This window comes from Pinus tabuliformis, chromosome 3_2 (genome assembly GCF_031772625.1).
Source record: "Pinus tabuliformis cultivar Carrire ecotype Pingquan chromosome 3_2, CPIR1, whole genome shotgun sequence".
NCBI lineage: Eukaryota > Viridiplantae > Streptophyta > Pinopsida > Pinales > Pinaceae > Pinus > Pinus tabuliformis.
Genome location: NC_142302.1, coordinates 959250182 through 959322270, shown reverse-complemented (window position 1 = coordinate 959322270; position 72089 = coordinate 959250182). Strand labels below are relative to the sequence as shown.

General features: G+C 35.5%; 2 pseudogenes; both read left to right on the top strand.

Moving 5' to 3' along the window:
• The first annotated feature begins 27970 nt into the window (after positions 1 to 27970).
• LOC149183827 (U-box domain-containing protein 12 pseudogene) lies at positions 27971 to 29579 on the top strand (annotated as a pseudogene).
• A 742-nt stretch (positions 29580 to 30321) lies between these two features.
• LOC149183826 (damage-control phosphatase At2g17340-like) lies at positions 30322 to 36008 on the top strand (annotated as a pseudogene).
• Positions 36009 to 72089: the final 36081 nt, after the last annotated feature.

Below are 72089 nucleotides of genomic sequence, written 5' to 3'. Positions count from 1 at the left end.
AATGATTCATTATGGTACGAAGATCGCTTATACCTCTGTAAGAATTCCCAGCTAAAACAAAAGATTCTTATGTAATTGCATATTTCTCCCTTAGGAGGGCACTCAGGATTTTTAAAAACTTTCCACAGGGTTAAGAAGGAATTTTTTTGGGATGGCCTTAAATCAGATATTCAAAAGTTTGTGGCGGAATGTTTGGTTTGCCAACAAAATAAAGTTGAAGCAATTAAGACACCAGGTCTATTACATCCTTTATCCATTCCAAGCCAACGTTGGGAGGAGGTTTCAATGGATTTTATCACAGGTTTACCCAAGTTTGAGGGAAAGAGTGTCATCATGGTGGTAGTTGATAGACTTACCAAGTATGAACACTTTTGTGCATTATCACATCCATTTGAAGCCAATACAGTTTCTACTGCATTTATGTAAACAATTCAAAAGCTACATGGAAAGCCAAAGTTTATTGTAAGTGACAGAGATCCCATTTTCACTGGAAATTTTTTGACAGAATTATTTTCATGTCTTGGTACTCAGTTAGCTCATAACTCATCTTATCATCCTCAATCTGATGGGCAAACTGATATAGTAAACAAATGTTTGGAAGGATATCTTCATTGCTTTGTCTCTGATAAACAGACACAATGGGTCAAATGGTTGCCTCTGGCTGAATGGTGGTATAACACTTCCTTCCATACAACAACAAAAATGACCCCATTTATGGCACTTTATGGGTATCAACCACCATCCATCACATCATGTTTAAGAGAAAATTATAAGGTTCAGGAAGTGGAACATCACATTGAACATTAACAACAAGTCCTCCAACTCTTAAAGGATAACCTCGTGTTGGCACAGAATAGAATGAAACAATAGGCAAATCAACATCATAGTGAAAGAAGTTTTGATGTAGGTGATTGGGTATTCCTACGACTACAACTATATAAGAAAATTTCCCTCAAGCAAGCCAAGAAGGCGCTGGAAATAATACTGAGAGGGGGGGGGTGAATCAGTATTATCAGATCAATCAAACTTTTCAATTTCATACTCAGAAACATATACGCTACTTCAATTAAGTGAACCCGCGTGTACACGCTACTGTGTCTAATGAAACTCGCGTATATCCAGAGATCTTATAATTCAGTTAGCTTAATCTTCAGTAAATGCATCAGATCATTATTAAGCATATTAATAGTAAACAGGTGCAGAATAATAGAACAGAACACCACACAAGAGCCACACACATGAACACAAAGATATAAGGTGGAAACCCAACGTGGGTGAAAACCACCTGCTGCAAGTCATCTCAATCTTCTTCTTAATAAGAAAATCCTTTTACAATATTTGTACTGGTGCAGTCTTATACCAGTACGGGAGCTACAACCCCCTTCGCTCTTGTACTAGCCGATCCATTTACTAGTACGCAGGCTGCTACCTGCTACAATGCTCCAAAGATCTCCTTTAGCTTTTGTACTACCTTAGATACTAGTACGTAGGTGCTTGCCTACAATCTTCTCACCTCCAGGTACCACGTTTCATCAATTTTCAGACTGGATACACTGAAGCACAACACATAATCTGTAAGGCCACTTTTCATCCAATTTTCATACGGGACCCATAACTATCATTGAAGCTCAAAACAATCATCAAACCCTGAATCACTGAAACCCTGTTAACAACAGTCACCAGAACACAGAGTAGACACAGAACTCTGTAATAACCATAAGATCCATCTGCAACTTCAAATATCAAGCTTTACAATGTATACGCTACTTAGATGAATCAAACCCGCGTGTATACGTGCTTTTGCCAAAGACAACCCGCGTACAGATCTAAAAATAATTTCTCATAACTTGCAGCTGTACCAGACATCAGTCATACTCATAACACTTATAGAACAATACATGCGTCAGTATGTAGATCTAGAATAAGCATCATAAAGATAGTTCATTTCAAACCATTTGATCCCGATCTCTCCTTAGATCTTGTTCTCCATCAACCGGTGAGATCTCTCCTTAGCTCAGATCAAGCAATGCATCATCAACCCATAACCCTGCATACTGGATCTAATGCTTCATCAGATATTCAAGACATTTCAGATACTCTTGCCTAATGATTTCCTTCTCCTTATATAGCCTTAGGCCTTGTTCAATACCAAGGGCCAAAACCATAGAGATCCAATACCATCAACTTCAAAACTAGGGATCAACACGTCCGTCGAGACACCAAGGTCCAAAACCATAGGCACAACTTCCAAGGAATAACCGCCGTGGACCAAAGATAAGATTTCCACATACACTCTCTTTTGATGAAGCCAACCTGCTTGTATACGCGACTTGGTATATATTGAACCTGCGTATATGCGACTTGGTATATAGTGAACCTGCTTGTATACGCTACTTGGGATATAGTGAACTAGCGTGTATATAGTAGACTGATCATCAATTCCTTGCTGTTGACCTTCTGCACTATGATTTGTCATCAGTGTGGTTTGCTATCAAGGACAACACTTGTCTCATAATGCCAACAATCTCCCCCTTTGGACTTGATGGCAAAGCTAACTTGTCACACTTAGAACTATCATCTGATTCCTTTGAGCCATCCTCCATCAGTCACATCTGATATCTCTTCTGAAGATTCATCCAGTTATACATAAGTGAGATATTCTTCTATGAGAGGGTTGCCATCAAGTACAACACATGCATCATAATGCCAACAATCTCCCCCTTTGGACTTGATGGCAACAACACCAAATCACTCTCCCCCTTTGACATCAATGGCAAAGGGTGGACCAAGATATTCTCTTCCTTTGCTGAATCATTCCACTGTCCATACTCCCCCTGATTACCTGCTGAAATCTCTGAATAATCTCCCCCTTTGTATATGCCAAGGTGTACCAATCTGTCCATGCTCCCTCTGAGTACATGCTGAATCTCTGTACCGTTGAAGTGTGCTGTTCATGCTCTTCCTGACTGTGGGCAAGATCTGCAAAAGATGTTCTTTAAGAAGAACATGACTCTATACATCATAAAAGACCTTCCTATCACCAAAGACTCATACATACATCCATCTCTCAACTAAGTGAGGATATACAAAAATTGACTCATCCACCCAACCGAGTGGGGATACATCAAAAGTTTACATATGACAACCAATCATATTGCATCAATCATCCCAGGCATAGTGGGGAAACCAAAATAGGCCGTTACATGACCTTGACACCATGAAAGAGATACCACAAAAGAGATATATGACATAGAAACGAAAGAACTAGACCAAGACTTATGAAAGTCACCAATAATCGCCAGCATCTTGTCAATCACCATTCAGATCAGCAACCAAGAGATCCTTTTGTTCTCCCTATGATTTTGACTTTGTTTCACCTGAAATCAAAAACAACTTGTGAACTAGAACCAAAGGCTTCTAAGATAATGCCAACAATGCATCATTGGAATATTATCTGCTCCCCCTGAACCTGTGCCAGATGGTCTCTGTTAGACCCATATCAGAATCTTCTCATCCTGAGTTTGACCCACTGATTTCCTTCAAATTATCATATACGCGACTGTATCTTCATAAACAAGCATATATACGCAGATAGGCCTTATGAAACTCGCGTACAACCATTTTCACATCAACAACCTGTAAATGTCCTGTAGCAAGGTATGTCTGAACATAGATGTCAACTTCTCCTTTTAAACATCATCATGAAATCATTCACATTACATGTGAAACTACCATAGCCATTACATCAACGTCAAGATCTTCATGATCCAAGTATCATTACTTGGGAAGATCTGCATCAATCAACATATGTAAGTATCAACCTATCATCATATGAACTCATCACCATGTCTCCAACAAAGCAACTTGAGTAGTCATCCATGTATCAGCACTATGTATCTTGAGCTCAAGCTCATTTGACAAAACTTCTTGATATCATCAACAGCAACAATCCTTATTCACAAGAGTGCCTGCATCATAACTGTATGATCTTTATGCATATGACAACAGCAGTATATAAGTGACTCATCATCAAATGAGGAAGATGTGTATTCAAGCTTTGTACTTCTCCTTGTCCTTATGAAGATCACCATGTAAGCACCATATATGCATCATCAAAGAATCAACCATAAATCTGATCTGAACATCTTCTATGTAACTTCAAGAATCATATGAGAGTTTATCATAGACAACTCACAACCACATCATAGCAAGATATATCATTTAGCCATATAAGAATCATCACCAAGGATTATTAACCATGATGCCAACAATGAATTACTAAAGGCATATGCTCCCCCTCAACCAGTGCCATCTGTTAGATCTGATCATGCATATATCAGCAATAAGCATCAAAACATCATCATCCTCAAGTTAGGATCAAAAACACTTCTAGACATCATACAAGTAACAAAACATTTCCACACATCCTCAGCAGACTGTGACCAATAGAGCAAATAATAGACTGAATCATATCAGATCCTTTTTCTGATCCTGTCCCCACTGCTTTTCCTCAGACTGACATATACGCGACTTTGCAGTGTCTAACTCGCGTATATACGCGACTTCCCTTTAAGGAACTTGCGTATGAGATTCAGGACACTGAAGGTTTACACTTTCAGCTCCCCCTGAGTCTGATATGTCTGTGCTGTGCTGTGTCTCAGTACATTGTGCTGACTGTACTTCCTTCTTCCTCCATATCTTCAAGTGTGATGTGGTTTTCTCCTTTTGGTGTGATGTCCATCCTTTGTTCCTGCATTCCTTTGCTATATGTCCAAGCTTGTTACATGCATAACATCTAACATGTTTCATGTTCCTCCTGTAGCAATCAGCAGCTTTGTGACCAAACATATTGCAAGAGAAACAATATCCATTAAAGTACCTTGAATGTGATGATCTTTTAACATGATGGTCTTGAACCCTTCTTCTTCTACATCTAGCTGCAACATGTCCAAGATTATGACATACATAACATTCAACATTATTCATAGGAGGAGTAAAAGATTTTCTTTGAGGAGTCTTTTTCCTTGAATGTTGATGGGGTTGACCTTTCATCTCCTTGTTGATCATTTTAGATTTCTCTTTAGAGTTCCTTGCCTCACCTTGTGAGCTAGATTCACCTTTAACAGATTCATGAAAACCAAGACCAGTCTTGATAGCAGGAGACCTTTGACTACTAAGAATATCATCCAAGACTTTAGAACTATCTTGAAATCGTAAAAGCTTATCCTTTTCTTCTATTTTACCTTTCAAGATATTTACCTCAACTTGAAGTTGTTCCTCCTTTTCAAGAGATTTCTTTTTCAAAACTTCTTCAGCTTTCCTTCCTTCTTCCATTTGTTCCCTTAGTTTGAGAATTTCTTTTTCTTGTTCTTCATACAGATCCTGCTGCATTTGACGAACTCGGAAGGCACATTCCAGTTGAGATTTTAAGCTGGTGACTTCGTTTTCTTGTTTTGCAACAGCTTGGAGTAGATCTGTATTCTGCTTCTTTGATTCTTCAAGATCTCCTTTTAGTGAGAGGATTGTAGCTTCAAGATTTTCATAGTAGCTGGATCTATCTTTGAGTTTCTTGATGGTTGTGCTTCTTTCGTTGACTTCTTTCCTTAATGATGTCACTTCATGCTGCAATTTTTGACATTGGTCTTCCTTGTCCTTGAGTAGCTTTCTTACCTTGTTTCCTTCTTCTAGTTGGGCCTTTAGTTTGGTAACTTCTTCTTTGAAAGCACATTCCCTTTTGTTCAATAGATCTTGTTGATCTTTAATTTTGTCTGCAAGCCTTCTAAATACTGCCTCTATTTGACACTTTTCTTACTCACCCATACAAGCATGTTCAGTAGTTTCACTATCACTTCCATCTCTTTCACAAAGAAATATAGCTGGAACATCAGGGGATAACACATTCATACCTGATAATGATTCTGAATCTGATTCTGAATCTGAAGAGCTTCTTATACCTAATCCCCAATCGACTCTCCCACTGTCATAGTCCTTCTGAGATGTCTTCTTCTTCTTATGAGCTTTCTTCTTAAGCTTCTTTCCCATTGTTCCACGGATCTCCTTCAAGCGATCAAGCTTCTATCAAAGGACCTGCTCCAATAGCAATTGTTGGAAATAATACTGAGAGGGGGGGGGGGGGTGAATCAGTATTATCAGATCAATCAAACTTTTCAATTTCATACTCAGAAACATATACGCTACTTCAATTAAGTGAACCCGCGTGTACACGCTACTGTGTCTAATGAAACTCGCGTATATCCAGAGATCTTATAATTCAGTTAGCTTAATCTTCAGTAAATGCATCAGATCATTATTAAGCATATTAACAGTAAACAGGTGCAGAATAACAGAACAGAACACCACACAAGAGCCACACACATGAACACAAAGATATAAGGTGGAAACCCAATGTGGGTGAAAACCACCTGCTGCAAGTCATCTCAATCTTCTTCTTAATAAGAAAATCCTTTTACAATATTTGTACTGGTGCAGTCTTATACCAGTACGGGAGCTACAACCCCCTTTGCTCTTGTACTAGCCGATCCATTTACTAGTACGCAGGCTGCTACCTGCTACAATGCTCCAAACATCTCCTTTAGCTTTTGTACTACCTTAGATACTAGTACGTAGGTGCTTGCCTACAATCTTCTCACCTCCAGGTACCACGTTTCATCAATTTTCAGACTGGATACACTGAAGCACAACACATAATCTGTAAGGCCACTTTTCATCCAATTTTCATACTGGACCCATAACTATCATTGAAGCTCAAAACAATCATCAAACCCTGAATCACTGAAACCCTGTTAACAACAGTCACCAGAACACAAAGTAGACACAGAACTCTGTAATAACCATCAGATCCATCTGCAACTTCAAATATCAAGCTTTACAATGTATACGCTACTTAGATGAATCAAACCCGCGTGTATACGCGCTTTTGCCAAAGACAACCCGCGTACAGATCTAAAAATAATTTCTCATAACTTGCAGCTGTACCAGACATCAGTCATACTCATAACACTTATAGAACAATACATGCGTCAGTATGTAGATCTAGAATAAGCATCATAAAGATAGTTCATTTCAAACCATTTGATCCCGATCTCTCCTTAGATCTTGTTCTCCATCAACCGGTGAGATCTCTCCCTAGCTCAGATCAAGCAATGCATCATCAACCCATAACCCTGCATACTGGATCTAATGCTTCATCAGATATTCAAGACATTTCAGATACTCTTGCCTAATGATTTCCTTCTCCTTATATAGCCTTAGGCCTTGTTCAATACCAAGGGCCAAAACCATAGAGATCCAATACCATCAACTTCAAAACTAGGGATCAACACGTCCGTCGAGACACCAAGGTCCAAAACCATAGGCACAACTTCCAAGGAATAACCACCGTGGACCAAAGATAAGATTTCCACATACACGCTCTTTTGATGAAGCCAACCTGATTGTATACGCGACTTGGTATATATTGAACCTGCGTATACGCGACTTGGTATATAGTGAACCTGCTTGTATACGCTACTTGGGATATAGTGAACTAGCGTGTATATAGTAGACTGATCATCAATTCCTTGCTGCTGACCTTCTGCATTATGATTTGTCATCAGTGTGGTTTGCCATCAAGGACAACACTTGTCTCATAATGCCAACAGAAGGATAATAAATTATCACCAAAGCATTATGGTCCGTACAAGGTGTTGCAAAAGATTGGTACTATGGCATACAAATTGGAGCTTCCTGCAGCTTCTCAATTGCACCTAGTTTTCCATGTTTCATGTTTAAAGAAGGTTATAGGTGACAAGCTCCCAGTTCAAACAATATTTCCGAACATGACGAGGAAGGAAAAATTATATTAGAACTGGAAGCAGTCACAGAAACAAGAACTCGATAGCTACGAAATCGATCAATTTCGGAGTATCTTGTCAAGTGGAAGAACTTATCCACTGAAGATTCCACATGGGAGGATGAGAATTTTATGCAGAAGTATCCAGAACTACTCAAGCGTTGAGGACAACACTTTTTTGAAGGAGAGGGGCATGTTGGGTCCCTATAATACTAGTGATTACCCCATTACTATTGTAGTTTACCCTTATTAATATTGTTGCGCCCCTATTGCCCCCATATTGTTATTATTGTGCCCCATAGAATCCCTCTATTGTTATTTTTCTGGCTTTATTTTATTATTGTTAGGTCGGCTGGGTTATATTATGACTCCTTAGACTCCTATATATAGAAAGGAGGTTTTGTCATTTGAATCATCCAAGAATTGTTCATTTATGTAATGTAAAGGAGGTTGCCCCCTCGAAGAGGCTGAATTCTAAGGCGTTGATCTCTCTTTTCTATATTTTTGTGAGTTGGTTTCATAACAGTGTGCTTGGAAAAACACCACATTGTGTGCTTGGATTAGTATTGCATGGTTGGAAAAATAGCACATTCTGTGCTTGGCTGAGAATTTATGTCTTCGACAATGAGTTTCAATGCATGGACAATCCTGGTTGGAAGCAGAACTATAGAACAACCTAATAAAAAAGAGCATCCATGTTAAAATTTTGAAAATTAATCAACCCCATCATTATCCTAGCAGACCATAGACCATATGTGACTAGGAACATCAACACGCATATATGTACGAGAACACATGATCAAAATAAACACTTTCACCGAACACACAACTAAAAGATAACAACTGACGTTGCTTTGGGCAATAGGACAATTAGCACTTTATCATAATCATAAAAGGACAAAAGATCGTTCAGTGAACATAAACAAATCATAAAGAGGGCATGTTCAAAATAACATAACAATCTACTATGCTATCGTATACTATTCAATGAAGGCAAAATCAGCTTGATGAAGTCATGAAAATCCAACAAGATCTCTAACTAGAGGCAAGGAATCAAAAATCCAACAACAAAAAATGAAATGATAAGGTTCAAACCTCATTGGCCTTTGAACATCTAACCATAACTTTATAAAGATGTAGAATATAAAGATCTATAAATCTAATAAACATCGAACCATGAACATAGGTATGAAAACATAGTAACTACATGTTTAAGTATAAAAATAAAACATGTTGCATGAACATAAATAAGTAAAGAGATTCTATTTGACAACTAGCATGATGGATAGGCAAAAAATAATAGCATGAGCAATGAACCCATATGATGGTCCTTCTCCTCAACCATGAACAAACATAAAAAGGCATGTAAAGCCCATGACTTTGGCATAGGAAATAAAATTAAAACCTTAGTGGGGGAAAGGTGTTGAAGACTAAACTTTGTTTCAGTGAGAAATGCATGGGAAAAAACATAAGCATTGACAATGATCACATTTGGAATTCCTAATTTTTCAGTGACCATGAATAGATTATGAAAAAGGTATTTTCATAACAACATAACAATAGGAAAACATAAATATACTTATCATATGAAAAATGGCCACCTGACGACGCCATGAAAACCTAGCTTATCTATTCTTTGTGCATACCTCATTGATTCCCACTAGAGTTGAAGTCCTTCCATAGATGATCAATGATGGTAGAATATGATGCTTCTCCACTTATTCTATAGTTACCTAGAAATGTGTCAAACATTATCATAAAGAAATTTTCTAGAGAATCAAGGTATATGTGCACACACAACAAAAGAGTGTGAAATGTACCTGGCATGGTAGGTAAGGTTGGATGGTCTTGCATCTCTCTTTGGTCTTGGGTTATCGCCATGGTTGGGGATTGTTTCATTGCTATAAAAAATAAAAATACCACATGTTAAAGAATGGTGATGATTAAATACTTAAATCTAAAACCATAACTCTATTCAACACATGAAACTAACCTATAACCATAGACATGGCATTATTTCATCGATGACATCCTCGCCTATTGAGGTATTGAAACTCAAATGGTTCATATTTTGTTGGATCAACATTTAAATCAATTTCCAAGTCTTTGTTTTCTCTGCTACTTCTTCTTTTTTTGTGGGGCTAAGGGAACTCTTCTTCCTCTTCAAAGATGGATCAAGAGAACATAATTTAGTTTTGAAGTCAAAATCAATAACGTGCAAATTATTGGCTTCATCCAAAAAATATTTAAGCATACCAGTCAACTGGATTGTCTTCGCCAAAGTAGTAGGAGGGTTATCTAAAATGAGATGTGTATAGATAAACAACTCCTCCCTTGCCAAATGAAGTGCCTCGACATCTGCGTCAACAACATTTGTGGCCATAAGAGTAGCATCGACATCTACATCATGGTTATAAGTCTCTATATTGATCTCAGGTGGGTCATTGCATATGTTATCCTCTGCATGTTGATAAAGCATTGGATTTGAATTATACGAGTGGAAATACAACCAATTAACCTTTATGGCATGCTTGCAAATGTTTCCATGGATAGACCATGGACATTGACACCTTATAAAATCCTTACGATACCAGGTGACAAGGTATTTTTTACCTCGATCTGTCTGACTTGTCACCTAATAAGCATGGGTTATGCTCTCATGAGGACAAAAATCAGTATCCATAATTTTTATTGGTCATTCCGCTGATGATTCTAGCTGCTTTTCTCTCTTTTAGTTATTTAGAAATCCTTCTTCTTTTAAGATTTCCTTGAACCGATAATAAGGTTCAATTGTTGTTAGTAGCATATGCAATAACCAATCCATCCTTCGGGCACATTTTTTCCTTCTATCATATAGAAATGTTGTTTTTAGGTAATAATGGTATGACTTAACAACATTATTGGTCTCCTGATTTGCATAAGGAAACTCCCGGCAACCTTTCGCCCACATACCTAATTTTGAATAGAACAATGTTAGTCTCACTATATCACCTTTATAAAAGAAAAAAATGCATATAATATGAATTTTTTTTTTTACTTATGAATCTTATCTCCAGTGACTCAATTTTTGTTGAAATAGTCTAAGAACTTCTCTTCATCTGCAAACTTGATAAAAAAATGATTGATTGCATCTTCCAATTCATAATTGAGAATGTGTTTCATGGTGAAACCTAACTCACTGAACATCTCCTTGGCTTTTATGGAACTAGTGACCAACCCATTGACATTTTTTAACCATGTCCTCCGTACATGCCAAATGCATAAGATCACATCAGAACCTGTGATCCTCCTGCCATATCCAATTCATTTTAGTGTGGTATTTCTAGAAAAATGGAAGTTTATTTATATCATGACAATGTTAAAGTTACCTCAAGGCACTAATTTGAGCCAGTGCATCATCAACCATGAAAGCATTGAATTTCCAATTACGACGGGCTTGGAAACACTTGCAGATGAGCTGCTCCAGCCATATTGCAATATCATCAGATGTGTTTCGAAATGCCACGACCCATACAACAGGCACCCCGCTTTGTTTTTCATCAAATGCCATGAGTGTATACAATCGTTACTGTCATTTTCAACTTTACATAAATTTGAACACAAGTTATTAATAATTCTGAATGTACACAACTTAAATAAATATATTCATTAAATCATTGGCGTCTGACTTACCCCATATTTATTTGTATTAAATGTTGAATCCATGGCTATTAAGGTATTGTGTGATAGCTTTACCATTTTCTCCAACATCCACTTTGTTTGAATCCATATTATATAAGGGACCTCCACACCATTGGGCTTTTGGTAAAAGAAAAAATCTTCCCGATGCTTTTGATACTAAAGGTTTACACTAATTTCATCCTTTTTGTGAAGTTGATAATTTCCCTTTGCCAACCTATTATAGATATTTACGATATCTTTCTTGCATAAGAAGAAATCTCTATCTCTAGCTGCCACATCAATGTCAACATGTCTCTTAATGTGGTTCTATACACTACATCAACAAGCACTCCCAAAAAGAAACAACTCTCTACATATGCAACAATGTCCCTTGAAAGCTTTGACCCATGCAAGGTCTTGGTCTCACCTGAAGTGTCACATTGACCATGACAAGCCCAACGTGCCCCATCTTCATGTTCATACATATTGTATGTTAATATTGCTCTATCTGGAATTGCATGCATAATTTTCACAACAAAGTGGCATTGGCAACCCCTCTTTTGCACAAATGAGGTCCTTCGTTTAGCTGGAATATTTCCTCCTTTGTCCTCTGGGCCAAATGAACAATGATAACTACACCAAAAATTTAAATTGTTAGTACATGCAAAGAAAGATAATCATGGTTTCAAAATATCTAAACAATACATATTTTAAATACTCACATCTCATATTGCAATGTAGCGGTAGCTCTTTCTTTTGGTCTTTTTTTTGTTTTTCATATGAATTTACATGGAGCAATAGGATTTTCTTCCTCTCATTTGATAAAGTCTGCAACTCGTCGTAATGGGATTATAGCAACTCGATCAATACTATTGTTTTTTCTATTTATTTCCGTCCAAACCAAGTCTTTACTAAAGAACATCATTTTGCCTTTGAGGTCTTGCACCTCAAGTTCCATGATATATTGCCATTTGCTTCACTTTACCATTTTGAACTAATCCGGTCAAACAATATGCAAGGACATCAAAACCTAACTTTCAATCTTAGTAAGTTATCCAACATATATATAAATATAAAACCTCTTTTATGATTTTTTTGAGGATTAAAATATTAATCACTCAATAATGACAAAAATAAATAGCACAAAAGGATGCAAGCATTTCCCTTAAGCTGTTTCTTCTTGCCTCATTCACTTTGAACATGGCATTCCTAAAAGGAAAGATTCCTTTGACAACATGAACAGATGCAATCCAATGAATGTTGGCCATGTTTTTTTAGTGTGACCATTTCCTAAGCAAGACTAGACTTGAATGAAAGGGCTTTATACAATGTATGTTTACATCACAACACTACTAGTAGTCTATCCTCAAAGATTCATGATGCTGCAATAATATATGTGAAATTTATAGCAAGGAATCATTATGCTCACATTCCACTACCCGTGGAAAAAGAGATGTGTTAGAGCAAAGAAAAGGAAATGAAATATTCAATACCAACACAAACACCAAGAGCACTAGTGAAAGTGATCTGGTCTAGCCTCATCCCTGCCCTCAACATTTAGACAAAATAACCAAGTCCCTTCTCCCCATCCCCAGTGTTTGCATATCCTGCAATGATTGAATTCCAAGAAACCAAGTCTGAGCTTAATGGGGTTTAGTCAAAGTTATTATGAACAACCTCCTTAACTGATCTCTATTTGAAACAAAGAAAAACTATGTATGTCTCTTTCCCTGCCATTTGGACTTCCTTATTCATATGGTTGAGTCCATGAAATTAACCTGAATTATTCAACCTAAATTATTCAAGAACTCCAGTGGTTGCTGGGAGCTTTACATTACACATATTTGTGTTCATTTTGCATTGTCTGTTGTAATATGTCAATGGTAGAATCTTACACATTCTTTCTTCATTTATGTTGAAATTCTTACATTACAAGCTTCCAAAAGATTGTTCTTTTTTGTTATGATTCAACATGTTTCTCACAAAATCTAAATCACTTGTCGCCTAAATTGGTGTAAAGGCATTTGTTTACTATCAACATTACCCAAAATACTCAATGCTAACAAGAACGGGTCTGGTGTGAAGCTCGAGTGGCTAGTAGCTAACTATTATTGGTGTGTCCTGAAATTTTGATATAGAACAACTTGTTGGTAACTCTGACCTATTTCTCATATACACAAATTCCATTGCATGGTAGGGTGCAAAATTAAGTTCTGCTATGATTCCTGACTCTTAATAACTCAGACGTCTTTCTCATATACCCAGATGTCATTACATGGTGGTATAAAAGTATGTTCTGATGTGAGTATATAATTAAAATTAGATACACATTCAACAGTGTTTTTGTCTCCGTTTTTAGTATGTAGAGATTTGTAACTGTATTGAATATAACAACTATGATTAGTATAAATTTATACTGATTCATTATCATCCCTTCACATGGATATACAAATGCAACAACAACATTAGATTTTTATTTTTTTACAAATTATCTTCTCTTCACATGATATGCCAAATTCCAATACAATAGCAATGCTAGATATATAGCCATTGCAATAATAGTGTTGTAAAAGCAAAAGCTCGGGATAGACTAGTACTACACTAAAAGAGATACATAGCCAATACAACAATAATTTTGTAAAAGAAGAAGCAAGGACAATGTGGTTTTCACACTTCCCTAACCCATTTTGAAATTCCAAGTGTCAAATTTGATGGTTCTATGTATGAAAAGGCAAGGGCAGAGGTGGTTCTATGTATGAAAAGCTAAAACCAACTGCTTTTCCTTGCCTTGCCTTGTTGGTGGCTTAAATGGAAGTCTTATTTGTTCAATGGTTTATTGTTCAATCAAGCCTATGGTTTACTATTCTTTGTTCCTTTAGCTTATCAATGTACAAATATCTCCACCAAATTCTTGTCAGGGTTCACCTTCACTAGTTTGAGACATCATATAGGTGTAGAAAAGTTACCATTTAGTGGGGTTGTGCTATAATGGCATGGGTTGTTGTGCTATAATGCCATTTCTTTGTGACCACAATTCAGCATAAACAGAGGTGTTGGAATTACTAGCATGATCTATACATATGCACACAACTTATGTATCATTATTATTTGTAAAGATGGTTAAGATCATGTTATTTATTCTTTTTTTTGTATTACTTGGTATGATTAAACTTGACCTAGTCAAATTTGATATTTAGACTTAATAATCCTCTTGAGGTGTGTGCCCCTGTTTTGTGAACCCATAAACTGCTCATGAAGGGACACCACACTTGACTTGTGTATAAATGTACAACTCAAGTTTTCATTTGTATTGTCTAATCTCGTGATCTTCTTGATTTAAAATACTAAGTGTTATGAGCCTAAGGACAGTTAATTTTGGCATTCTCTCTTGTGACTGCCATCTTTCTCTTAGGAAGACTAGTGTATTTCTATTTTTCAACACTTGTTCTTGGGTTTTGCACTTTCTCTCTAGAAAACTAGCCCCATCTCTCCATAGGGAATATGTGAGGATGATATTTCAGAATTTAGGTGAGATTGGGATTCATTGTTTAATCTGTTAGACCCTTACAAATCTCAACATGATATGCATCATTGCTTTGATATTTAAATTTTAGACATAAGTTTAACCAATCAACTTGACAGATAGCCATGTCTTTAATGATCATGATTTTAACAATTAATAAATGTAACAAAAACATGACATCCATTCACATCAAAAGAATGTAATGCAGTTTGCTATAAATATATTAAGTTCCTCATAGGTAACATAAGTTCCAGCTTATATTTCTTCAATTTCTCAAATAGATCATATCATGTCTGGCTAGAAGAGAGGCCTTTAAGTAGCATTGTAAGCACCAAGCTATCATTTTTTTAAACCTACTGCAGAGAGAAAAACTTACCTTGTAAAATATTCCAGGGTCAAATCGAACACAACGTTGTAAATATTCCACTGCCTATTCTTAGAAATGTAAAAGACTAAAATAGCAGGCACAATCAGTCTAACAAGCAGCATCTCTTGGATTTGAGCTATCATATATTGGATTCAATGAAAAGATTACTACTTAAGGATATGGGGCATGTGTGTATTAAAATAATTGTGAACACAACTAATTGACCAATTAATCAGGGATCCATTAATGTCCAGCCTATGATGACACTAACACAAAGACAACCAACAACAACAATATAGTGCACAAACTAGACATAACAAACAATACGGTAGAATTAAATAGATATATTAACAAAATCTTGGATTATATGGCAACCATTTCAAATCCATATAAGCTAGTTTGATAGGGAAATATTTCAAAGTTTATATAAATAAATTTAACAAACTTGAATGCAAAGCCAAGATGAAGTGTTGGTTGGCATATGGTGTTTGCCAGCAATTAATGATGGAGTCAAATCATGAGAACAATGTGTTTGCCAACAATTTGTCATTTGTTCATTTCATGAGAAATCACACAACAAATACAAATCCCAACATGTTCATTGGTTGCAACCAACAAGAAAGAAACACTGGACTCTATTCCAATTGAGGGCTTGCACTCCAGTATGTATCTGGTCATCATCGTTTCTGTCTTCAGACATCTGGCCATTTCATAAATTCCCCTGAATCAGAGGGGTTTTCATTGCATTTCATTTCATTTTCTACTGTCTTGGTAACATTGAGGAATGGCTAGACCATTGATGTTGAACTACTCAATTGGGAAACCTATACCTGGTGATGTTCAAAATTGGTACAATCGGTCTGTGCAGAGAAGAAATAAAAGGTAAAAGGAAATCAAATTATTAAGCATAAGTGGTCTGATCAGATCCTATCTTACTTCTATAATTTCTGTTGGACATAAATTGCAATGTGGAAATGATAAGAAAACACCGACCGTGGTTCTGAAAGTTGTTAATAGAAGGCGAAGGAGATAAATAGATCATTATAACTTGGTGGGATAGATAAATAGAGAATTATAAATTGGATGAATGAACTTGCTTGTCTGTCACCTCGGTGGTGAGCTGCAAAGCTCGGGAGTTAGTTTATCGGTGAGATGGGGGGTTGTAGGTGTCGATTCGAGCCCGGGAGTGAGTTTTCTGTTGTTCTGGTGAGCTGCAAGTGCCGAGTCGATCCCAGGGGTGAATTTTCTGGTGAGCTGCGGGGGAGTGCCGAGTCGAATTGGTTAGGGAGCAGCCCGCGGTTTGCAGAAAATTCGAATTGAAACTTGCATTAACTCTCCGTGGCAAGAATGCGATGGAAATCGGGCAATTTTGTTAGACCACGAATTTAATGTGGAAAGGTGGCAGATGGTGGTGGAGCTCGCGGAGGGTTGTGGAGGGCGGAGGAATTGCCAATGGCCCAAGCTAGACATTTTTCTAAGTGGCTACAGAAACCAGGCAATTCCTCCGCCTTGTTAGACTATACCTCTAAAAAATGCATTCCTTCCCCCAAAATATAATAACTCTAAAATTAATTCGAGTAATATAGAAATGAAAATAAATATAAAATAAAAATAAAATTATTATAATATATTTATTAAGTAATATAATTTTAAATATTTTAAAAAATTAAAATTAAAATTTTATATATCCAAATCTTATTACATTATAAGTTTAAATGAAAATAAAATTACAATCAATTTAGCTTTACATCAAATGATTTAAAATTTATATTTTAAAATATTTGGTTTTTAAAAAATTCCTAAGTTAACATCAATTTTAATCCATTCAACATAAGAATGATATCATCATTTTAATAATAATTAAATTAAACAATATAATTAAATTTATTGGTTAGTTTTTAAAAATACCAAGAAAAATCATACACATAAATAATATATAACATTTAAACGATTAAATAATTTAATTAGTATTTATAAATTATATCTTTATTTTTTTTTCCAGTAAAAAAAGTTGTAATTTCCATTAAATTTTGAAAATTACATTTTGTAGATGCCGAAGCATATGCATATGTGAGGCAATGTAGCCTGACAAAAAGTTGGTAAGCAAAAAGCAACAAAACCAAAAAATCAAGAAAATGTGTTCCACGCCAGGAGCACTGAGATGACAATATGGGGGGAATCATGTTTTCCTCCCCTTTTTCTTCTCGACCTTGTGCCACTCTCCTTGGGACGGTATCGTGGGAACAAGTTGAAGTGGATTTTCATCACCAAGTCGGGGGTTTTCCTTATCAGAGTCAGAGGTGTCTGATGTATGCTGCCTTTTGGTTCCACTGATTTCCATTGTATCTGAAGTCTTTTCTGGTTGCGGTTCCATAGGCCCGTGTGGAGATTGCTTCTAAGTTTCTACTTGGTTGTTCTCATTTGGGATGGGTTCTTCCTCCTCATAATCTCCTTCCTCTTCTAGGTCTGGTGGGGGGAAATTCCAGCCCTTTTGTTGTTTGCTCATTTTATTCCTTCTTCAACTATATTTTTTTTTATTCTGGGCAAGCATTTTGAAGGTGTCCATTTTGCTGACATATTCTGCACCTGAATGCTGTATTTTCATAGTCTATTGTCTACAACCAATTGCAATCTTTGTGCTTCAACTGTATCCAGTTTGGTAATCCTTTACGAAGGTCAACTTCCACACAGATGCATGCAAAAGTAAAAATTCTTTCGTCCACTCATTGTTTATCCATTTAAATATATATGCCAATGGTATTGCCTATGCATGCAAGAAACCTTTTGTCCCAGAAATGTATAGGGAGATTATGTAGACGTACCCATACTAGCATCTTCGAAACAATGAAGGTGTTGGCATCAACATTCGGGAACCATGGAGTGATAAAGAGGCCTGAGGATCCCCAGAACCATGGTCCCTCCTGAATCACGAGATATCTAACCTCTGTTGATTGAAATTTGACTATAAAATACCCTTAGGAGCAGAGATGAATCTCACAATTTAGAGACCTATTTGTGAGTATCCAATGGAATATTTCAAAGGGTTTTGGCCAAAATCTATTGAAGCAACAAATGATGGCTTTCTTTTCATAACTATTACATACCTATCTATTGTTAATTCTGGTGTATAGTGTAGTTGCTCCACTATATATGGACAGGGTTCCATTCCGGCCTGCTTTGGAGCTGTTCTAGGTGATTTTCCCCTTGTAATATATGCTTGAAAGATATTACTTCACTTCTGTGCTGCTGATGTGAATCTAGATTGTGTTTTGTTTTGGATCCACTACCTCCCTCTATTTGTTTAGTTGAGTTGTTGGTTGTTGCACCTCCTCGTAGTCTCATATTGAGTATTATAGTAGATCTTGGCTTGATGTTGTAATCCTTAATAGATATGTACTCCTGTAGCATTCTGCCCCAGATATCAGATGTTTTTGTCCATTTGGGTAGCCAGTATGATTGGAAATTTTTTTCTTCAGATTTATAACACTGTCTGTAGCATGAACACAGATCAAGGTTGTTTTTCCCAAGGGGGTTTTAAAAAAAATTTGGAAATGATTAGGTTTTATCCCCTCGGAATTGGTACTGGCATGCAGGGGCTAGGAACCAGTTCGAGAGTCTTTACCCATCGCAAATGTGTCTTCGATTGCATCTACTCCAGTGGCCACTACGAAGGCAGTGGGATCTATACGCTCCAGATCATGGTACTCTTCTTATAGCTGTAGTGGTGAAACCACATTGTTCGTGTTCCTTATCCCCTTCTTGACAGTAGCCACATGTATAATGCTTTGCATAGATCCAGATTAAACATTCAGGTTGCCCCCGTGCCTTACGGCCCTCTCAGAGATCCGTGGACTCAGATTGGTATTGTATGCCTAGGCGTGCTTCTTTGCGGCTATCGTCTGATGCTTGATGATGTATACATGGTAGGCCAGGATGTTATGTCAGAAAAACCCTAGCTCATCCCTGTTCCGACTGCGTTTCTCAGTCCAAGATTTCAGAGCTGTGTGATCTTGGCGTATCTGTCTATTGTGAGCCGGATCAGTTAGATCAATGGCAGATCTGGGGTATTTGTGCCTTTTCGTAGTGGGAGTGAACAACCCAGCTCCTTGCAGCAGCCTTTTGGGGGCTGCAGTAGCAGATCTAGTGAATAGACCTGCAGATCCAACACTGACAGCGTCAAAAACCCCATTTCTTTTCTCCCATCTTTTATTGCTCATAGAAAATGACTTTTTGGCGCGTCGCTGGAGGTGGCTTGCTCCGACCCCTTCTGCAATGGGCATGGACGTTGTGATGTCTTTGGTTATTTCACGTTTCAAACCCTCCCATCCTCCATAGCCGAGATTCTTTGTAGATGTGGGCACGTGAGGGTTCATGGCGCAGGCCTGAGCACCATGCTCTGATTCCTCCCGGCTAGGGTTTCCTTTCCCTGCATCTTTCGAGTTGAGGCATTGGGTTGCAGAGTCAGCCATGGGTGTAGCGTGCAGAAGTTTTGTCCTCTCCGTGTCAAGTGAATTCAATTTTTCTTATAAATTATATCATCAATATTATAAAATATATTTTTAAGTTTAAAGTATAATTTAAAATTGATTTTTGCTTATTTAAGAACTCGTCTTTATTCAACGTAAGGAAACAGATTAAATATACCGTAATTAAAAGTTCAACATATATGACTTCTTCATAACGTTTTATATATAAACTCATTACTTCATTCTTTTTCATCAAGTTTATGTCACGGCGTTATGTTATATAATATCTATATATATAATTTCAATTTAATAATAAATCATATCTAAATTTAATAAAATAGAAATAATAAAACACTCTCTATATTGATTTAAATTTATTATTTATAATAAATATAAAAAAATAGTAGAGAGCGATGAGTTAAAGACTCATCAAAACACATAGTGAAGAAGATAAAGCTAAGCCTTATAATGAATAATTGATAATAAATTAGTATTATTAAAAATTGAATTTCTTATTGATACTAAATATCAAAAAATAGTAGAGACTGATATGAGTTAAAGACTCATCAATATATATAGTGAACAAGATAAAGCTAAACCTTAAAATGAATAATGGATAATAAATGAATATTATTAAAAGGGGTCTACTCGTCAACTTAAAATTATGAAGGGGAAAACTTTTTCATAAGAAAATTATTGCACAAAAAAATATATAAATATATAAATTGAAAATAATAATAAATATGTAGGTTTATTTATATGAATTTAAATTATTGTATATAAGTATGTAAAATTTTCAATAATGACTTATCGAAGGAAAATAGCATTAGTGGAATTTATTTTTGAAATAAAAATACAACGTTAAAGAGGTTTTTTATTGTCTTTATAGTATGAAAAAAAAATGTCTTACAACTGATACTTACACATCATCAAAATAACTATTTATATTGACTCTTTGCATTAAAATCACTTTTCATTAAATAAAATAAGATAGAAAAAATTTAAGATGTCAAATGAAGTTTTTTTTAGCGATGACTATTTTTTCACTGGTGCCATTGGGAGGAGTTCAATGATCAACACCACCAATATTGCAGTACGTAAAGGACTTTGTATTCCTAATTAAATAATTATTCCATACCTGGAACATCATAGTCTACTGGATTTTGAGTGTAATTACAAAATTACATTTATTTTAAGAATTTAATATTATCATTAATTACATAACATCAATCGGTTATTAATTTTGAGAATTAAGCTTTTCAAGTCATAAATGATTACTTTTAGACAAAACTCGAGGTCATAAACATGCCCCACTAGAGTGAAAACCCCCAATATTTTTTTAGGGGATGCCCAAAAGCACCCGATTTGGGAAAATATGATGCCCACATTTGATCTAGGAAGATATTAATTGCCACCCAATAATTCACCTCGCTCACAACATAGTTTCCTATTTTAGCAATTTTATATCTTTGGGAATTTTTAGGTCTTAAACTTTGAGAGTCATTTTGAGGCCCTAAATGATGTTTTTCTGGGTTAAAAGACCTGCAACTATTATATTTTCGGTCAATAGTTAGAAATTATACTCCCCGGATTTTCCTTTCCAATGGGCTATCATGCACACCAAATGACGATTATATGCCATATTTATGACCTCGTGAAGTTGATTCTACAAATTTCCCCATTAGGGCCCATAAGCCTTTGGCATTCATCTCCTAGGGTTAGCATTTTGTACTTTTATGGTTTTTTTACTACTTCTCTATGATAAGAAGGCCTTGAAACCTCATTGTAATATAGTTTAGCACGGCACATAGCTGTCACATTTCTTCTCAAAGATAAGTGACCACCATTCGAGCTAGTTTTCTTTCATTTTGCTTGTATATAGTTTTCAACAATTTCCATTATTTAAAGGAAGTCAAGTTTCATTATATCTCTATGTTTTTTGTTATTAAGATATATTTCATTTTGTTCCCTTCAAAAACATAGATCAGTGATATCACATTGGTCTTCGCTTTCTCTATTTTTCTATGCATGTTCCTGATGAGGTGAGGATATAAGTAGTTGGGACTCAAACTGCTTGAGCCCTTATACAACCATCCTCTCTGACCTTGAAAACCTCAAATGATAGAAGAAAAGAGATAATAGGGAGTAGGATGTCCTATTAAATCGTTCTTTGAAGAAGCCCTTGAGTGACAATGAAACGTGATGATGGATAATTTTTCCTAAATCCTTCAACAAATTCCAATAGGAATCACATCTTCATGAACTATTGACTTTAAAGGCATTGCCCCCTCTAAGATACAAGTTAATTTTGGTATTCTGATATTTTATGTTCAAATAGATGAAGATGCTCTCGACAAATGAATTTTTGTGTCCACAATATTTTCGACAAAGAAAATATTACCTTTGCACTCCTTAACACCACCCCTAATGCCAAGAATTGGTGGCAAACTTACTATGATAAAAGGGGTAGGAAATAATCCCCACTATTTGTAATCATACCCATTTGGGACCCTTTTAGAGATGTTGTTAAGGAACAATAATACCCTATTGGTAACTATGAAAATCAATAAATGAGATGGATAACACTAGAATAGGAAAGGGTCAAAGTAGAGCCAAAGTTGATATATTTTGCACCAAGCTAGGTATCAAAGACTCTAAGAAACATCTGGTGCTCAATTACTATGGTTTCCTTCATAGGTACGTCAGACAGAAATGGAGTTCCTAGCAGTCTCCATGCTGGGTGCAACATACATATATGCTATCAAATTTTAGCATAAATTCAAATGGAAGAAGCAAAACTTCAAATATGAAAACCCTTCATAGCAGAAATAGGGAAAGGGCATCAGAAAACCATAGAGAAAAGAACAAAGAAAGGAAGTACCAACACAATACAACCCATTGATGTCGCAAATGAAGAATGGTACTACGAAGAGGAAAAAAATCACATGAAAATGGTGTAAGTTCCATAAGAGCCCCACTCATAACACTAATGAATTACACACAATGCAATCATTGGTGGGCGAGCTAAAAGCTTCATAATTAGGCACAAGTTTTAACTCTAAAATAGAGCTAGATAAGATAAAATAGGTAAATGATATAGAAACCAATGCCAAAGTCTCCACCACCAAGGTCTAGCAATGTGAGTCTTAAGATCCAGAGGAAGATGAATGCCCCTTCCACTCACAAATGTGGGTGTAGGATCCCCCACTACATTTTATTGTTAGTAGCAGGAGTTCAAAGAACCTCATCTAAATAAATGCCATTAAGTGGTTTTTCCTATCGACAATGCCATACCTGCAGCCATACACCATTGGGTGCCTCAACCAAGGGTGAGATCTCAATGCCAACCAATAATTCCATCCATCCTATATTATTAATCCTTTCACAAATGAGGTGTCATGTGATGTTTCTCCCCTTGAGTTTTGTGATGTTCTATTAGGCCAACAATGTTTCTGGAAACAACATATTATGTATGACCATAGACATTGTAGTGTTATTATTACCTTGGGTAGACAAATATACAAAATACTAGAGATATCCCTACATACATCCATTACTTTCATTGCTACAAGGTAATGAAATAAGATCATCACCTAAACTAGGAAATTTGTCTTCCTCTTGATTCGATCTCAAAGCAGTGGGAATATTATGTCCACAACCATGGCCTCCACATAGGGCTCTTTCAAGCAGGAGTTGTAAGTGAATAATATCATGAAAGAGTATAGAGACATATTCTCCTCACCCACGCAAGTATCGATACACTATTAATTCATGTATTCAATCGAGCTAACCCCTGATGCACCACTACCCAATGGGCCAATCTATCATCACTCTCTCCAGGAAAATAAGGAAATGAAGCAACATAATTAGGAGCTACTCCAAAGAGTTCACATCCAACTAACTTCATCACCTTGTGGAATCCTAATTTTACTTGTGTAAAATAGATTTGGGAGATCATCACTTTGTATTAATTATCGATCCCTGACCAAAATCAAATTTGGGAATCAATACCAAATTCCTTGGATTGACAAGATCAAGCGTGTCACGTATTTTAATAAGATTTATTTTAAGTCTACCATCAAGTCCCAAAAAAACCAATTGGTGTGTGGAAGACTTATTTCAAGTCTAAGGAGGGTGCTTTTGAATGGTTGTTCATGCCTTTTGTTTGGTAATTTCCCTAGCAACTTTCATGAAGATGATGGATGATACCTTGTGGTGTTTCAAAAACTTGTTCATGGTGGTATATTTATATGATAACCTCATCTTTAACAAGATTTGGGAAGAAATCCTACAACATATTTAGCAAGTCCTCAACATATTGTGACAAAACAAAATATTTGGTAACTTGGAAAATTTATTTTCCAACATGGACAAGGTCCAATACCTAGGCTACATTAGTGATGAGCAAGGAGTTCATTTGGATCCAACAAACATCCATGTGATTCAATATTTTCTGACCGTGGTCACCATAATAGATCTTCGCAACTTCTTGGGCCTTGCTAAATTCTACCGAAGATTCATGATAAGGTTCTCTTATATTGCTTAGCACTCAATTCAAGTAACCAGTGGTAGAGAAGAAGAAAATACTTTTTTGGATTCAATAAGAATATATAACATTTGATGAGATGGAATACAACCTTTGGTTCACACCATTCCTCACCGTATCATACCTCTAGTAACCATTTGAGAACTACATATATTCCTCTAAATATGTTATTGGTGCAATACTCATTCAACAAGGACACTCGATGGCTTATCATAGTGAAACACTCTCTCATATTATTCATAGATATCCCACCTATGATAAGGAGATGTATTCTATCGCGCAGGACTACTGATAATGGAAACATTATATTCTAGGGAAGTATATGATCATCCACACCAATCAAAACCTCTTCAATTTATTTAGACACAAGGGAAGTTACAAAATGATCACCATATCAAAATGGTCCTCATAGCTACAACATTTCATTTTTGCACCAAATACGAGAAAGGTAGAAAATTCATGTGCGGAAGATACTTTTGTATGGCTACAACTATACAATAGTGACTCATAATCCACTACCACATACCATATGTTAATGGCAGGAAAGCAAGTTCCACACTTCAACCTCAAGGATGTAGTGTTATACCAACTGCGATGCCTTTATGTTCCTTTAAGCAAGCTTGCCATGATGATCTATGAGTAACATTATAGTTTAGTATCAGGGAACTTTGGTGTGTAGGAAAGAGTGCTAACACTACAAAAGTATTTCTATTGGTCAAAACATTGAGAGGATGTTGGCAAGAATATCAGGTCCTACACTTCTTATGCCATTACCTAACAAACCATTAAGAAACAAGGCTTGTATGCCCCTCTGCCTAATTCACTGGGCCTTAAGAATTCAACTTGATGGATTATATGTATGGAATTCCTTTTTTAAAGTATAGTATTGACTATGTGTTTGTGACCTTTGATATATTTTTGAAGATGCCCATTTTGACTACCTAGAAGAAGAGTATAACAATAGAGTCACCGCCAATATTTCCTTCAAAAGGGTATGGATACATTTGCAGACCCCATAGACCATGATATTAAATAAGGATAGAAGGTTCCTAACCACATTATAGGTGATCCTTCACTCATTTTCGGATTTACAACTCACCAAACCAACTACCTTCCAAGCCCAGACTAATGGCCAGACAGAGGTCATCAAGAACATTATCATGCATATTTTGTGCATGTACAACTCAAATATTCCATGCATATGGGATTAGAGTCTCCCCTATGCTTAGCACAAATATAACAGAGCTCTCAATAGCTCAATTGGCCACAACCACATTTTGTTAGGCATCAAATTTCAACCATCCAGTCCCATCAATGTTGTACTTCCCTTTACAACTACCCAAGCCAAATATGGACATGTTTAATATTAAGCCTACAAAGATACGATGTTTATTGAATGGATTTAGCACAACCAAAACTAGGTTCATAATATCTTGGAAAGAGACAATTCTAAGTACAAACAATTCCATGACCAACACCAGGTGCCACACAAGTTTCAGGTGGGAGACAAGATTAGGTTAAATTCATAGAAGGAACACATTATAGGGTCCCATCAAAAGAAGTGGATTCATTAATATAGACCTTACACCATCTCCAATGGTGTGGGGGACAACAATTTTGAACTAACTATACCCCATTCCTTGGCCTACATCGAAACTTTAGTGTTGATCGCCCTCAACTATACTATCCACCATTATTGGACACATCAGAAATTGCAAATCAACTGACACTGATAGAGCTCAACCCACATTGCATTGAACATGCCATGGTTGATCAAGTCCTGGACACAAAACTTAAGAGCACTCATCAACAAACTACCAAAATTTATTATGTTGCCAAAATAGGCTAGCTTATGCACCAAGGCAAGTGGCTCATGAGGGACCAAATTCAGCACAAGTTTAACCATCTACTGGAGGCACTCAATGTAATGGAGACACTCAACACAATGAGGACCATTGATTCCTAAGGGGGGAGGACTGATCTAAGTGTATATCGATGTCCAACCTCTTATTCCACCTAACTCATAGAATAATTTATTATTTTGAAGTAGAGTTTCCTACTTTGGTAGTTTTTTATTTTTGGGAGTTTCCAAGTCCCAAATTTGCATAGTCTTTTTGAGGTCCTATATGGTGTATTTTTGTGAAAATAGATCAAGATTGGACATATTCATTATTGACATGCACAAATTCTATTCCTTGGATAGAAATTTAAAGACATGATATCATTTGCGCCAAACAGAAATCATATGCCAAAGTTATGACCCTTGGAAGTTGACATTCCAACTTACCCCATCAGGTTTAATAAACCTTTGACGCTTCAACTCCTAGTGTAAGGTTTTTGGATGTATATGGTATTCCTATTGCTTATTCATGATAAAAATGCATATGATTCTCACTATAATAAATTTCAGGAAGGCACGTAGTAGTCACATCTCCTCTCAGAGATATGCTTCCAACATTTAAGCTAGTTTTTTTCATTCTACTTGTATACAATTTTGAACATTTCCCATTATTTAGTTGAAGTTAACTTTAATTGTATCTCTATGGCTTGGTTTAGTAATCTGTCTTTCATTTCATTGCCTCCATAAACTTGAATCAACATTAGGGTAACATTTCCCTCCATTTCCATGGAAAGTTTTCTCAAGCCTCTCAACATCCTGAGAGCATTGAAAAAGTGAGTATCAGCCTTCAAAAGTGGGAAACTCACCTTGCAAAACACACATTTTATGTATATATCATTTAGTTAACTTTCTATATGACTATTATTATCTTATATAATACATTAAATTATTGTGTTCAGTAATACATCAAAATATACTCATTTTAACTCCTGACCTTCCAAGTCATTAAAGGGGTTGAATCTCTAAAGATGGAGACTTGTTTTTGAATGCAAAACTAAAAATTTACAACTTAAAATATTTTATTCCTCGTAAATTAGAACTTAAAACTTAAGGTAATTCTATTTTATCTTTAATAATATTATTTACATTTATATAAATTTCTTATTTTGACATTTTTTCTTTCACATGTTTTAGTATATTTTTAACTTAATTGTTTAATGTGATATACATAGCTTATATATATATATATATATATATATATATATATATATATATATATATATATATATATATATATATATATAATTAAAAAAAACTTATTAATTAAATTTAATAAGTTTTTATATACTTATTAATTATATGTTATGAAATACTATGCTTATGAATAATTATTATTTTAATTTATTTTAATATCACATATATTTTTATAAAATATATTTATCTTTATTTTTATTAATAAAGAGTTACAAAATAAAATAAAATTCAATTCAATTTATTCATTTATTATTATTATTTTTTGTATATTTTTAGTTAGCTTATGTTTCATTATTATTTGTCTAATACTTCAAATTTTGAATATACCACATTTTCCATATTGAACCAAAAATTTAAATATTTATGCTCATTTATCAACACTACACTATGCTAAAACACCATTCTTTGATATAAAACTAAAATAATAATAATATATTTATGGACACTGCACTATAGTAAGACATGTCCTTAAGGTAAAAATAAAATGATAATAATTACACTCAAGGTGTTTTCATTGTGGGGTTTGGTTGGGCAAACACTATTCATTCCCATCAATCCCAATAATCTATTGTTCTTGTTCTATCTAGTGAAAATATAACACATGTACATATTTTTCAAATATTTTTATGTGCGGGGTGGAGAAGAAATAGGCTTTGTTGTCTTCCATGTTCAGGGGGGTGTTGTACTCTCCACTTTAGATAAAGGACAACATGCATGGTGGGCATATACAGATACACACTTGGCAGATGCAAGCAGGCTAACTAGGGTTTGAATCACTCAATAGTGACAACAGACCCCAGTGACATTAGAGCCCACAAAACCTCATACTAATCATAGGTTAAGGTCCAACAAAAGCTGAAGAAGTCATAGGTCAAGGAAATCGGGCCGCTTGAAGAAGGATCAAGGAGACAAAAGAAGAAACTATTTCTTGTGGTGGTCTCTAGCTCTCCTATTATTCTTGATGAATTTTGTTGTCTGAATTCCCTCGAGCTAATGAAAGATCTTGTTATTGTGCCTACAAAAGAGACATATGAATGGGCTTGCATACATAAACGGATAGATTCCAGACATAGAAATTGTCCTAAAACATAACATATTTTTCCACATGTAGTTTTGACACCTAAGTATGTATTGCAAAGTGTGATTGTACAATGGTGTGAAACTAATGGTGTTGAACTACTAAAGAGATTGTTGTCTAGAAAAAATGGAAAGGCATGTGGATCTATGGTTGATAACTTTGGTGACCGAGAGACTATGGATGTTCTTCTGCAAAAGTTGTTGAGTGGGACTCCTGAAGACGAAAGAGTAGCAACATCTTCTAGCCAAAAAAATGGATATAACAAGATTTTTATTGCAGAGGTTTGAGCCATTCCTTTGTTAGTTAATATGTTGTCCAAACCGTATCCTAGAACACAAGAGAATGTTTTGACAATTCTTCTTAACTTGTACATTTATTAAAACAACAAGGGTGCAATAGTTATCGCTCGGGAAATTCCTCCTATTGTTGAGGTTCTCAACGTTGGTAGCATTGAAGCAAGAGAAAATGTTGTAACTTTGTTTAGTTTGTTAGTTGTTGATGAGAACAAGATAACCATTGGTTCATATGGTGGACTTTGGTTGGCTTGATTTGTGAGGGGATCTAGAGAGGCCAGAAAGATGTTGCCACATCACTCTTTAATTTATCAATCTCTGAAGGTAACAAGGAAAGGGTTGTGAGAGCTAGTGTTCTGTCCCCATTGATGCATTTTCTAGTAAATCCTAGTGCAAGGATGGTTGATCAAGAGCCTGCTATACTAGCAATTCTTGCAAGTCATTAAGAGGGTAAAATAACTATCTGCAATGTTTATGCAATCCAAATATTGGTATAATTAATTAGAGATGGCTCACCTCGAAACCGAGAAAATGTAGCTGCTATTTTTCTTGCACTATGTACAAGTCATCCATGACATCTTATTGCAGCCTGATAACTTTGAGCTTATGAACCATTGTTAGATTCACAGAAAGGGCTAAGTGCAAGGCTGATTCATTATTATAGCACATCAATGGATCAGAGCAATCTCCAAGTAGTTGATTACAATATTTGGAGTAGACAAGCAATCAAGCATTGGTTAGCTCATTTGTGAATTCCTTTTTGGTATGGTGGTCAAAGATCCTCTCCTTGTGGTTTTATTGTATATTTATTAGAAAATTCAAACTTGTGTCATATCCATAAGGTGAAATACTCCAATTTCTTTTGAAATGAGGATGTAGCGATGTGTGGAGAGTCATATTCTTTTGTTATATGTGAAGCCTATGTGGTGTGGTTAAAATTGTTAAAACACGACATACTTTTGGAAAATCAGGATTTTTCTTAGTTAAAAAGATAGATTATTTCTCTCTTTTGTTTACAATCCTTTATCAGTACTGGGTTTGATTGATCATTCATTGAAGATGCGATTTGGAATGCCGACATTTCCTTTACTTGCAACACCCATTCAATTGACATACAAACCCAACATAGTTCCTTTGATGGTTCAAATGTGCTTTATTATCCCCTCCCTATTCAATCCATCATTCACTCTCATTCTTCCTTCGCCATTAGGAAATTATGACTGGAAGTTCATAAAATTTCGTTGCATCATAGTTTGCTACTAACCAGATGAAGTAAATTGCAATAGAGTTGCAGTGCCTCAGGCCGCGAAAGGTGGAAAATTGAAATTCCAGGGAAGTGAAAGAGGTTCAAACCCATATTGTAGTGAAGTTGGATTTTCATTCAAAGTTGGCTCTATAAAATTTCTTTGTTCCTAATGTCTTGTAACATTATGCAGATCATCATGAGAGGCAATCGAGGTGTCTTTATTCGGACTAAAATAAGCGCCATTGAAGCTTGTATGAGTGATGGTGGAAAAACAAATACGTGTTGTGGTCATTGAATGGACTATTCTGGTAGTATTGTAGATAACCCATATGTTCTGAAGAGCCATTCAATGGTCTGGCTGTCAGACTTATGGGGAATTTTTTTAGTTAGTTAGACAATTTGTAATATACATTTTGTGGGTATTCAAACTCTTCTATCACATTCATCCTTTTCTCACTTATGCTTACATTTTGTGGTTGGTGACAGGCCTATATTCATCATCGTGTGATTTGGGTCAACAATGAGAACCTCATCGGGCAAGGAAAACTTATGAGGATCTCCATCCATCTCTAACTATTGGATCAACCATTCCATGGTTCTTTCCATCATGTTTGAATCCATGCTTGTGGTGAGCTCAAATAACCACTCTAGTTGAGCTCACTTTGATTGACATCTTCACGAAGTCCATCGCCTTCTTTAGGAAACATGTATAGCTAGATGACTCTGTTTCAAATACCCAGGCTATAGCAGCTAAGTTTTCAAAGAGGAATGGAAAAATATTGGATGAATTACAGGAAGCTCCCAAAATCCACGGAAGGCCACTTCATTGTGTATTTTTGTGCAGACCACTTGGTTGTAACCCTTTTTGATAGCACTGAAGATGGCGGGAAGTGTTTAGAAAAATTGATAAGGGGAATATTTGCATGCAATATTTTTTATTCGGGTCCTACAAATCTTGTTGAAGTGCTCAAAAGGGATGGCATGTCCTTTTTGGCTAGATGTGCAAACTTACTACCTTGACCACTGGTCATTAATGACTTGGAAACATTCAAGCCACGTTTGATGAGGAAGTCTTAGAAAAAGGTTGTCATGTTTGTGGATAATGAAGATCTTGTAGTAGGGATATTACTTTCCGCAAAAGAGTTGCTTTGACGAGGTACACTGTTGGTTTTAGCTGCTAATGATTTACCATCCATTATCGATGTTACTTAGTCTAAATGGGTGAAAATTGTCTCAAAAGTCAAAGAGATGAAAAATGGGAGGGAATATATTATTGGGGTAGATGCAAAGAACCATTTTATTGTAAATTCTCGCACTGATTTATGTATTTCTTCAGCTTGCATATTGATCAAAGCATGCTAATCGGGTTGTTTTGGAGGGTAGTCTTTCAACCACTTATAGCGAGGTGCGGCACCACCAAACACTTTATTTTGACCAATATTTATGTTCATGGACTATGCCTTAACATTCAATACTTAGTTTATTTTACTTTATCAAGTATTAAGATTAGCCTTTATACTAATGAACACCCATACACATTCATTATCGACACAAATTAATAGACATACACAATTGCAACAATATAAGGGGAGGGGGAACTCCTTGATATGAGTCTGCTCGATTCAATATATTTTCACTTTTATAAAAATACAAGTATTACCTTGGAAACCCCAAGTTTCATACTTAGAAAAATTTCCAACCTTTTATCCTTGCCACTGAGTTCCCACCTCGTGCACACCTTGCACAGTGGTCACCTTCACAATTCACACTTGGTCGTTTTTCCAACTTGTCAAATCATGTGCACGGGCACCTTCACTGGGTACCACCTCGTGCACAACTTGGTTGGGCAAACATGCCTTCGTGCAGCCCTCCACCCAGCTTGTCTTCACCTAAGTCACCAACTCATTGGGCGGGTTCACCTTCGTCCGGCCCTCCACTAAAACTCATTCAACACGAGCGGGCACGCCTTCGTGCGGCCCTCCACCTTAACTCGTTCAACATGGGCGGGTGTACCTTCGTGCGGCCCTCCACTCGAACTTGTTCAACATGGGCGGGCACACCTTCGTGCGATCCTCCACTCGAACTCATTCGACCCATTCACCGAACTCATTCCACTCGTTCACCAAAATCATGCAAGCTTTTGTGTCTGTCTGCATGAATTCCCTACGGTTTTGTGCCTACTACTCCTGCTCCTCACACTTCACCTACGAACTTGTTTGACGAGCGAATTTTCGATTTTTTCCGTCCTCCCAACTCACACTATGAATATATATGGTGGGTGGGCGAGTTATGCCACCCAGCTGACTCATTTCACTCACCCGAACGACATGCCCATGCATTGTAAACTTGTCCAGGATGTGGGTCGGCTCACCTAGCTCATGGGACCGCCCCTTCCTTTGCTCGTTTGTTTACAACTTTAACATGATCGACCCGTGGGTAGCTCGCCTAGCTTGCCACACCATATAAACACACAACCAACTCTCCTCCATGTGTATTTTACACATCGCATTCCTGTCATTTGGCCGTAGGTCATTTGCCTTTGCACGAAGAAGTTCGTCCTGATGTCGCATGGACCGCAGGTCCTTACATCCTCCTCCACCTGAAGTCATTGTCGTCCTCAACAATATACCATCCTGGCAACCACCTGCCACCAAGATAATCATATCCGAACAATCTTATCCATGATATCACCTAGTCCATATAATGCAAACATCCCTGCAACATATGTAAAATGACTAACTCCACCATGTGTCGTCCCATCCTGTAATCTGTCGTCAAGATACTCCAACACAATGCCAACACACCTCTACACACCGATACCCCTCATGACATGAACTATTTGGGTAGATAATCCAACCATCACGTCCAACCCATAAGAATGCACATCCTTATGTCATCATCAGTCTTTCTCTAACTTCTGCTACATCTCGGACTCATCAAGAATATTCTCTAATTCCCATGGTCAGGTCCATGGAATCTCCATCCCATCCACAACATTTGCATATAGCCCATGGTCTTGTTATATAAGAGTGTACAACCTCTCCATCGGCTCATCCACATATCTCCATGTCACAATAGCATTTGCACAACATCCTAGCCTCAGTATTCCCCATAGGATGCCCATGAGTGACACCTCTACACATGCCCTTGCATATTGTCCGTGCATAAACCGCCATACTCCCTGTCTCCAACCGGATTTCCACGACTCTAGTTGCCCATGATATCCACTCGAAGTAGACTTCATCTCATCATCTGGTCATCTTCATCCAAGTTTGCAATCTGTCATAAAGAAGCCTTTCCCCAAGGCCCCTTACTAAGTTGGTGCAGCCCCCTCCAATCAAGGTCCCTGCACCAACCTATTTCCAAGGTTGTCTACCAACAAAGGAGGGCTAGGAAGTTTCCTCCCTGACTCTCATCCACCCATGTATCAGATTGGTGCTGTGTTCTCAAGTATCTGTGCACAACCTCAATCTCTTCACATGTACACCCAAGCTCTCCAAGCTTACCCTTTGTCAACTGAAAGTCATATATGCCCATAGCATACCTGCAAAACTCCATTATTCCAGCTCGATATCCACCTGCATAATCTTCTCCAACCACTGCTTCTGAAGTAGTACTCGGACTCCCTTCATTTACAACTCCATCGTGAAGATTTTTAGTAGAAGATGTCTCTGCCAAGTGCTTTAAGATTCATGAGATTGACCTCTCACTTGCTTCCTTCTTCCTCGCTCTTGCAACGAAGTCAATCAACTTCCCTTCCTTCATTGTTTGAGTCATACTCCCAAGTCCTCTTTGCTCCACATCCTCATGCTTCACATTCGGATCATTGGGATACAAAGTCATAAAATTCATCCTTGGTCTATACCCCAAGCAACTCCTTCTATTCATCAGAACGAACATAGTCCTTCCTTCAGTTGTGATCAAGAGAATGTCCCTGTCCACCATTGGTATGGCTTGTGCAAACTTCATGAAATCTTGCCCCAACACCATAGAATGATTATCCATGTCCACAATCCTCAATTCCAACTTCCCAAACCATGAGCCCACTATCACCTGAGTGTTCTCCATCATACGAGTAACAGCCTTCATGGTAGAGTTGACTTCTTTGAAAGCACTCCACTCTTTCTCCATCTCAGCATTCATCCCAAAAGACTTTGTTGCCTTCTTGCTTAAGGAGCTATGAGTAGCCCTCGTATCCACCAAAGCTACAAATCTCTTGCCTTTCATGGTCACCTGCACAAAACTTAGCTTCAAGGAATCACCTCCTTCTGTCGGCTTTATCTTGTGTCTTACATCAGCAACCTTCTTCAAGAATTCAGCCTCAAAAGTGTCCATTGGCTTGTGCTCCAATTTGAAATTCCTGCTAAGGTACTTCACTTCCTTGCTTGGTTCTTCTAAGCAATTTGATCCTGGCTCAGCTTGATTTCCTTCAAGCTTGTCCTCCATCGCGTCCTGCTCAAGTGAACCAACCAAGTTCCCATTGGCTACTTCCATAGATCTAAGCTTCCGAACATCTTTTGGATTGTCACCATAGTTAGTCCCCAGCCTATCAATGTAGTTGAGCTCATCCTGCTCAATTACAACAACCTTCTTACCAAGAAGCTTCTTCTTTATCTCCTCCTCAACCTACTTGATTTTGGTCTCCACCATCGCACTCTTCTTCCTTAGTCGAGCTCTTTCATCCAAGAGCCCTTGAAGACCAAGACCATTATGTCGGATCTCCTAATCAAGTTTCCTAAGTTCACCATCCACCGTACTTCCGCATTGGTCCTTGAGTTCTTCAAGTTCTTTCCTTAGTTCCGAATAGCTTTCTTGAATCTTCATATTCTCGACCTTCATCGAAACCCAGTCAGAACCTCATCTACTCACTTTCTCCAACACTTTGTATCAGAAGACTTCACTTGCATTATGGTTAGATTCACCTACCATAGGTTCTTCTACCATTCTTGCCATTCAGCCTTCTTCACCATTCACCAGGTACATGCACAATTGAACCAGCCCTTGATTCCACTTGTCAGTGAGATCAACTTCCTTCACTTGTACTTCACCTGTCACCACTGTCACTTCACCAAGTTTTCTGCAAACTTGTCCCAGCTTCTGCAGAACTTGAACTCCCTTCCAAGTCTCTAGCCTTGCTCTGATACCAACTGTCATGCCCCTACACTAGCGGTAGTCTTTCAACCACTTATAGCGAGGTGCAACACCACTAAACACTTTTTTTTCACCAATACTTATGTTCATGGACTATGCCATAACATTCAATACTTAGTTTATTTTTCTTTACCAAGTATTAAGATTAGTCTTTATACTAATGAACACCCATACACAATCATTATCCATAGCAATTAACACACATACACAATTGCAACAGTATAACAGGAGGGGTAACTCCCTGATATGAGTCTGCCCAATTCAATATATTGTCACTTTTATAAAAATACAAGTATTACCTTGGAAACCCCAAGCTTCATACTTGGACAAATTTCCAACCTTGTGTCCTTGCCACAGAGTTCCCACCTCGTGCACACCTTGCACGGTGGTGATCTTCACAATCCACAGTTAGTCATTTTTCCAACTTGCCAACTCATGTGCGCAGGCGCTCTCACCGGGTACCCACCTCGTACACGACCTGGTTGGGCGGGCGCGTCTTCGTGCAGCCCTCCACCCAACTTGTCTTTATCCGAGTCACCAACTAGTCGGGCGGGCATGCCTTCGTGTGACCCTCCACCCGAACTCGTTCAACATGGGCGAGCAGGCCTTCGTGTGGCCCTCCACCCGAACTCGTTCAACACGGGCGGGAGCACCTTTGTGCGGCCCTCCACCCAAACACGTTCAACAAGGGCGGGCGCACCTTCGTGTAGTCCTCCACCCGAACTCGTTTGAGCCATTCACCAAACTTGTTCAACTCGTTCACCGAACTAGTGCAAGCTTCCATGTCTATCTGCCTGGCGGGCGGGCACATGAACGCCCTCTGGTTCTGCGCCTACTATGCCTGCTCCTCGCACTTCACCTCCAAACTCGTTTGATGATCGAATGTTTGATTATGTCCATCCTCCCAACTCGTACCACGAATATATATGGTGGGTGGGCGAGTCGTGCCACCCAGCCGACTCGTTTTACTCGCTCGACCGACATGCCCATGCATTGTAAACTCGTTCAGGATGTGGGTCGACCCACCCAGCTCATGGGACCGCCCCTTGCTTTGCTCGCCCGTTTACAACTTTAACACAGTCGGCCCACGGGTAGCTCGCCTAGCTTGCCCCGCCATATAAACACACAACCAACTCTACTCCACGTGTATTTTACACATCGCATTCCTGTCATTTGGCCGCAGCTCGTTTGTCTTTGCACGAAGAAGTTCATCCTGCCTATCACATGGACCGTAGGTCCTTACAGTATGGGTTGTGAGATTGATACCAATCTCTAACCGTAGTTCAAATCATAGTTACCAAATTTGAATTCAGATTCGAATTCGATTGATATGATAAAATATTTTTAATTCAAAAAAAATTTAGTAATATATATAATTATTTTTTGAAATATATATTTCTCTTCATATAAATGTGATACCTTCGATTCATTTTCCTCGTCATTTTAATATTTAAATAATCTTATAATTATAAATAATATAAAAATGGTTAAACGCAATTAAAATATAATAATTATATATAATATAAAATTTCTAAAACAAAATTGAAAAAAAATAGCACTACCTTCCTACCTTCAAAATTTCTCTTGATTTCAAAACATAAATATATTCCTAATCAAATACACACACTTGTAGTGTTCAAATTCTTTCATTCACTATTGTTGGGAATTTCGAGGCATTCAAAACAAAAACAAAATAGAAATTATAAAAACGAAAATTTTAAATTAATAATATAGCCTTCCAACTTATTTCCTTCTATTTGCATGCATGAATATGCAAGCACCCTTATCTATTGTGTTCAGACAAGCTTTCTAAATCGATTAGAATACTAACTGCTGTCAAATGGATCGAATTTCCTTCTACTATTCGGTTTTTTCGCCTCGATCCAGGTGAATTTGGTAACTATGGTCCAAATTTGAGTTATAGTGCAGCCAAAGACCTAGAGACCACGCTTTATGGCTACCATTTCATGGGAAGGTCCAATGTGTATTCATAAGAAGGTCGTGCCCCTTCTAGTGCGTTCAGGTTTTCGCGTTTGAGAAGGCCCGTGTAGCTTTAATTCTAAATCTGTTGCACTTTCCATTCCAACTTTTGATGGAGCACAGTCATGTTGTCAGCTAGAAGGACTCTCCCAAATGGAACTTCATCCCTCATCCTCACTCTGCTCACTAGTACCGTTGTTTCATTTCCTTATAAAATGATCCACTTAATGCTAAATTTGTTAATAGTAAGCAACCACCCGCTCATTCGCTCCACAATAAATAGGAAACCATTCTATCTGTGCAAAATATTTAGCAGAAACAACTTTTGGAAAATTTCTCTTCTTCTTTATTTTATGCTCCCAAATAGTTGTATGCATGTCCATGGTCTCTTTTGTAATTGCATCCATCAGGTGCGCCGACATTTGTAGAATGTATAAGAATAAACGACAAATGGATTAGCCTTCATCATGATGCCCCACAAATCTCCCATCAGCGCTGTGGCAGAATATTATCTAGGCTTTCTTGCCCTCACTAGCAATGGGCAGTCATACATTCACTTATTCCCAGTGGAGTTTGATATGATCAAGACACTCGAGTTCTATGACCCCGACAACAACCCCTCATCTCAGTGGAGACCAAGCGTGGAGACTATTGTAATGGGGAGGACCGTGTGGTATTAAAAGACAACTAGTTGGCCGTGATACATCTGGGCAAGTTCCGTCACTATTTTGTGTAACAGTGAGCACAGTGTGCTCACCTTGTGGTGCTTATATTGGATAGTTTCACAGATCTTATGTGCATGTATTTAATATTGGGTTTTGTTCGTTTCAAATGATATTTCTACTTTACATTTAACAATAAGTTGTTTTCAAGCCGATATGATCTTCCTAAACTTTTGATTCTTTGGTGTATCTTTACACCTTTAAGAACAATTTGTAATATATATTAATATTGTTCTTATTTTATTTTATACAACACATAAAATTGGCTGGTTTACATCCATTCAAGGTACAGTCAAAGTAATATCGTACATAGTGTGTCTTTCATTCATCAAACCTAATTGTGATGGGCAGTCAATGAAACTACATATGCCACTGTAGCCCCTCTGCATTGATCGCTATCAGTTCTCTTGTCCAACAACTAATCGCTTAATGTACAAAAGACTCTTTGAGAATATTTGAAGTCCCTTCCTTTCTTGTAGCAACATCATATTTAGTTGAATTATGACCTACTTATCAAATCGATATGGTGTACTGAATACGGGACACATTCACATTATCCTCAAGCAATATCAAATCATTCTGCTACATTTTATATCAAATCCATGCTCTCAAACAAACCTTCTACAGCTGGAGTCTTATTATTGCAGTCCAGTGATTTATCACGGCGCGCTCCTGGTGGCATGGGAGGTTTTGACCATGCAAACCATTCGAGCGTTTTTGGTGTCAACTATTCTGGTTAATAGAAAATTTATCTAGGAAAGCTTATTATTGAAATGAAAACAGCGGCAAAAAACAAAACAAAAAAGGCTGTTAAATCGGTAATGGGGGTAAGAGTTATAAGTTAAGACACTAATCTTTTTAATTCGGCCAAGGGGCGAATCTATCAAATATCTGGTTTAAAAAATTTCAACCTTGTTTTTATATGGGAAAGACTATGGTGTGTTAAAATTTGGAGCTAAAAATTGTTAATAATAAATTATTAGTTATATTTTATTTTTATTTTACTAATTCAAATTATTTACATAATATAACAAGGCAATAATGTGGATTTTCACATTAAATTGAAAAATCTCTTATCCAATAATTAACTATATAAAAAATCAAAATTCCCATTATTTTTTTTTTTCTTGGTAAAGACTAATTCTTAGTACAATCAGGATGAACAAAAAACCGGCAAACCGGAAATGATGGAGCCATCAACCTCGGTTCCGTAAGAAGGACTCATAATTACATCAGAAGACAAGAAATCACAGAATGCCTGATTACCCCTTAGGGCCAGAAACTACAACACATTGTTTTTTTCCTTTCTTTTTGTTGACTTTTGTCCAGCCATCATGGGGAGAATGAGCTAGGACAACTTGAAGAGTGGAATTCCCTTCCATCTGGAAATCCTTTTCTGATATTAAAAATATTTTAATTTTATAGAAAAATCAAAACTTATTACTACTTTACCCAATAATCAACTTTATATATATAGATTAATAATTACATATCATTAATAACCTGTAAATTTTAAAATTGCCAGTAAATAAAAGTGAAAAGGTGAAATACTAGTAAATAGTCATCAAATTTAACAACAACATAAAACATTGTTAAATTTTAAATACAATTAATTAAAAATCTAAAAAAATATAAAAAAAATCACCGCTTTGTCTCGTGCTATACAACCTCGTGCAAATGTTACAAATTAATTGTTTTCGCGCTTCGCTCCATGCCATGGTTAAACTTCATATTAATGGTGAAAAAATAGAGATATAATACTATGTGATCCAATATCTTGTGTACTTAAATTTTGTTATAATTTAATATTTTATATAAATATTTTAGTTATTAATTCCGAATATTAAAAATTATAATAATTTTTTTAATAATTAAAAGTTTAATAGAAATATTTTTATTTAATTAAAAAAAAACGGCTGCATTGATTAGAAGGGAAGATTGAGTGATGGTGCTGGTAAGCAGTGAAACTCATAATTATATTTATTTAAAAGTGTTTTGTTTAGACTCTATGTTATTATACGAATAAATATTAAGACATCAAACATTAATGTCATTATCATAGATTTAAACATAGATGAAAAAAGATAATAATAGTTTGTAATACCCTTGAGAAAATTTACTATGTCATGGTTATTTATTTCCTCTTTCAAAAATTAAAAGACATGTGATGAAATATGTTAATATAAATATTGGTTTCAATAATGAAACAAAAAATTAGTTTTGGATATATTAATCCTCTCAAAAATGTGTTAAAGGTTAACTGGGAAAATTAACCCTATAGTGTCAGTAAAATGGTTGAAGTCAATTATGCCTAGAGAGCCATAAACAAAAAGGAAGAAAATCTTCTTTCTCTCTCGATGATTTCTCTTTATCTTTTGCAGAGAGTGGGAGAGAAAAAAGGGAAAATTTCAGAGAGAAACAAAACACTAATAAATGGACATGATTGGAGAAAAATGTCATCGTGGGAGATAAAGACAATGACATTTAAAATAAGTTAGTAGTGGGAGAGAAAGATTCATCAAACCTAGAAACTAGGACATTGCTAAGGGTTTAGTGGGTGAATCCCGATAAATATTTCTACCTACTTTTCCTGACAGCTAAGGGTGGATCTCGAGGGGAGCTGATAGAGAGGTGGTTCAAGGATGGGAGGATTGTGGTAGCCTTTAACCTATTCTTAAAATGATTTAGATAAATATATCATTAACTAACTCGTAAGTGAAATAAATGTAGAACTGGAGATATGCATTAGATATATTCTATGAAAGTTAATAGAGTGAAAAATATAAATTATTAATTGAGGATTTTATGTGTTGATGTATCTGAGTATTAATGATCAAAAAAACAAGAATGTATATGAATAGAGGAATTGAAGCAAAGGTCTTTTTGACCATAATAATGGATAATCCTCTTATGATTTCCCGAGTTAACAAAAAGAAGAAAAAGAAAGAAACGTACAGGGTAAATGAATGATGACATTTTTTAACTAAATGTAGAATGAGGGGACATAAACTAAACCTGTATAAATAAAATTATGTTAACAGTGCGAGTTCAAGTATCAAAAATATTTTTTCAAAAATGTATACGTTAAAAGGAATCGTAAGGTATATTTCTATATAAGTATATACACGTGAGTATGAATAAATGTTTGAAGGAAATATTAATACGGATAGGATTTGAGCTTGTGAATAAGTTAGATGTATATATATGTAGAATAAGTGATTTATTCTCAAATCAACATTATCAATCGAGTGGGTTAGGGCTCATAGACTAAAGAGCAGTCCCCAACACAAGGGTCCATTAGGTCTCTCACATAAATATTTAAATACATATTTATGTAAAGGAATATTACAATTTTTCACATACAAACATTGCATACTAAATCTGGAAATGTATAAATCCATATAAGAATTCTCTAGTGGAATAAAGTATTACAATACATTAAAAAAATAGAAGAAACCTACATAATTAATGTTATAGAAGAGAATTTAGGAAAGAGAACTAAAACAATAGGTTCATGTAGGAACTAATCATAATATGCCTGAGTGTAACCACGACACAAAAAATATTTGAATGAAGAACATAACCAACAAACCACATATATGTTTATGCATAAGTATATTAAAAGTCTAGGTGATGAAGAAAATGATACTAAGGTTGTCTCGCAAGAAAAATGATACCAATGTTGTCCCACAAGAACCAAGCATGGTTAAAGCATCCAAACTTGGCATATTTATGGGTATTAAATTTGTTATTGACACACAAGAACCAACCATATGTCAAGGTGATGCGGCAGTAGTTCAAAATCCTTATATGAATGAGAAAACTGATGTTGTGGTTGTGACATCAAGGCCATCCCTAGAAAAACCAACGGATCTTGAAAGAAATGCTTTGTGTTAGCCAAACAAGTAGTGAGGTTGAAGAAAGAGAATTAGAGATCGAAATAGTTGATTAGGGTATTAGAAATTCAAATGAGAATTGTTAGGCATGGGATCCCCCAAGGGAAGTTTTGGGGCTTAGAGCCCAAATTTTGGTCAAGTTTGTGATTCCGATGTGAAGACTTTGCATTTTGTGGGAATGGAGCATGTAGTTTGTAAAAGAGTCATAGGGTTGTCTGCCATTAATTTTGTTATTGTAATGTTGGCTATAGAGATCTACCCATAGTTCATGAACCATGGGATTTTATAAATAGAGCAAGGCTCTAAGTAGTTTGATAGGATAATGGAAGAAAAACATATGATGTGTGCGAGATATATCTTAAGTGTAAAGTATAGTTTTGGGTCGTAGAGTAGGAGAAGGCTCTGCAGCTGAGTACGGAGAGGCCTAGTAGTCTGCAGCTGAGTGTGAGGACCCCTACAGCTAAGTGTGCAGGGCGAGTCAAGTATGTAATAGTTAGAAGTATTAATAAAGAGAATTTTCATATCATTTCTGAGTATTTATTTCCTATTTTCTGCATTGGATATATCGGGTATGAATTGGACTTCTTTGCTTATGTGATATGTGAATATATATAACTGTTATTGTTAAGTGAAAGCAAGTTAGAATATCTCTTTACGCGAAGATAATCAAGACCTATTAATAAGATAAGTAAGATATGTTGTGTAGATTGTCGAAATAGTGCATTTCACTGCCATAAGGGGTGCGAAAGCACCTTAGAACATGTTCAAGGTTGGGGGAAAGACGGTTGTGACGCTTGGCAAGGTTACTGGAGGTTGGAATAGTGTGCGAAGGGACCTGCGTGAAGGTAAGAATAGTTGGACTAAATTGACATCACAAACATCTCAAGGGTATGGAAACTTGGTTCCAGCATCCCCCCATACTTCTTCTAGAGAGACTCTAGTCTGTGCTCCACGAGCTAATGCCAAAAGGAATAATAGTGTAGGGATTTATTTGGCTAAATAACTCTAAACTTGGGTCAGGACCCCATAAGCCAACAAATGGTTCTGTTATCGGGATCAAAATCTTCATAGAGATGTATGGTGTTGTATTTTTGGAATCCAACTAAGAAAGAAATTGAAGGCTGGTTGGATAGAAGAATTCACGAGTTCGCAGCACAGGAGAACAAAAATCCATGACTGTTGAATGAAGAATGGCTAGACGACTACCTGTATACAAAGATCCAAGAAATATTCTTTGTATCATTTCCTACTGAGCTATATGAGTGGATCGTCAAGTTAGCAGATAGCCAAGGAAGGAGTAAGTTTGACGGTCCTATTGTGTGGACCATAGAACTAGTGCAAAGATTGGAAGCATTAGAACATAAGATCGCGTGCGACATCAACCATTGGTTCGATTGGATTATAGGAGGATTCGTCACTGAGTTTGCGGTGGACACCTCAGTTAGCTATAGCAAGGTGGAGTGACATTTTCTCAAAGGACCGCGAGGTAAATACGTAAAGTTTTTGAATACTTGGATTAAAATTCTATTGTGTAAAGAGAGGGTTATGCAGTTACCTTGATGTTTGGGACTACGCGAACTGGAAAAGCTTATAAGAACGAAGGAAATAAGGGACCAGAAAATAGCACCTTGATTTCACCTCCACGAGGGAATGAGGAAGAGATCCCGAAGGTCTCACCGTGATGTGCGATCCATCTTATAAGACAAAGGATTCTATGAATACCACCTCCACCCACATCGCCACCAGCTTCAAAACCATCACGTCCATCTTCACCTGTACCAACTCCACCACCATGGTGATTCAATATGGCAAGTAGGGTGAATTTGCCTGGGTTCAAAGGTTTGGGGAATGAGGATCCGGACCGATTTTGGTTCGTGCTAAAGGCTGTATGGGAAGTGCAAGGAATTACAGATGGCCATATAAAGAAGGCAAGAATAGTTAACACCCTACAAGATCACACACTGACTTGATATATTAAGTACTCCATTGATAATACAAATGCTTGAATCATAGATATCCAAACATCGCTAAATAAAGAATTTAGCAGGCCAAAATCTGAAGCATAGTTGATCATGGGATTTAAATAGATCATGATGCTACTAGGCGAGACTCCTTGGGATCTAGATCAGAGACTAAAATGTACTATTCACAAAGCTAATATGAATCTAACATATGGACAACATCGTGAGTCGTTTGCGGCTTCACTACTGCCACATTTAAGGGGTGCGCTATCAGAGTAGAAGATAACAACTTAGGAAGAGGCTTTGGAGATTGCGATGAGGCTCATGAGACCCCAATGTAGGATCCTAACTTAGGAGTTCAGCAGATCCATGCACAATTGAAGAATCTGTGCCTTGAGATGAGGAGTCTGAAACAGGATAGGATGGTCCGAGCAGAAGTGCACAAAGAGGTATGGTGCATGAAATGCAAGGGTCAAGGTTATGATAAGGAACACTACCCGGTTTTCACCAATTACCTCATAGGGGAAGGACTAATGCCTTTAGGTATGGAAGCACAAGTAGGACCTAGCATGGAACTTGCTTTGTGTCATGCAATCGATCAAATAGTAGGAAAACATGCCACGGACAACTGCCACTTCTTACAGAAGTATACACTAAATTCGCAAAAATTGTTCTGCAAATTTTGTAGGTCGATGGGACATGATGAGGACATTTGTAGAAGTTATGAGTTGATGATGGATAGAACTCCCACCTACAGAGTTGGGAGGTCTTCGCGCAAATATCTCTGCACCGACAAAGTGACTCAAGGGTGAGTCACAATGGTTGTGTTGGGGGAATGTTGGGCGCGAGATCCCCCAAGAGAACTTTTGGGGCTTAGAGCCCAGATTTTGGTCAAGCTTGTAATTCTAATGTAAAGACACCAAATTTTTTGTGGGCGCAGAGTGTGAAGTTTGTAAAAGGGTCATAGGGTTGTCCGCCATTAATTTTGTTATTATAATGTCGATTGTAGAGATCTAACCATTGTCCACAGACCATGGGATTGTATAAATAGAGCGAGGCTCTAAGTAGTTTGATAGGATAATGGAAGAAAAACATATGATGTGTGCGAGACAGATATGAAGTGTAAAGTCTCGTTTTGGGTCGTAGAGTAGAGGAAGGCTATGCAGCTGAGTGCACAGAGGCCTAGTAGTCCACAACTAAGTGCATAGGGTAAGTCGAGTCTGTAACAGTTGGAAGTATTAATAAAGAGAAGTTTCATATCATTTATGAGTATTTATTTCATGTTTTATTCATCAAATATATTAGGTATGAATTGCACTTATATTGCTTATGTGGTGCACGAATATATATAATTGTTATTTTTAAGTGAAAGCAAGTTAGAATATCTATTTACGTGAAGATAATCAAGACATGTTAATAAGATAAGTAAGATACACAGTGTAGTTTGGGGAAATAGTGCAGTTTGCTACCATAAGCACTACGAAAGCATCTCAGCCCCTGGTCAGGGATACACGAAAGACAATTGTGAAATTTGACAAGGATACTAAAGGTTGGAATAGCGCGCAAAGCAACCTGTGTGAAGGTAACCATAGTTGGAATAAATCGACATCGCAAACATCTCAAGGGTGCGAAAACTTGGTTCCAGCATCCCCCCATACCGCTTCGGGTGAGACTTCAGTCCACGCTCTGGAGGCTGACACCGAAAGGGCTAGTAGTGTAGGGATTTGTTTGGCTAAATAACTCCGAACCTGGGTCATGCCCCCATAATCCAACAAGAATGGTGAAATTGAATACCTTGGGTGAAAAAATAAAATTAAAGAAGAGACTCCATTTTGTAGGAAGAAAGTTGCAGGCTATACTATACAAGGAGAACTTTACACATATGGAAGGGATCGAAACCTCTATCCCTAATTCTTCTTCCTTTATAATGTTATAAGTAGAATGTGATAAGTGGAGAAATCTTGCTATGTCCCATCAATAGAGCACCATTATTTCGAAAAACCAACAACAAATTGTCAAAGAATTTGAAAGAAGAAAATCATCTTCTCAAACCTTTTATAAGAGGAAGAAAATACAATGGGAATAAGGCAAGGAAAAGTCGCACACTACACAAGAAAAAGTGGAATGTTTGAAAGAACAGAAGTAAAAGGTAAGATCACGCATTCAGGAATTATTGGGCTTTCGACCACCGTAACCATTGTATGCTTTATTCCTACAAGAACAAATTATTTCCTTCTAAATTATTTCCATTATTGAAGATAAACCTCATTAATTTTTGTATGAAAATAACTTTTGAAGATATTTATATGAAGTCGATACTTCCACTCAACATCTCATATTTGAATTATATATATACGATTTTATTCTTCCTTTTGAGAGGAAATTCAGTCCTATACCTTACAAAGGATATATTTAACTACAAGATTTTGTATCTCATGTTGTACTTTACGTTTAAATTGAATATAGCCTAGGATAACATGGAATGTGGCCAGGCTACTTGTGAACTTAGAATCAAGGAAAAATCATCCAACATACACAAGTGTATTCAGAACCATAACTATATTACCTGGAGATCTCAACTTACAATTATAGTTGTGAGACTCCAAGAACAAATAATGGATAAATCTGTGAAGTTTATTGATGACATAGCCATTGATGCTCTGCAAGGTTCTAATATGAGATGGGGATTGTCCACATTTCCTATAAGGACTAGAGAATGTTTTTGGTATTTGAATCTTCTGCTAGACATAGGTCACTTGAATAGTTACTAGCAATGCAAAGAGAAAATGAGATCCCATTGGATAGGTTTGAAGTTTTATTTACCTTTTATTTGGATACCCTTGGATAGATATAAGCAAATGTATGAGTTAACAAAAGTGGATTAGTTTTCGGTAGCAAAAGTTAGAATGGTAGTTGGGTTTAGGGAATTTAGGGAGGAGACAAGGAAAATTTATCAACTTAGCACTTTGCATGAAACATAATGATGTGTGAATAAGGTCCTTGGTTGATTTTTTTTGCATCGGGGCATGCAACGAAGTAAGTTGGGTGGAGACCTTGAGCCCTTAAGTTGGCCTTCTTTTAATTCCTTTTCCTGACTGGAAACTACCTTAATTACTCCATGTTGCCCCTCTTTAAGATAACATCATGTTCGTAATAATGTTTTAATTAAGGAATGGAAACATTTATAAATCATATTATTCAAGTGATAATATAGATTTTTAAGTATTCTCTACCTAGTTTTGTGTTTCTCATGTGTTGGTTTAGAGAAGGTATATTTGATTGGTTGCACATACTTGAAGGACACATATCATTACTTGGATTTTTTATATGCTATTACACCCAGTGCCATTACTTGCAACTCCATGACATATCCCTTCAATTATGTTATTGGAGCTTGAGAATTTGGTCTTTGAATGATGCTCAAATAGAATAGCAATAAAAGACTAGTCCAACAATAGATAGGATCTAAAGCCACGATGAAAATTAGGAGAGGATTATAACAAGTTACCATATTGTGAATCATAGATGTAACAACAAAAATATATGTAATAGGATTTTGCCTAAATATGTACTAATTATTTTTTACATTTGGTTGGTTCATTACTCATTCAACTTGTATAAATTCATAAGCCTTTCTAGTTTTTGTTGTTGAATATCTATAGTAGTAGGAGACTACATGAGTAGAATGTTGCACCACACTTTGATATAATATATACTATGAAATTCCTTCTTTTCTAGAGTTTTAATTTTGAATATTCTTCCACATCCCTTATTGGTGAAGGAAGGGTCGCCTTCACCAGTGGTAAGGGTAACGATTTATGATACCTTCACTTGGTCATATTGGTCATGACTGCCCGGGATATAGTTTGTTTGGAAAGCCATTTAAAACGTAGTTTAGGACTTGTTTGAGGTGTATATTTTCTTCTAAGATATAGTCCTTTTTATTTTACAATATGATACTACTTCACTTGAATTAAAATATCATTATTCAATAAGATATTTGCAACACATACACAAATTCAGTAAAAAAGTAAAATACAATTTGAGCATGAAGATTCATTTTTGAAACCATATTTCACTTTTTTATTTGGAGGGCACTAGATTTATTTTAGAATTGTATGAACAAACTATGTATAAAATAGTGAATATATTTCTCAAATATAATAATCTAGAATTGTATGAGCAAACTAGGTATAAAATTGTGAATATATTTCTCGAATATAATAATACATCACCAAAAATCTAGATTGAAGCTATATAAAGTGAATGAGAGTAAATACCAAAACCATGTTAGAGAAGCCATACAAAGTTTTGTAGTGAACACATGCTCAAGATACAAAGGACCATATAAGTAAAAGTCCATAGACACGTTTAACTACAAGATAAGTAAATTATTTGTGCAACTTTAGTGAAAGATAAATTTAACAAGCTTAAGGTCAAGCCTAAGGAAGATTTTTACACCATCTAGTTGTAATGAACTACCTTCTTTCAGTTCATTTGCATTGAATTCCACTATTTTGTACACATGTGCGTCGTATTTAGTTCATACAAACATAACCATTCCTTTCCTATCCCTTTTATATTTAACTCATTTCACACATTAAATTACCATACCGTTGTATCACCTCGGTTTGCATTAATCACATTTTCCCAATTGTTAGCAGCTTAACGCAAATCTAGATCATGCTCATGAGATAGCGAATAACATCACCACCAATTGCTATAGATCTATTAATAAATAAATTTCATAACGAAGAATTAAATAAACTACATAACCGACGATTTCGATGTACTCATAATCAATGAAAAATATAATTCATATTATAAATCACACTTTTTTTTTTTTTTTTTTAAATTTGTGTTAACGGTAATAACGAATATTATAAAATCTTTTTTTTTGATAAACACCATTGTTAAAAGAGAAAATTAATATATTTTTTTTATAAAGGGAAATCATATCTAGTATAACATTTTATATAAAAGTGACATAAAATTAATGCAACTATATGAAATAAACTGTAAATATCTTTTGTTACATTACCATGGGTGAATATCATGGTTTACCAATATCACATGTCTAAAAATTCATAACTCTTTACATCACACGTGTTCATCTCAAATTATTTTCAATTAACAAATTTGATTAAAAGAGCAAAAATGAAATAACTAATATGGCAATAAATCTCAACCTTGATTTGTGTATACTACTAATAATATTCAATAATATTATAAGGAGCTTGAATAGCTAAATACACCTAATAATTGATGATAATTAAATGAAAGTGTTGGAAGCCCTATTCCATAATAGACACACCTATCAACATAAATATTATGCCTGAAGACAAATTGTATCTCACACAAAATTATGATCGTACTAAAAGAGTACCATAAAATATATAATTATAGAGTTGTTTACCAATGCTATGAACAAAAATGATTAACAAAATTTCATTGAGATCCTAACCTCATCGAGACTTTGTTTATGCTAACTCTATTACCTATTGTAATTTTCCCTTGCCCTTTTTCTATTGCAAACATTGAGTTGTATAATGCCTATTCTTGTCACATATGGAGAATTTTGTCTTACTAAGGTTCTTATACTTTCCTAAATTTAAGGCATCACATGCACATCTTATGCATTTTATAGAATGAGACAACCCGCTCACTTGAACATGAAAAAGGTACATTATATTAGTAGCGCAAGTGTCCAAATGTAGATGACCTTTAATAAGTAGAGAAAGAAATTTGTTGCTTCATATCATGGTGGTGTGCCCTTCAACTCATTACTACCCATAGATAAACTCAACAATAGTTAATCTTCTTATCGAAATCATTAACATGAAATTTATCATAGTCTTTAATGATTGTTTAATGGTCTTCCTCTATCCTTAACTGAGCCCTGAACTATTTTAACCTCAAAAGTTGATGCTATGAATCAACCATATGATCATATTATCCCTAATATATTAGTTTTGAATAGTGACACATTTGTGTGAATGGGAACTAAACTCACTTGTATAGCCAACAACTTATCATATAGTAAATTAACCTAGTGCGTGTTCTCTCTAATCACTCATTAGTCATTTTAGAAACTACAAAGACATGAAAGAGGATCGAGCTGTAGGCATGTTGGGCAATTTATTGGACTTAAATTGCTGCATAAATTATCGACCAGGGAAACTCGTAAGCTTGCGATGATGCTAGCAAAATATATGCAGGAGTAGGCAACTAACTCTATGTCTAGCTAAATTATTTAAGATTCAATACAATATGCAAGGGAAGATGCTCCTAATTAAGGAGGTCCTGGTTGTCCTTCCCTACAGTATCATAGAGAAATCATTGATTACATAAAACTAAAAAAACTTGAAATGAAGACAAGAGAATGAACTGTAATTGTTGTTCAGATTCAAGTAGAGAGAGAGACTAACTTAGTCTCTTGATTGTCCTCTCATGTACTAATCCAAACTAAACTAAGATTCATTCATAAGCATAAGAAATGAAATAACTTGAAACATGAAAGCAAAAGGATGAATTTCAATTACCATATAAATCAATGGAGAGAGAGCCTAACTTAGACTCTTGGTATCTCCTCATATGATACTTGAAACATAAAAGCAAAAGAATGAATTTCAATTATCATGCAAATCAAATAGAGAGAGAGAGCCTAACTTAGACCCTTAGTTGTCCTCTCATATGCTGATTAGATTCTAATTTAAAACTCATTCATCAATCACAAACAAATCCTCAAACATCTAAACAAGTAAATGAAATAAGATCTAATATGAAATAAAATGTTTCTCTCATCCTTTTAGAGTGAGCTCAATTCTCTTAAGAACAAGACAAATTATTCCATATACTACATTAAGGAAAATTAAATCTAAAACTACATAATGGAAATATATGTAAAACTTATATCTAAAACTACATAATGAAAATATATGTAAAATGAAGCTTTATTCTATTCCATCATCAGTTGGATACAATGCTCTAAGAGTCCTCTTCTTTGGAATGGAGGAGGTACTCCTATTTATACAATAGGATGAGATAACAAACTCATAATGATGATCCACTAATCTCTCTTTTAGTTCCATACATTTCTCAACCATCTAGACACATAACCCTATCCTCCATGATCTCCTCCATGAGGTCCATGATTTTCTCCATGATCTTTTCCATGAGGCTTATCTTATCAAATTCGAATTTGATCATTCAAGGCCACATAAAGATGCTCTGGAAGCTTCCTTTGTACCTACACATGTCAACAAACTCATTCTAATTGTTACGTATAAGTATAAGCATATTATTTTCTAAAGTTTAGCCATAAATTCACTTAAAAATGTTAAGAATTAATAAACTTTGGAAAAGCATAGTTATAACCCAATAATGAGGTAAATGGAATGATGTGGAGGTGGAATGGAGGTGACATGAAGGTAAAATGTGAAGATATTGGTGAATAATGGAGTGAAAATAGGGACCATTTTGAGGCCCAACAAGGCATATGGTAGGATCTCTCTATAGTGAAATGGCTCAACTAAAAGTGTATATAACTTGAATAACTAAATCTGAACCACTCGTCTAATTCATTTATAATTTTTTATATCTTCTCACCATTACAAACAATAGAATAGTTTCAATATTTAGAAAAAGGAGCTCATTTCTCAATGGAGTCACCAAATGAGGAAAAATATCTTCAAAATCAATGTGTCATCACATCATCATACCATTTATATTGAATCCAAGGGAATCCACTTTGTCCTTGACAAGAATACCAATTTGTTACCACAGAAACATGCAATTCAAGATAATAAAGTCCTTGAACAATGAAATAATTTAGGGTAACTTAGGATGCTACCCACTGTTACTGGACTAGTAATTTCCTTCAATTTAGGATAGTTATTTTATAGGACAAGGACAAAATCATTTAGAAAAAATAACTAACCTATCCTCACTATTTTGTCAATATGGATTTGCATACTTGAATGTAGACCTAAAAAATCCAATTGGTGAAGCATATTATTTTGATATTTTTTTCCATATATTGAGGAGAAACTCAAAAGGAATTCCTTATCCATTGTAATATGGATTCAGGCAAACATGAATACCAATAACCTTTGAATGGAACATATAATATGAATAAGGTTAGTATTGACAAAACCTACCAATTAGGTCAACCAAATCAATGTGAAAATTGTCTGAAACATTCATAAAGATACAACTTCACCTACAACATAAACGTAACATATACATTTATGTTGAATCTACTACTTTTACATAAATACAAATCTACAATGAAAATGGGAAATGTTTTTCTACAAGTCTTTGTTATGCTTTCTTTATATATATATGAAAAATACACATTTTAACTATTAAAATGAAAGACTTGCCCTAGACATTGGTGTTTAAAACTATGCATGATTATTTCCAAAGTTTCAAATAATTGTTACATAGAGCGCTAGAAAAAAGGTGTAAATGACATATCTACTTTTTAATTTCTTTTCTTCTATAGGACCCAATTTTCAAAGATGATAATAACATGAACTATGATACTATCTAATTTATAATATGTATTTAATCTAATTAAATTACTACTACTATTTTCCAATAATATATGTTGGCTAGGAAAAGCAAAAGAAAAATTAAAGAAAAGAAATTGTTAGGTCCCTATAATATTAGTGTATCACCTTATTGTTATTGTTAGTGTAGACCCATATTGTTATTTTTTTTCCCATGTAGCTCCCATTTTGTTACCTTTTTTCCCCATAAAAGCACACTATGTCTATTGTTGTATTCTTAAATTATTATTGTTATGTACGCTCTAATTATATCATGGTCCCTAGACTCATATAGATACCAAGGACGTCTTGTCATTTATCATCCAATAATTTTTCATTTATGTGATGTAAAGGAGGTTTCCCCTCAAAGAGGGTAAATTTTAAGTAGTTAGTATATATTTTATTCTGTGTTGAGATTTTGTTGCTTAACATTTGGTATGAGAGCTTTGGATTGTACGGTTTTGCTTCTTCAAATAGGTCATCTTGGAATTTTCACTATATGTTTGTTCTATGTGGTTTCAGAATCTGACACTTAAACCATTTGGATCTGAAATTTTGGTGAACAACATGCACAAATTTCAGATCTTGGTTCACGATATTTTTGGAGATATGATCTAAGGAGGTTAGGATTTTTGCACACTCTAGAATTCCATATGAAACAGGTGACCTAGTGAAAACCGTCATAACCTTCTCTCTAAACATCTGATTTAAATTAAGTAAAAGGTAACTAAAAGTGCACAAACTGTGTTTTTCGTGTATCATTTTTAGGGCCAATGTTTGAAACAGTGACATGTGGTGCTCCGTACAAGTTCGCTCTACTGAACCAGTCTATAATCAGGCCATCATGGGAGATTGGGTATAATGTTTTCTTGAAGAATCCAATCTCATTCTGAATTACAAGGTTAGAAAGAAGACTTAGTGGGGTACTATAGAACAAAATTTCAAACTTTGGAGATATGAAATTATAGAGATACGACAATTTCAATATCGAGATCCTGAAAAGCAAGAAAAGTTTGTTTATTTTTTTAAATTTTGCATACTTTTTCTTCAAATATCAATTTCAAGTGATACAAACGACATAATGAAACATAAATATCATTGTTTGATTTCAAAATTACTTGAAACCAAGAAAATGGACACACATATTAAGCAACTAGAAATCTCCTCTATGATGCATGAAGAAAAGGAAGAATTGCAGCATGAAATTTCAAAATTACGAGACCAAGTGCAACAAATTTCACTCTCACAAAGATTAACAAAAAATGAACTGGAAGTTACAATGGATGGTTTGAAATATGACATGGAAGAAATGATGAATGTAAATATGGAAGGTTTTAAGGTTGGTTTAGAAACATAAATGGAAAGCGACCTAGAAGGTTTGAAGGAAGGTTTGACAAAGTTGGTACAAGAGATGCTTCCTAGCAGTGACAAGGCACACCACAAAAATCACGATGAGGATAAAAGGAATACAAATTATGATTTTATAGACTCTCATAGTTGGTTGAAGAGTAACCACATTCCAAAAATTGATATGAGGGCGTTCGATGTCAAGGATCTGGTGTCATGGATATTATATATGGAGCAATTCTTTCATCTACATGATGTCTCGAACACACAAAAGGTGTGCATTGCATATTTATATTTAGAGCAAAATCAGTATGTGGTATCAATGACTTTTTTCTAGTAAATAAATTTTTGCTTGGGAAATTTTTGCAGAAGAATTGGTAGCACCTTATGAGGATACAAAAAGCAACACCTTCTTCAACCAATTAATAAATCTCAAACAAAAGGGTTCAATGGTAGATCACATTGAGGACTTCCAAAGAATGAATATTAAGATAAATGATATTCCAGACGAGCATATGATTATGTCTTCATACGCATTTGAAAGGCTAACATCCAACATGAGGTTCGCCTTTGGGAACCTAATTCATTGGAGAAGACATTCAAGGTGGAAAGAAAAGTTGAAGGAAAAATTATGGCAAAAAGGAAGTTTACCACTCACAAATATAAAGATGAATGTGTTGCTACCACTAGTCTTCCACAACCGATAAGGCTTACAAAACAATAATTGGAGTAAAAAAGAGAAAAAGGTATTTGTTTTGGTTGTGATAGAAAATAAATTAAAGGTCATAAGTGTGTTGAGAAGTAATTGTTTTTCATATATTGTCAAGAGGAGGAACAAAATGAACAAGAAGCATAAAAATAAGAGGATATACACAAGGAATAAACTCTAGTAAAAGAAGAAATCATTTTGTTTATATATTGTAATGCATTGGCCATAATTACCACTCCCCAAACTCTTAGGATAGAAGAATATCTTAAGAACAAAATGGTGAAAATGTTGATTAACTTAGGCATTACCCAAAATTTTATTGATTGTAAGATATCCAAGGAATTGAATTTCTTTCTATATCCACACTAGAGTGTCAAGTAATGGTTACAAATGGAGGAACTATAAATTTATCTGTAAAGTGACATAATATCAAGATAACCATGGGAGAATATGTATTTAATATTCTAATGCTTTCCATTCCGATGGGTGGTGATAATATTGTACTAGGAGTCCAATGGTTACAATTTTTTTAGATGATAACTTTTAATTTTCAAGAACTTTGCTTAAATTTTTTTGCGAAGGAAAGGAAATTTCATTAAGGGATATCACAGTGAAACCAAGGAAGATAATCATATATAACATCATGATAAATCTTTTGAAGAAATAACAATGAGCTGTAATTGCACAATTATGCTCAGTAGAGGTTCAAACATCAAAATCATATGTTCCTCCAGATCTCCAAAAAGTCTTGGATAATCATTCCAAGGTGTTATAAACCCCAAAACTCCTGCCACCAATTTGTGATTATGATCATGGTTACTTGATTCCAGCAGGTATTCCTTCAAACATCAGTGTTTACAAAAATCCCTACGCTTAAAAGAGTGAAATTGAATGCGTGGTTGCAGAAATGTTAGAGGCTGGTATAATTCAACCAAGTCAACTTTCTTTCTCTGTGCCAACGTGTTGGTGCAAAAGAAGGATGAGTCAAGGCACATGTGTTTGGAATATAGGGAGATCAACAAGCTCACTATTAAAGATAGATTTCCCATTCATGTCGCTGATGAGTTTTTGGATGAATTACATGGATAAATATACTTCACCAAGCTAGACCTTTGATCAGAATACTATCAAATTAGAATCAATACTGAAGACATTCGGAAAACAACATTCATAACTCATGAAGGCCATTATGAACTTTTGGTGATGCCTTTTGGCCTTACTAATTCACCTTCAACATTTCAAGGTTTGAAGAATTCCATTTCCAAGCCCTTCCTTAGAAAATTTTTGTTAGTATTTTTTGATGATATACTAATCTATAGCAAGTCTTGGAAGGATCATGTTCAACATGTTAACATGGTGCTCAAACTATTGGAGGAGAAACAACTATATGCAAAAACCTCCAAATGTTTCTTTTGACTACAGGAGGTGGAATATTTCGGTCATATTGTATCTCATGAGGGTGTTAAGGTAGTACCTAACAAAATTAAAGCCATTTAATAATGCAAAATCCCCATAACCCTAAAGCATCTTTGAGGATTTCTCAATTTGAGAGGGTGTTATCGCAAGTTTGTTAAGAATTATGGGAGAATTGCAACACCTCTAACAACATTATTGAAGAAAGATGCATTTTCTTGTACTCCAAAAACAACTAAGGCCTTGAACATCTCAAATAGGAAATGTGCCAAGCACCAACCTTAGATACACCAGACTTCTGAAAACCTTTATTATGGAATGTGATGCCTTAGAAAATGGAATTGATGTTGTTATAATGCAAAAAGGAGGACCATTTCTTTTGAAAGTCATCCAATCAATTTAAATTATTTACATAAACCTATTTATGATAAGGAAATGTTAGAAATACTACAAGTTCCAATCAAATGGCAACCTTACCTAATGGTAGACACTTCAAGGTAAAAATAGATCATGATAGCCTTAAATGCTTTTGGAACAAATATTATATTTATAAGTGTAACAAGAATATGTCGCAAAAATGTTGGGTTATGACTTTGAAACTATCTACAAAAAAGGAAAGAAAAATGTTGTTGCAGATGCACTCTTAAGAAATGATGGGGATTTGGAAGCATTTCTTTGTTCCTTTTCTATTATCCAACCTGGTTGGATAAATGAAGCAAGGGATGAATGGAAGAATGGCGAAGAGGTATGCACATTAATTCAAAATTTGAAATAAGATCCTATTACATCATATACATTTATCTGTAAAAATGATTCATTATGGTACAAAGATATTTTATATCTCTGTAAGAATTCCCAACTCAAACAAAAGATTCTTTTGGAATTGCACACCTCCCCCTTAGGAGGACACTCAATATTTTTAAAGTCTTACCACAATGTCAAGAAGGATTTTATTTGGGATGCCCTTAAATATCATATTCAAAAGTTTGCGGCAGAATTTTTGGTTTTCCAACAAAACAAGGTTGACACATTTAAAATATCAGGTTTGTTACAACCTTTATCCATTCCAAGTTAGTGTTGGGAGGATGTCTCAATGTATTTTATGACAGGTTTACCCAAGTACAAAGGAAAGAGTGTCATCATGGTGGTAGTTGATAGAATTACCAAGTATGCACACTTTTGTGCAATATCTCATCCTTTTAAAGAAAGTACAGTTGTTACTGCATTTATGGAAGCAATTCAAAAGCTACATGGATAGGAAAATATTATTGTAAGTGACAAAGATCCCATTTTCAGTGGAAATTTTCAATGAAATTATTTTCTTGTCTTGGTAACAATTGTGTCATAGCTCATCTTATCATCCTCAACATGACAGACAAACGCAGATAGTGAACAAATGTTTGGAAGAATATGTCTGTTGCCTTGTATTTGATAAACAAAGACAATGGGCCAAGTGGTTACCTTTGGTTGAGTGGCAATATAGCACTTCCTTCCATGCTCCAACAAAAATGATGCCATTTATGGAACTTTATGGATACCAACCACCATCCATCACATCATATTTAAGATAAAATTCTAAGGTTCAAGCAGTAGAAGATCACATCAAGCATTAACAACAACTTCACCAAATCTTAGAGGATAACCTCACTCAGGCACAAAATCCAATGAAATAATAGGTAGATCAACATCACATTGAAATATTTTTTGATGTATGTGACTGGGAATTTTTATAACTACAACCATACAAACAATTGTCCATCAAGAAAGCTAAGAACAATAGCAAAATATCACCTAAGTACTATGGTACTTATAAGGTGTTGCAAAAAGATTGGTACTATGGAATACAAATTGGACTTACCTGCACCTTCCTAAGTACACCAAGTTTTCCATTTTTCATGGTTCAAGAAGGTTATCGGTGACAAGACCCTAGTTGAAACAATATTTATAGAACTTTATGAAGAAGGAAAAATCATATTAGAGTCTGAAGCAGTCACAAAAACTAGAACCCGAGAACTATGGAATCGATCAATTTCAGAGTATCTGATTAAGTGGAAAATTTTACCACTGGAGATTCCACATGGGAGGAGGATAATTTTATGCAAAAGCATCTAGAAGTACTCCAGCATTTAGGAAAACATGTTTTTGGAGGAGAGGGGCATGTTAGGTCCCTATAATACTAGTGTAGCACCAATATTGTGCTTGATGTGCACTATAGAAGCACACTATTGTTATTGTTGTGCCCTTACATCATTATTGTTATGTAGGCTTTGATTATAATATTACCCCTTAACTCCTATATATACCAAGGAGGTATTTTCATTTGTATTATTCAAGAATTTTTCATTTATGTGATGTAAAAGAGGTTTCACCCTTGAAGAGGATACCTTTCAAGTCATTGATCTATCTTTTCTTCTATTTTGAGAGATGGTTGCATAACAAAAACAAGGTATGAAACTCTGATATTATATTGGTGTTTTTCCTTAGTTGTGTAATATTATAGATATAACATAGGAATTGTTTAAAAGACATAATTGAAAATATGAGAAAATAAATAAATGTTGAAAGCTATCAAAAACGAAAATCGTTGTGCATGAAAATATTGAGCACGTGTGTTGGACATAGTGTTGTCATTGATGGAAACAAATGTCGTTAATGGCAACGAATGTCATTGGTGCAAAAGGATAGGTGAAAGGAAGGAGATATGATGCCTTCAAATATCACATCGATAATGTCAAATATAACTTGAGTGTTATTGATTTTTCTTCAAATTAGGATGATAAAATGAATATATATCTATATATATATATATATATATATATATATATATCTATATATATATATATATATATATATCTATATATATATATATATATATATATATATATATATATATATATATATATATATATATATATATATATATATATATATATATATATATATATATATATATATCATATGGTTTGATATTCCTCTCTAACTCCTTTTCAATGGTATATTACACTTGGAAAAACTCCTCGAGGATGAGAAGATAACTTAGTTTGAAAGTGACATTTGGGGAAAAATGGTTAAAACACTAAATTTGGGTTAATAAAACAAGAAGTTTTTTAATTTATATACACGTTTTGGGTGCATCCATGCATTCGTGAGTGATTGATTATCATAGGCATGTAGATATGTGCACTATTTAATGATATTAAACATCGTGGACCTTAGGGAATATTTAACGATTATGGGCATTATGTATGGTGGATTGTGTTCAGACTTACACATCATTCAAAAAATTCCCTCCCCACCAACCCCTACATCCACATAGGTTTTCTCTAGGCCATTCAAATTATGACATTTGGAATATGTCAGCTCAAACCCTTATTAGAATTCCAGGTGAACCCCTAACATAGGTGATCGATGACATGGCCTTTGATGTTGATGCACAAGTGACTGGACTAGATTGGTCACAGGTGGTATCATAGTGATACGTGGTAGCATAGTGACATGTGGAAACATAATACTATCTCAAGGGTGATGACGTAGATGTACATATCACTATTGAAATGGAAGTATGGTGATGATATTGCAATATGAAAATGAACTATGAGGAATGGTTAATAAGCATCCTTGGATGGCCAATAGGGCCAAATTGATGTGACACATGATGCTTCTAACAGCATGATGACAATAGCACAAGTTGACTATGAGACGCTAGGACCAAGTCACATTTTTTGGTTATATGAACTTCCAAGAGGCTAGCTCGGTGTCAACCTTGGACCACTTATGTATAAATACGTGATCAAATGTTATGGAGGTAAATGTGTCTGTTCTATGATGTGCAAAACAAGTGCAAGGTGTGCCTTCATGGTTTGAATGAGGAATAATACCCCTTAAGTTATGATGTTGATTCTAGATTGTGGTATGATATGGTGTATTTGGAACTATCTGACATGAAGTCTAACATGCTTGGCATAGGAACAAAATCCGGGTGCAGTTGATGCATTTTTTACATGCATGAAATCATACTTGGTTAGAACATATGGTACAATTTTAATTAGCGTGAATTCTGGCATAGCTGCTATAATTTTTATTGGAACACAGTCTTCCATGGTTGGTATTCAAACTCTGGTTACAAGGTCCATTAGTTGGAATTTTTGTTATGAGTTCCATTGGTTGAAACTCTAGTCAAGAGGTTTAATGGTTGACACAAAATTTTGAGGTCTATTGGTTATACACTCATTCATGGAGCCTGTTGGTGTGACACTATGGTCATGAGGTTTGTGGTTATGTTGGGTCCCTATAATACTAGTGATTACCCCATTACTATTGTAGTTATACCCCTTATTTATATTGTTGTGCCCCTATTACCCCCATATTGTTATTTCTGTGCCCCATAGAATCCCTCTATTGTTATTTTTGTGGCTTTATATTATTATTGTTAGGTCGGCTGGATTATATTGTGGCTCCTTAGACTCCTATATCAAGAAAGGAGGTTTTGTCATTTGAATCATCCAAGAATTGTTCATTTATGTAATGTAAAGGAGGTTGCCCCCTCGAAGAGGCTGAATTCTAAGGCGTGGATTTATCTTTTCTATCTTTTCTTGAGCTGGTTTCATAACATTTGGTATCAGAGCTTTGGATTTTAGGGTTTCGTTTCTCCAAACAGGTTATCGTGGCATTTTCTCTATAACTTTGTTTCTATGACGTTTCAGAAGTCGCAAAAAAAACGCATTTTAGAAGAAATCACGCTGAACCTTGGGTTTGAATTTCAGATCTTTTCGCGCTATATTTGCAGAGATATGATCTGAGGAAGTTGGTCTTTTTGCAGACTCCTGAATTATAGTCCAAATAGGTGACCTGGGGAAAATAGTCATAACTTTCTCTCTGGGGATCGAATTGAGATTTCGTAAGAAGTTACAGAAAGAGGACGGATAGTAGTTTCTTGGAGGCATTTTTTAGATCCATAGGTTGAAAAAGTGACTCGTGGCACGTCGTACAATTTTTCTCTACTCAACTAGTCTATAATCAAGTCATTGTGAAAGATTTCACATAACTCTTCCTTGGAGAAACCAAATTAGGTCAAACTTGTGGCATTGGAAAGAGGACGTAGAAGGCTACCATAGGTTGCAATTTCATAACTAGATGATCCAAAATTACAGAGATACATCAGATTCAATATCAGGCTTCTACAAAGTGAAAAAAGGTGTGTAGTTTTTATTTTTATTTTTGCATAAGCTTGGTTTGAAGGAATTCAAAGGGCATAGTAAAGCATTATTATCGGTAACTGATGCCCCGAGGAAAGAAAATGCAAACACCTAGTAAGGAACCTGAAAGCTCTAGCATGACTCATGAAGAAGAGGAAGAAATGCTACATGATATATCAAAATTACAAGAACAAGTGCAACAAATGTCACACTCACAAACGCTAACAGAAGCTAAGATAAATGGCGTGGAGTCTAAGATAAATGGCATGGAATCTAGGATAAAGGGCATGGAAGCTAAGATGGATGATTTGAAGACAGACATGGCAGATTTGAAGACAGATTTGACAAATTTTCTACAAGAAATACATACTAAGGGTGAAAAGGTTGTAAAGGAAACTCATGATGTGAACCAAAGAAATGTTAATCATGATTCCATAGACTCTAATGTTGGATCGAAGACCCACCATATTCCAAAAATCGATATGAGGAAGTTTGATGGCAAGGATCCCGCCACATGGATATTACAGATGGAGCAGTTCTTCGATCTCAATAATGTGCAAAACACACAAAAGGTACGTATGGCAACTGTATATTTGGAACCAAATCAGTTTGTATGGTATCAATGGCTTTGTTCTCGTAAACAATTTATCACTTGGGCAATTTTTACGGAAGAATTGATAGCACATTATGAGGATACAAAAAACAACACTTTTTTTAGCCAATTGATAAGTCTCAAACAAAAGGGTTCAATAATGGAGCACATTGAGGAGTTCCAAAAATTGAACATAAGGGTAAAAGATATTCCAGAGGAGCATAGGATTGATGTGTTCATAGGGTCTTTAAAGGATAATATCCAACATGATGTTCGCCTTTGGGAACCTGATTCATTAGAGAAGGCATTCAGGTTAGCAAGAAAAATGGAAAGCAAAATTATGGCAACCAGGAAGCATACCACTCACAACTATAAAGACAGAAGTGTTGTTGCCCCTAGTCTTCCACAACCTATAAGGTTGACACCACAACAATTGGAAGAAAAAAGAGCAAAAGGGCTTTGTTACAGTTGTGATAGCAAATACACTAAAGGTCATAAGTGTGCTGAGAAGAAATTATTCTACATAGATTGTGAAGAGGAAGAAGAAAATGAGCAAGAAAGGTCAAAAGAAGAGGATATACTCCAGGAACAAAGCCTAGATGAAGAACAAATAAATCCGACCATATCTTGTAATGCATTTGCGAGAATTACCACTCCTCAAACCATCAAGATAGAAGGACAAATCAAGAAGAAAAAGGTAATAGTGTTGATTGATTCAGAAAGCACCCACAATTTTATTCATTGTAGGGTAGCAAAAGAATTGAATTGCTTCCTATATCTAGCACCAGAGTGTCAAGTGATGATTGCAAATGGAGGAACAATAAATTGCTCTGGAAAGTGCCATAATATCAAGCTATCCATGGGAGAATATGTATTGACTAGCCCAATGCTTTCCATTCCAATGGGAGGTGCTGATGTTGTACTAGGAGTCCAATGGCTACAATCCTTGGGTACAATAGCTTTTAATTTTCAAGAACTTTTCATCAAATTTTCTACAGAAGGAAAGGAAGTTGAATTAAGGGGTATTGCAGGGAAACCAGGAAAGATAATCAGCTCTAATGGTATGACAAAGCTTCTAAAAAAGGAGCAAAGAGGTGTAATTGCACAATTATGTTCGCTAGATGTTTCCACATCGGAATCATCTATTTCTCCAGATCTCCAAAAAGTCCTGGACAATCATTCCAAGGTATTTGAGACTCCCAAAGGTCTCCCACCTATGCGTGATCATGATCATGCTATTCATCTGATTCCAGGAAGTGTTCCTCCAAACATCAGGCCATATAAATATCGCTATGTCCAAAAAAGTGAAATTGAACTTATGGTTGCAAAAATGCTAGAGGCTGGTATAATTCAACCGAGTCAAAGTTCTTTCTCTGCTCCAGTAGTATTGGTGCACAAGAAGGATGGATCATGGCGCATGTGTCCGGATTATAGGGAGCTCAACAAGCTCACTATTAAAGATAAGTTCCCCATTCCTGTCATTGATGAATTACTGGATGAATTGCATGGATCAATTTACTTCACCAAGTTGGATCTTCGTTCGGGATATCATCAAATCAGAATGAAGATTGAAGACATTCCAAAAACGGCATTTAGAACTCATGAGGGTCATTATGAATTTTTGGTCATGCCTTTTGGCCTTACCAATGCACCTTCAACATTTCAAGGTTTGATGAATTCCATTTTCAAACCATTCCTTAGAAAATTTGTGTTAGTATTTTTTGATGATATACTAATCTACAGCAAGTCTTGGAAGGATCATGTTGAACATGTTGACAGGGTGCTACAACTATTGGAGGAGAAACAATTATATGCAAAAAGATCCAAATGTTTCTTTGGAGTCCAGGAGGTGGAATATTTGGGTCATATTGTATCTCATGAAGGAGTTAAGGTAGACCCTAGCAAAATTAAAGCCATTAAGGAATGAAAATCCCCACATCCATAAAGCATCTGCGAGGATTTCTTGGGTTGACAGGGTATTATCGCAAGTTTGTTTAGAATTATGGGAGAATAGCAGCACCTCTAACAACATTATTGAAGAAAGATGCATTTTCATGGACTCCGGAAGCAACAAAGGCCTTTGAACATCTTAAAGAGGCAATGTGCCAAGCACTGGTCTTAGCTACACCGGACTTCACAAAAACCTTTATTGTGGAATGTGATGCTTCAGGAAATGGAATTGGTGCTGTTCTAATGCAAGATGAAAGACCCATTGCTTTTGAAAGTCGTCCAATCAAGGGAAAGTTTTTAAGCAAAGCTATTTATGAGAAGGAAATGTTGGCAATACTCCATGCACTTAAGAAATGGCGACCCTACCTAATGGGAAGACACTTCAAGGTAAAAATAGATCATGATAGCCTTAAATACTTTTTAGAACAAAGATTATCCTCTGAAAAGCAACAAAAGTGGGTCACCAAGATGTTTGGTTATGACTTCGAAATCATCTACAAAAAAGGGAAGCAAAATGTGGTGGCAGATGCACTCTCAAGAAAGGTTGAGGATGTGGAAGCATTGTTGTGCGCCATTTCTATTATCCAACCAGATTGGATAAACGAAGCAAGGGAGGAATGGAAGAATGACGAAGAAGTGTGGGCACTTATTCAAAAGCTACAACAAGATTCCAATACGTCTGATACATTTAGCTGGCAAAATGATTCGTTATGGTACAAAGATCGCTTATACCTCTGTAAGAATTCCCAGCTAAAACAAAAGATTCTTATGGAATTGCACACTTCTCCCTTAGGAGGGCACTCAGGATTTTTAAAAACTTACCACAGGGTTAAGAAGGAATTTTTTGGGATGGCCTTAAATTAGATATTCAAAATTTTGTGGCAGAATGTTTGGTTTGCCAACAAAATAAAGTTGAAACAATTAAGACATCAGGTCTATTACAACCTTTATCCATTCCAAGCCAACGTTGGGAAGAGGTTTCAATGGATTTTATCACAGGTTTACCCAAGTCTGAGGGAAAGAGTGTCATCATGGTGGTAGTTGATAGACTTAACAAGTATGCACACTTTTGTGCATTATCACATCCATTTAAAGCCAGTACAGTTTCTACTGCATTTATGGAAACAATTCAAAAGCTACATGGAAACCCAAAGATTATTGTAAGTGACAAAGATCCTATTTTCACTGGAAAATTTTGGACAAAATTATTTTCTTGTCTTCGTACTCAGTTAGCTCATAGCTCATCTTATCATCCTCGATCTGATGGGCAAACTGAGATAGTAAACAAATGTTTGGAAGGATATCTTCGTTGCTTTGTATCTGATAAACAAACACAATGGGTCAAATGGTTGCCTCTGGCTGAATGGTGGTATAAAACTTCCTTCCATACAGCAACAAAAATGACCCCATTTATGGCACTTTATGGGTATCAACCACCATCAATCACATCATATTTAAGAGAAAATTCTAAGGTTCAGGTAGTGGAACATCACATCGAACATCAACAACAAGTCCTCCAACTCTTAAAGGATAACCTCGTGTTGGCACAAAATAGAATGAAACAACGGGCGGATCAACATCGCAGTGAAAGAAGTTTTGATGTAGGTGATTGGGTATTCCTTTAGCTACAATCATATAAGAAAATGTCCCTAAAGCAAGCTAAGAAGGATAATAAATTATCACCAAAGTATTATGGTCCATACAAGCTGTTGCAAAAGATTGGTACTATGGCATACAAATTGGAGCTTCCTGCAGCTTCTCAATTGCACCCATTTTTCCATGTTTCATGTTTAAAGAAGGTTATAGGCGACAAGCTCCTAGTTCAAACAATATTTCCAGAACTTGACGAGGAAGGAAAAATTATATTGGAACCGGAAGCAGTCACAGAAACAAGAACTCGACAGCTACGAAATCGATCAATTTCAGAGTATCTTATCAAGTGGAAGAACTTATCCGTTGAAGATTCCACATGGGAGGATGAGAATTTTATGCAGAAGTATCTATAAGTACGCAAGCATTGAGGACAATACTTTTTTGAAGGAGAGGGGCATGTTGGGTCCCTATAATACTAGTGATTACCCCATTACTATTGTAGTTATACCCCTTATTTATATTGTTGTGCCCCTATTAACCCCATATTGTTATTTCTGTGCCCCATAGAATCCCTCTATTGTTATTTTTGTGGCTTTATATTATTATTGTTAGGTCGGCTGGATTATATTGTGGCTCCTTAGACTCCTATATATAGAAAGGAGGTTTTGTCATTTGAATCATCCAAGAATTGTTCATTTATGTAATGTAAAGGAGGTTGCCCCCTCTAAGAGGCTAAATTCTAAGGCGTGGATTTATCTTTTCTATCTTTTCTTGAGCTGGTTTCATAACAGGTTACCACTCAGTTTTGAATTTAGTTGGTCTGACACTCTGGTTGCAAGGTCTAGAGTTGGAGCTCTTGTATGGCGCTTAATTGTTATTTCTATTTGTTGGAACTCTGTTGTGGAACTTTTTTATGATTTTTATTTGTTTGGAACTCTAGTCTCAAGGTATTTGTTGGGACTCTGGTTTAACACTCAATTCTGAGGTTTGTTGATTGACACTCGATTGTGAGGTTGAGTCTCGGATCCGCCTTTAGTTTTAGTTGTATGGCGTAAGTTATAGTTAAAAAAATAGAAAATCCTTGATGGTTTGAATGAGGAACATGGTAGTAGCATTGGTATTGAGTCTTGTTGTAGCATGAGAGATTATGGGTTTCAATGTGGTTAGGTTGGTCAAATTTTTAATTTTTCACTCAGGAGTGCATTCTGTCAAACTCTTTCACAAATCTAAGGAGAACGTTTTTTTGTACACAAAACAAAAGGGTGCACTTTGTAGACAATGGAATGAAAATGTGCATTATGTAGAATGATTAACTTTTATAATGATTTACGGATTAATTTAATGGCCAATTTGTTTTTAAAAAGGAAAAGAGGGATATGGCTGGAATTTTCTTATGATATGAAAGGGGATGTGAAAAGTACTGAAGAAAGGCTTTTGAGGATAAGGAGTTGTATTTCTTTCATTATTGTCAAAACTTTCTGAGCCATATGAATAACATTAGAGTTTATTCAAGAAATGAAGAAATAACTACTATTGATATTTCATGAACTCATTGAAGCTGTATTAATATGATCAAATTTTGAAGAGGTGTTTATTACTATGTTTTGATGAAGGAGGTTGGTGCGTCAATTAGGTTATAGCCTATAATAGGTTGGTTCCTACAAATCTATTTGGGATTGGCGCCTCTAGTAGTATGGTTCTTACAAATTCATTTTGGGGATTGGTGCCTCTAGTAGGTTGGTTCCGACAAATTGATGTAGTTGAATATTGAATAAGATAAGAATATTTTTGTTTCTCTCCTGTAAGGGTTTTCACATGCATCTAGTGTTCTTATGCATTGACATGATGATTTAGTTTATTGATGTTTTTTCACGCATTCAATTGTGATCAATTTTAATATTGTTTAAACTAGTTGAGTTGGACGATACACCAATTCACCCGCCTTCCTAGTTTGATAATTATTTTAAAAATTGGTACCAAAGTAGGTTCCTTCAAGAATAGTTAACCATTTGAAGGTTTATCACATGGAATGTGGACAATCTCATATCTTTAGGGAAGCCTCCTCAGTTTGATTCAAAAAGGAATGTCAAATAGATCACACTAAAAACCATGAGTGATCTTGAAGAAGAACATAAAATAGATGTAGATATTCAATATTTAGTCATTCTACTAAAAATCAAATGGGAAGAAACCACAAGGATAAAATATATTATATCAAAAAAATTGAAACAAAGGGAAGAACATTGTGAAAATTTTGAAGAAGAAATTGTTCCCTAAATAAAAGAACTTGAAAAGACCACATATCCACTTAAACAAAACTTGATGTTGATTAAAGGTTTTGTGGAATTAAATCACATCCTTAGATCTTTGATATCACCATTATTGAAGGCACAACATATATATGAAGAAATACCAAAGAACAATGATAAAAACCCAGGATCATCAGTATAAAAAAAAATAAAAATATAAAAAAATAAAAAAAATAAAAAAAATAAAAAATAAAAAATAAATAAATAAATAAAAGTACAAGAGACAAATAAATCAAGAACTGGGAATTAGTCATAACATGGAAAAGGAGGTAGGAAAAGCAGAATGAATAATGCTATCCCTTCATCCATGTAATTCTTTTCCTTTTATGGATACTGTTACTTATGCAATAAGTTTGGTTATAGGGAATATGAATGTAGAGTCTATGTAATAAGTAATTATGAAAGAAGGCGGTTTTTGAAGAATAGCTACTTAAGAAGAAACTCTAAAGATATGTATGAAAGTGGTATTAGAGGACATAATTCTTTTTCTCCACAGGAAACTTGTGTTGAATGCTAAATATGAAACAAATTTTGGTGCAATGAATGGGACTCCAGAAGTAGACTAGTTAGGTCTTACAACCAAGAGAAGGAAGAATGTTACCCAAGAAATATTGTTGTGTGAAGGGAAGAAGAATAGAACGAAAAGTGTGGCCTCATGTTGTAAGCTCAAAAGAAATAAAATAAATGGTATGTTGATAGTGGTTGTTGAAGAAACATGATAGGAAATTAGATTAATTTTATCAAACATAAAGATGTAGATTGAGGGAAAATAATTTTTGGTAACAATTCATCCGTAAAAAGTGTTGTGAAAGGGATAGTCGACGTTGATAATGTAAGAACTAAAGCTCATTTTTTTTTTATATGTGGAAGGAATGAAGCACAATCTCTTGAGTATTAGTCAAATGCATGATTAAGGGTATGATCTTATGTCTAATTGCAGGAGATGTGAAATCATAAATTCTAATATAGGAAAACTAGTAGAAAAAGATGACAAGACCAAAGGCAATGCATAAATCTTGATGGATTTGAAATTGAGAAGTGTTTCATTGGAAACATAGAAAAAAGTTGGATATGACATAAAATAGTATGACATATCATATTTTAGAGGTTGGTAAATGCTACAAGCGCACAAGCCATTAAGGGCATACTTAAAATATCAAAGCCTTACTATTCCATCTACAAAGCATGTGAGTTTGGAAAAAAAACTAAACTCTTCCATAAAACAAAAGAATACTCGACATTTATTCCATTTGAAATCATTCGCAATGAAATCTGTGGACCAACTGGAACTTAAACACTAAAAGGAGAAACATACTTTATGCTTTCATAGATGATTATACAATAATGAATTAGGTTACTTTTTTTAACGTGAAATCAAAAGATTTTGAATAATTTAAATATTTCAAGGATATGGTTGAAAATTAAATATATTTAAAGGTCAAATAATTGATAGAGGAGGTGAATTCACCTCACATGAGTTCAATGATTTTTGTGAAAATAATTAAATTACATAGCACTTCACTTTTACAAGAACTCAACAACAAAATAATGTGGTTAATATAAAGAATTGAAGAGTTCAAGATATGGCGAGATATATATTCTTCAAATCTTAGATACCATACTATTTTTGTGAAGAAGTAATAAACATGATAGTATGTGTCTTGAATAGAGCTAAAAGTAAGGAAAAATAATAGCAAAACTGATGAGCTATGAAAGGGAAGAATGGTCGTAGTTGGACATTTCAAATTTTCTTGAAGCAAATGCTACATTGAAGTAAACTAAGAGAATATAGGGAAATATGATTCCAAATTTGATGAAGGAATCTTCCTTTGATATGCCTATAGAATAAAATAATACATATGTATAATTAAAGGACTCTAAAATTTATCAAATGTATTGATGTAAAAGTAGATGAAGCACTTTGCATAATGGAGCACTGCTCCAATCTGAGCCACAACCAATTATCTACCAAGAATCACATTCAAATCGATGTGAGTATGAATAGAATGATGAAGATGAAAGTGAAGTGGATGAGACATTTCATGAAAAACCTCTATCCAAATATGTTTAAAATAATCATCGAGATAATAAAATTTCAAGAGATAAAAAGTTAAGAGTTCAAACAAGAAGAAATCTTATTAGTGCATCAAACCAAGAGGACTTTTCCTTCCTATCATTAATGGAGCCTGAAAATGATGCTCAAGATAGTTAATATGAATATTGGGTGAAAGATATGAATGAAGATCTAGATAAAATAGAGAGAAATGAGACTTGGGAATATGTTAAAAAACCAGAAGGAAAAAAATGTGATTAGAACAAAATGGGTCTATATAATCCAACTCGATGAGGATGGAAGAAGCCAAGAATCATTTGAAAATTATATACCCAATTTGAACATGTGGGAATCAAAGCAACATTTTCTGTAGTAGCTGAACTTGAAGCAACTAGGATGCTTTTAGCCTCTGCTTGTTTTAAAGGGTTAAATCTTTGATCTAAAATCAACATTTTTGAATGGTAAATTCAAAGAAGAAGTTTATGTTGAGCATATGTAACACCATCCTCATACATCCACCCAAGTAACCATGCCAAACGGGGTAAACATGTGAAGACAGGCTACAATGATTGGATTCGACCTCCTATGTGACCTTAAGGAAGTGGAATCGATAGAAACATAACACACTCTAGGCATCTTTCCCTTAGGTCCTACTAAACTTTTGACCAACATAAGACTCAATTCCTATCATGCTGTAGGCATGAAAGTATCCCAAAACCCAGAGTCACTCTCATAGGGTTGCGTCCCAAGGTCCAAAGGCTTGTTTTTCTAGTTCTGTGCCAACGTCCCATGGATTTGAGCCACTTTTTCAAGCCCAAAGCCTAGGTCACTGCCCATAATGGAATGATAACTTAGGATAAGTAAAATAATAGGGAGACAATTATGTAAAAGAAATAAGTTAAACAAGACCTTAATCAAACCTCTACTATCCTTGACCGACATTTTGTCAAACATATCATAATCATGTAATCTACAAGTGTAACCAATAGAATTAAACATATTGATCTCGTAATTATCTAAGAATCACTAAGAACCAATATTTCATCATCTCATTTGCTGCATTACCATCCATTAGACCATAGATACGTTATCCATTAATTTAAAAGTAAAAAAATGCTTAGAGCCATACATAGTTCTTGTCATAAAACACGCATATAACTAGCATAATAACAATAGAAATACTCATGAAAGTACATCTGTATAGACCACATATAATCCATTAAAATGCTCATAGAAATAGAAGGAGAAATAACCTTTCATTAATAGTGCATAAGCCAAACCCATGATGGGACTTCCACGTTCCACCTGACCATAGAATGGCTGAGATAAATCTCTCTTCAAACATTCATCCTCATGCCACATTGAAAGAATGAATGTGGGAATCAAACCAAAAGAAACAATGAGGGCATAGCGAGGCTAAACCACCTCACCCTCATCAATAGAAACCAGGCTTTACTGTAATCCGTCCTGGATCACTAGGCCAACACAATGAAAATATCATAATATGCTTTACCGTGATATCCACCCGATCACTAGGCCAAAAAATCATGAATGCCAACAGATTTTGCCACCTACACCATGAGGAGTTTTTCTGTCTCCTAGTCTCTCAGGCTTTACCACAATCCAAACCCGGATCACTAGGCCCTAAACTGAGACCCACTCTCCAAGCTTTACCACATATCCAAAACCTGGGATTACTAGGCCCAACGGAGGGAAAGCCACCTCTTGGCTTTATCGTATAGCTTTCCAATCACTAGCAAGGATTCCTAGTCCATTTGAGGGAAAAAAAAAGTCTGGCTTTATTGAAACCCATAGTCTGGTTCAGGGGTTACTAGGCCATATGTTCTATCATTTCAAAGATACACCTCACATAGCTATGAATCCATCTGGCTATCCATCTTAACTAAACACATGAACACCGCATCACACTATAGTTATCCAGAAATGACAAGGCTAGGATGCAAACAATATGACACTTGGAAAAACTCATGCTGCAACAGCAAAAGAACCACATGTAATACCATGCATTCAACATCTAGCAAGGAAAATACACATGAAAAATGATACTTACAATGAATCCTACTGTAGTTGCTTGATCATACCTTTCCCTTCTTGATCTTTGGTTCCTCTTTCCTTCCTTTTCCTTTCCTGATCCAATGCCAAAAATTTCTCCAAGAAAACTACAGGGAAAATTGTCTGTGTTGTAATTCAAACATTAAATTATCAATCTGTGGCTTGTAAGCTATAAGGCACGAGTGCAGGTAACATAGGATCAAAGCATCTAACCTAAACTATCATCAAGAAATTTGAAATTTGTTCCCAAATTAAGTACGCAATTTATATTCGTAGTTTGGAACTAATCTATTTATAAGAAAAGGAATAACTCTAGTCAAATAATGAATTAATTAAAACTTACCGAGAAATCAGGGAAAATAATGAACGATCTATTCAAATGAGTGCTACTTGATTTAAAGCAACTCAATATGTAAAAGATAAAATTTATGCCTAAAACTAATTGTTCATGCAACACAATTTATTAAC